Raw genomic sequence first — 72,089 nt, forward strand, 5'->3', positions numbered from 1 at the left:
CATCCTTAAGTGGTTTAAAGCTATTTATTAACTTATTTTTTTTAAATCGGAAGTGACTTTAAATGTCAAATATTATATTGAGGAGCTAGCATAGTGGGCCTCTGAGGGTCATGGCTATAGAGAGCTAGCATGCCACTCCTATAGCAACGGATTAATTGCGCTGAGCCCTGCTCTGCTCTGTCTTTTACAGGGCTTTGATGAGGATTAGGAGAGAACATCTTATAGTCTGACATAATGAGTCTGGAGAGAGCTATTGGGGTAACCTTGTTGAACTCAAAGATTAACCTGAGACAGCAGATGTTAAAATAGTAGTATTTCTTTCTTTCTCTATATATCAGGCCTTTTTTATCAATTCAGTAGGCTGAGATGTGGACGCTATGTGACTTACTGGAGAGTAACAATGTCACCTATTGAACCCTCTTTACCACGGGGTGGTGTTGTCTACTGACTCAGTATTCACATACACTATATATACAAAAGTATGTGGACAAATTAGTGGATTTGGATATTTCAGCCACACCCGTTGCTGACAGGTGTATAATATAGAACACACAGCCATGCAATCTCCATACACAAACATTGGCAGTAGAATGGCCTGACTGAAGAGCTCATTGACATCCAACGTGGCACCGTCACAGGATGCCACCTTTCCAACAAGTCAGTTTGCCAAATGTCTGCCCTGCTAGAGCTGCCCCGGTCAACTGTAAGTGCTGTTATTATGAAGTGGAAACGTCTAGGAGCAACAACATCTGAGCTGCTAAGTGGTAGGCCACACAAGCTCACAGAACGGGACCGCCGAGTGCTGAAGCATGTAGCGCGTAAAAAATGTCAGTCCTTGTTGCAACACTCACAATGCTAAGTGTCAGCTGGAGTGGTGTAAAGCATTGGACTTTGGAGCAGAGGAAATGCGTTTTCTGGAGTGAAGAATCAAGCTTCACCATCTGGCAGTCCGACGAACAAATCTGTGTTTTGCGGATTCCAGGAGAACGCTACCTGCCCCAATGCATAGTGCCAACTCTAAAGTTTAGTGGAGGAGGAATAATGGTCTGTGGCTGTTTTTCATGGTTCGGGCTAGGCCCCCTTAGTTCCAGTGAAGGAAAACCTTAACGATACAGCATACAATGACATTGTCATGACTGACCACGAGAATCCAAATAGGTCAGATCAGGTTTGCAATGACTAACTTCAATCAGACCCCCTTTCACCCGTAGAGGGGAGGATAGAACTAGTGGGGATTGACACTAACATCCTGTTGTAAATCAAGGGAGAAGTTCCAGGCCTGTACTCTCCAAATTCACCAAAGGAATGCGCTTTGTCTCAACAGACCTTTTCCCGTTGAAACTTTAACACGTTCCAAAGTGAATACTGGAACAATATTTCTAACGTAGAACGTGGGGAACGGTCCAAGGCGATCTATAGAACACTAATATACATTTGTTTGTTATTTTGTGATGTCATTAGAAATGTTATAAAGGAAATACACATATTACATAGCTGAATTTTCCATACCATGGGTTGTGCATGTAATATGAAAAATTATGAAAGTGTTTTGTTAAGAAAGGGATATGATTTGATAAATTATAAGAGACCATTGTTATCCATAACTTTGCACAGTGAGTAGTCACCACCCCAACGTGAGGTCAGAGAGTGTGTCAGCCCGCCAGAACCACCCCTTTCGCGCAAAATGATGGATTAAGAATTTAACACAGTGAACCAACGCGAGGTGGAGACGATAAACTCATCTGCCAGACAATCGCTGGTATGGCTGATTAGCTGTCCTAAGTAAAGTATCTTAGAAAGCAAATTTAAGTAGGACCATCCTGTTACTGTGCTCAAACCATCTTATTACGCTTCCATCAACACCCCATTTGCGAACCATCGATACGGCTGGCTAGCCGATCTTCAAAAAAGCATCTTCAAGAGCGAATGGAAGGAACAATCAACTCTGTAGTTCTATTCAGGATTACACGACAAGTTGCTCTCGTGGTGCCCAAGATCATAATGAGTTAATCATTACATGATTCATTTAATCGGGCAACAACGAAACATAGTTAGTTGATTAGATAAATAACAGTCTTCAGATGAATGTTAAGGTCAACTCACGACAACATTCTAGACAATTCTGTGCTTCCAACTTTGTGGCAAAAGTTTGGGGAAGGCCCTTCCCTGTTGCAGCATGACAGTGCCCCTATGCACAAAGCGAGGTCCATACAAAAATGGTTTATCGAGATCAGTGTGGAAGAACTTGACTGACCTGCACAGAGCCCTGACCTCAACCCCATCAAACACCTTTGGAATGAATTGGAATGCCGACTGCGAGCCAGACCTCACTAATGCATTTATGGCTGAATGGAAGCAAGTCCCCGCAGCAATGTTCCACCTTCTAGTGTAAAGCCTTCACAGAAGAGTGGAGGCTGTTATAGCAGCAAAGGGGGGGACCAACTCCATATTAATGCCCATGATTTTGGAATGAGATGTTCGACGAGCAGGTGTCCACATACTTTTGGCTATGTAATGTATCAACACACTCATAAACTCAACTTGACAACAGGGACTAATTGTCAAATCAGTAAATAATTAACAAATAATATTAATATTAATTGTGTCATTATTTTATTAAAGAGTGTGTGTAAATACAAAGGCAAACAATGAAATTCTATACATGTGCTTTGATGTTCTATACATGTGCTATGACCTATTCATGCAGTGAATCAAACGCTTAATTCACACTATCAATAAATATATAGGATGGAATTGCTTGCTGGTGGCCGAGTAGGCTAATGTTGAGAGAGGCGGAGATTAGGACTCGTGCAGGTAGGTGTGTGTATTGAGAGAGAGAGAGAGACTCGCGGGTGACTTGTTTGCTGAGGATAGTGGATTTCTCTATTCATCGTCGTTAGTTCGCTCTCCTCTCTGCCAGCTCTCGGAGGACGTCTGATGCGCTGACCAGCCCTGCTGTAGCCTATCACTCTCGGGGTTGTCTGGCGGTGGACACAAACTGGACTGGACAGCCGTGATTGGATGTTTAAAAAGGAGCTGGTACATTACCACACCTTTGTTGCGCGTTGAAGACACTATATGAACAGTGAAGGGACTTTCCGCGAACGAAGAGACTCCTGAATGGTTTTCAGTTGGGTTTTATTTTACGCGTATCGTTCTGTGAAGGTTACGGATCTTGCTCAAGAATAAGGGCGTTTTAGAAGATCAAGACAAGTGAATGATCACACGAATATATGTGCTACTGTAAACCAAGACATTGCCCTGAGTAGACCCTAACGTCATTCCATTGTGGCTTAACACAAATCAACTGCCTTGGATCTTACTTTTGCATAATATATTTTTCCCCCACGGATCTTTGGATTAGCAGAACTGTAGAATTAATATAATACAGGGAATACTCACCAAGAGGAAAGATGGGGAACAGTGTCTAGAACTGGTAAGTGAAGCGAGGTTACTATATGATAAGCAGAATAATCGATTTAAATTTCATTCACGCACACATGCGTATGTGTGTGTGTGTGCGCGTGAGAGTGTTTAAGAATGACTTTATCTGCATTAAAATATGCTTGTGGCATATGTCAATCTTTGTCTATCCAATCAACGACAGAGCATTAAAACGTCAACATGCTGTCAGGAAAAGATTGTGCATGACTGAAGCTTATATTCACTTGTCATTGTTGGCTGTAACTACACTCCCCTATAGCATACATATTATTTGTTCAATGAAGCTAAAACGTTTGATTTGGCTCTATGCTCCAGCATTTTGGATTTGAGATCAAATGATTTATACGAGGTGACGGTACAGAATGTCACCTTTTATTTGAGGGTATTTTCATAAATATGTTTTATCGCTTAGAAATGAAAGCACTATATGTATCTAGTCCCATTTTGGAGTCACTGGTAACTGTTTCTGAACACTCCGACATTAATGTGGATGCTACCATGATTATGGATAATCATGAATGAGAAGTGAATAATGATAAGTGATACGTTTTTAGAGGCATAAATAGCATAACATTTTATCTCAAATCCAAAATATTGGAGTATAGAGCCAAATTAAACGTTTTAGCTTCACCATCCAAATAAAATAAGTAGGAGAGTGTACATTCTCAATCTCTAATACAATTTAACTTTGTAGTATTATGCAAATTTGTTCAATTACACAGCTATTGTTGTGCAGAGTGTCCTGCAGAGTGCTGGTCAAAAGTTTACCTATATATAATAATTCCCGAGCAGCATCTCATTGGATCTACTACACTGGTCACGTTGCCTCTACTACCATGTTTGAATCAGAAACCCCCTGACTACCTCAACTCCAGGATGATATCATCCACAGAGGTGAGCGCAGACTAGAGTTGTTTAAATGAACCTCCTGGCTCCTTCTAGTCACTATGCAGTTAATACTTCAAAAATGTAAATTCTTAGGTACATGGTAAGGGTTTATGTTTGTCCTCTGTTGATGTGTGCCTTTCTTTGTTTGCTGAAATCCATACTTTTTTATAAAACATTAATCAAATACAACTATGAGTTTCCTTGCTGAGATTCAATTGGCACATTCCCACTGAGTTGCCATCTTAGAGCAACAGCAATAAGGAAACATGAGGAAAGAGTAAGAAATACACAGCTATCATAAATAATGTACATTCATTCCATTTAAACTACATGGCTTGTATGCTAAACTTACCTTTCTTATCTTGCCTCTGTGTAATCATTAACCGTGCGGGGATACATTGTAAACGCGACTACTTCCTCAAACAGGGTGTTGCTATTCTGCTCTTCACAGCACTAGTAGCATAGTAGGCTAAATGCTATTTAGCAGTTCCTGGACTTACACCATTACTTTGTTAGAATTATTTTCATACAGTGTAGCCTAGTGTACAGCTTATGGTTTTGAGGTCTGAGGATCATCATAGCCCCTGCGTAAATTTCCCACGTGTGTAGGATGATTTCGTAGAGAGCTTCTGAGGGACGTGTGTATCCCAGGTAGGCAAATGTATTCTCTATATTGTAATAGTCATAAATCAACAGTTATTGAATATTCAAACCATACAGAGGTACTAGAGCAGGAAACATGTTGGAGATGTGGCCCCAGTGGCATGTTACCTATCATTTTCATTTCATTGTGAATGCGAACAGTATCCCAACTTTTTACAGGTTCTCAGCCACCTCTCACTGAACACACTCTCTCTGTCACAATCTATAAATGATGGATTCCTTGATACAGGATGTATTTGAGTTTGTAGTGCATGGATGGGTCCCCTATGAGGTATTATGATTATACTAGGCTTAGAAAAAACTGTTAGGTGGGCAGAGACACTCAAGACCTTCTGGCTGACATCCACACCAAAGGCATTAGCCCACCTACAACTTTCCCACACCCTCATCTCCGGTCCCCTCCACCCCTCTTCTCCACCCTGCTCCTCCCAGGACCCCAGGGTCTGAGGGGGAGTGAGGGGGTTCAGGTTTCCCACCCTCCCCTACACACGCAGGCAGCATGGAGCTCCAGCCTGAGATCCTCCCCAGTAGACCTAATGCTACTGTAGCTGATCTTTTCACACAGAGATGCTCTAACCACCAGACCCCTGCATGTAGCCTTCTCTAACCACCAGAACCCTGCATGTAGCCTTCTATAACCACCAGAACCCTGCATGTAGCCTTCTCTAACCACCAGAACCCTGCATGTAGCCTTCTCTAACCACCAGAACCATGCATGTAGCCTTCTCTAACCACCAGAACCCTGCATGTAGCCTTCTCTAACCACCAGAACCCTGCATGTAGCCTTCTATAACCACCAGAACCCTGCATGTAGCCTTCTATAACCACCAGAACCCTGCATGTAGCCTTCTCTAACCACCAGAACCCTGCATGTAGCCTTCTCTAACCACCAGACCCCTGCATGTAGCCTTCTCTAACCACCAGAACCATGCATGTAGCCTTCTATAACCACCAGAACCCTGCATGTAGCCTTCTCTAACCACCGGAACCCTGCATGTAGCCTTCTCTAACCACCAGAACCCTGCATGTAGTCTTCTCTAACCACCAGAACCCTGCATGTAGCCTTCTATAACCACCAGAACCCTGCATGTAGTCTTCTCTAACCACCAGAACCCTGCATGTAGCCTTCTATAACCACCAGAACCCTGCATGTAGCCTTCTATAACCACCAGAACCCTGCATGTAGCCTTCTCTAACCACCAGAACCCTGCATGTAGCCTTCTCTAACCACCAGAACCCTGCATGTAGTCTTCTCTAACCACCAGAACCCTGCATGTAGCCTTCTATAACCACCAGAACCCTGCATGTAGTCTTCTCTAACCACCAGAACCCTGCATGTAGCCTTCTATAACCACCAGAACCCTGCATGTAGCCTTCTATAACCACCAGAACCCTGCATGTAGCCTTCTCTAACCACCAGAACCCTGCATGTAGCCTTCTCTAACCACCAGAACCCTGCATGTAGCCTTCTATAACCACCAGAACCCTGCATGTAGCCTTCTCTAACCACCAGAACCCTGCATGTAGCCTTCTATAACCACCAGAACCTTGCATGTAGCCTTCTATAACCACCAGAACCCTGCCCTGTAGCCTTCTATAACCACCAGAACCCTGCATGTAGCCTTCTATAACCACCAGAACCCTGCATGTAGCCTTCTCTAACCACCAGAACCCTGCATGTAGCCTTCTCTAACCACCAGAACCCTGCATGTAGCCTTCTCTAACCACCAGAACCCTGCATGTAGCCTTCTCTAACCATCAGAACCCTGCCCTGTAGCCTTCTATAACCACCAGAACCCTGCATGTAGCCTTCTCTAACCACCAGAACCCTGCCCTGTAGCCTTCTATAACCACCAGAACCCTGCATGTAGCCTTCTCTAACCATCAGAACCCTGCATGTAGCCTTCTATAACCACCAGAACCCTGCATGTAGCCTTCTCTAACCACCAGAACCCTGCATGTAGCCTTCTCTAACCACCAGAACCCTGCATGTAACCTTCTCTAACCACCAGAACCCTGCATGTAGCCTTCTCTAACCACCAGAACCCTGTATGTAGTCTTCTCTAACCACCAGAACCCTGCATGTAGCCTTCTATAACCACCAGAACCCTGCATGTAGCCTTCTCTAACCACCAGAACCCTGCATGTAGCCTTCTATAACCACCAGAACCCTGCATGTAGCCTTCTCTAACCACCAGAACCCTGCATGTAGCCTTCTCTAACCACCAGAACCCTGCATGTAGCCTTCTATAACCACCAGAACCCTGCATGTAGCCTTCTATAACCACCAGAACCCTGCATGTAGCCTTCTATAACCACCAGAACCCTGCATGTAGCCTTCTCTAACCACCAGAACCCTGCATGTAGCCTTCTCTAACCACCAGAACCCTGCATGTAGCCTTCTATAACCACCAGAACCCTGCATGTAGCCTTCTATAACCACCAGAACCCTGCATGTAGCCTTCTATAACCACCAGAACCCTGCATGTAGCCTTCTATAACCACCAGAACCATGCATGTAGCCTTCTCTAACCACCAGAACCCTGCATGTAGCCTTCTATAACCACCAGAACCCTGCATGTAGCCTTCTATAACCACCAGAACCCTGCATGTAGCCTTCTCTAACCACCAGAACCCTGCATGTAGCCTTCTATAACCACCAGAACCCTGCATGTAGCCTTCTATAACCACCAGAACCCTGCATGTAGCCTTCTCTAACCATCAGAACCCTGCATGTAGCCTTCTCTAACCACCAGAACCCTGCATGTAGCCTTCTCTAACCACCAGAACCCTGCATGTAGCCTTCTATAACCACCAGAACCCTGCATGTAGCCTTCTATAACCACCAGAACCCTGCATGTAGCCTTCTCTAACCACCAGAACCCTGCATGTAGCCTTCTATAACCACCAGAACCCTGCATGTAGCCTTCTCTAACCACCAGAACCCTGCATGTAGCCTTCTATAACCACCAGAACCCTGCATGTAGCCTTCTCTAACCACCAGAACCCTGCATGTAGCCTTCTATAACCACCAGAACCCTGCATGTAGCCTTCTCTAACCACCAGAACCCTGCATGTAGCCTTCTCTAACCACCAGAACCCTGCATATAGCCTTCTCTAACCACCAGAACCATGCATGCAGCCCTCGGCCTTTTCTGTTCTCTGTCACTCTTTCTATTTAACTGTCTCTCTCTCAATCTCTCCATCTCTCAGATGACACATTGGGAAAAGGGCAGAAACCCTTACCTCTGTGTCCTCTCTCACAATGGCTCACATTTATTGAAGTAAGTGCGTCATAGGGAAAGGTGAAAGTCATCTTCTGAGGCTCCTCTCCTCTACTGCCAAGAACTTGAGCTTCTTACTGTTAACACACATCCATTTACCAACACAATATCGCTACAATCGACTCTATGCACTCTCTGAAACTAAACTCAACAAAAAAAGAAACATCCCTTTTTCAGGACCCTGTCTTTCAAAGATAATTCGTAAAAATCCAAATAACTTCACAGATCTTCATTGTAAAGGGTTTAAACACGGTTTCCAATGCTTGTTCAATGAACCATAAACAATTAATGAACATCCCCTTGTGGAATGTCTTTAAGACACTAACAGATTATAGATGGTAGGCAATTAAGGTCACAGTTATGAAAACTTAGGACACTAAAGAGGCATTTCTACTGACTCTAAAAAACACAAAAAAGATGCCCAGGGTCCCTGCTCATCTACGTGAACGTGCCTTAGGCATGCTACAAGGATGCATGAGGACTGCAGATGTGGCCAGGGCAATAAATTGCAATGTCCGTGTGTGAGACTGTGAGATGCCTAAGACAGCGCTACAAAGAGACAAGACGGACAGCTGATTGTCCTCGCAGTGGCAGACCACGTGTAACAACACCTGCACAGGATTGGTACATCCGAAAATCACACCTGCCGGACAGGTACAGGATGGCAACAACAACTGCTCAAGTTACACCAGGAACGCACAATCCCTCAATCAGTGCTTAAACTGTCCGCAATAGGCTGAGAGAGGCTGGACTGAGGGCTTGTAGGCCTGTTGTAAGGCAGGTCTTCCCCAGACATCACTGGCAACAACGTTGCCTATGGGCACAAATCCACCGTCGCTGGACCAGACAGGACTGGTAAAAAGGGCTCTTCACTGATGAGTCGCGGTTTTGTCTCACCAAGGGTGATGGTCGGATTCGCGTTTATCGTCGAAGGAATGAGCATTACACTGAGGCACTGAGGCCTGTACTCTGGAGCGGGATTGATTTGCAGGTGGAGGGTCCGTCATGGTCTGGGGCGGTGTGTCACAGCATTATCGGACTGAGCTTGTTGTCATTGCAGGCAATCTCAAAGCTGTGCGTTACAGGGAAGACATCCTCCTCCCTCATGTGGTACCCTTCCTGCAGGCTCATCCTGACATGACCCTCCAGGATGACAATGCCACCAGCCATACTGCTCGTTCTGTGCATGATTTCCTGCAAGACAGGAATGTCAGTGTTCTGCCATGGCCAGCAAAGAGCCCGGATCTCAATCCCATTGATCACGTCTGGGACCTGTTGGATCGGATAGTGAGGGCTAGGACCATTCCCCCCAGACATGTCCGGGAACTTGCAGGTGCCTTGGTCGAAGAGTGGGGTAACATCTCACAGCAAGAACTGGCACATCTGGTGCAGTCCATGAGGAGTAGATGCACTGCAGTACTCAATGCAGCTGGTGGCCAGACCAGATACTCACTGTTACTTTGGATTTTGACCCCCCCTTTGTTCAGGGACACATTATTCCATTTCTGTTAGTCACATGTCTGTGGAACTTGTTCAGTTTATGTCTCAGTTGTTGAATCTTGTTATGTTCATACAAATATTTACACATGTTAAGTTTGCTGAAAATGATGATGCAGTTGACAGTGAAAGGACGTTAATTTTTTTGTTGAGTTTATGTAGTTTCACTTTAAAGTTGTAAAGTGAAACCTGGGCCCTTATCCACAAAGTGTCTCAGAGTAAGAGTGCTGTTCTAGGATCAGTTTTGCCTTTCAGATAATTATAAGATTATATGGACAGATTCTAGATCAGCAGTCCTACTCTGAGACGCTTTGTGGACACAGGCTCTGAGGGCTCAAGTTCCTGTTTGATAAGGGTTCCTGTGAGTCACCATGGCCAGGGTAGTCATTCAACCTCTCCCAGGTGGACTCCTGCACCCCATGTGCCCCAATCCTCCAATCCAGGCCCGGTCTAGAGAGAGAAACAGGTGTGCGCCTAACGAGGGCATAATTTACTTTGACGTAACGTGAAATGGAAAGGGGCTTGCCACAGCCCAGAATGTGAGGTCATGTTGGGTAGTGTGTACTCAGGGTCTGAGTGTGTCTGAGGGTCATGGTGGGTAGTGTGTACTCAGGGTCTGAGTGTGTCTGAGGGTCATGGTGGGTAGTGTATACTCAGGGTCTGAGTGTGTCTGAGGGTCATGGTGGGTAGTGTGTACTCAGGGTCTGAGTGTGTCTGAGGGTCATGGTGGGTAGTGTGTACTCAGGGTCTGAGTGTGTCTGAGGGTCATGGTGGGTAGTGTGTACTCAGGGTCTGAGTGTGTCTGAGGTCATGGTGGGTAGTGTGTACTCAGGGTCTGAGTGTGTCTAAAGGGTCATGGTGGGTAGTGTGTACTCAGGGTCTGAGTGTGTCTGAGGGTCATGGTGGGTAGTGTGTACTCAGGGTCTGAGTGTGTCTGAGGGTCATGGTGGGTAGTGTGTACTCAGGGTCTGAGTGTGTCTAAAGGGTCATGGTGGGTAGTGTGTACTCAGGGTCTGAGTGTGTCTGAGGTTCATGGTGGATAGTGTGTACTCAGGGTCTGAGTGTGTCTGAGGGTCATGGTGGGTAGTGTATATTCAGGGTCTGAGTGTGTCTGAGGGTCATGGTGGGTAGTGTGTACTCAGGGTCTGAGTGTGTCTGAGGGTCATGGTGGGTAGTGTGTACTCAGGGTCTGAGTGTGTCTGAGGGTCATGGTGGGTAGTGTGTACTCAGGGTCAGAGTGTGTCTGAGGGTCATGGTGGGTAGTGTGTACTCAGGGTCTGAGTGTGTCTGAGGGTCATGGTGGGTAGTGTGTACTCAGGGTCTGAGTGTGTCTGAGGGTCATGGTGGGTAGTGTGTACTCAGGGTCTGAGTGTGTCTGAGGGTCATGGTGGGTAGTGTATATTCAGGGTCTGAGTGTGTCTGAGGGTCATGGTGGGTAGTGTGTACTCAGGGTCTGAGTGTGTCTGAGGGTCATGGTGGGTAGTGTGTACTCAGGGTCTGAGTGTGTCTAAAGGGTCATGGTGGGTAGTGTGTACTCAGGGTCTGAGTGTGTCTGAGGGTCATGGTGGGTAGTGTGTACTCAGGGTCTGAGTGTGTCTAAAGGGTCATGGTGGGTAGTGTGTACTCAGGGTCTGAGTGTGTCTAAAGGGTCATGGTGGGTAGTGTGTACTCAGGGTCTGAGTGTGTCTGAGGGTCATGGTGGGTAGTGTGTCCTCGGGGTCTGAGTGTGTCTGAGGGTCATGGTGGGTAGTGTGTACTCAGGGTCTGAGTGTGTCTGAGGGTCATGGTGGGTAGTGTGTACTCAGGGTCTGAGTGTGTCTGAGGGTCATGGTGGGTAGTGTGTACTCAGGGTCTGAGTGTGTCTAAAGGGTCATGGTGGGTAGTGTGTACTCAGGGTCTGAGTGTGTCTGAGGGTCATGGTGGGTAGTGTATACTCAGAGTCTGAGTGTGTCTGAGGGTCATGGTGGGTAGTGTGTACTCAGGGTCTGAGTGTGTCTAAAGGGTCATGGTGGGTAGTGTGTACTCAGAGTCTGAGTGTGTCTAAAGGGTCATGGTGGGTAGTGTGTACTCAGGGTCTGAGTGTGTCTGAGGGTCATGGTGGGTAGTGTGTACTCAGGGTCTGAGTGTGTCTAAAGGGTCATGGTGGGTAGTGTGTACTCAGAGTCTGAGTGTGTCTAAAGGGTCATGGTGGGTAGTGTGTACTCACGGTCTGAGTGTGTCTGAGTGGTAAACACAGAGAGGGGCTGAGCTGTTAGTCTGTCTGGTGATTGTTGTTATAGGTAGTCCAAATACATGGCTTGGACAAATCCAAAAAAGACATCATATTCTACATTCCAAAGACAGACTCGTTATGCTTCAGTCACAATGTCTCTGTCTCTCATGTCACATCATGTCTCTGTCTCTCATGTCTCATCATGTCTCTGTATCTCATGTCTCATCATGTCTCTGTCTCTCATGTCTCATCATGTCTCTGTCTCATCATGTCTCATCATGTCTCATCATGTCTCTGTCTCTCATGTCTCATCATGTCTCTGTCTCTCATGTCTCATCATGTCTCTGTCTCATCATGTCTCATCATGTCTCTGTCTCTGATGTCACATTATGTCTCTGTCTCTCATGTCTCATCATGTCTCTGTCTCTCATGTCTCATCATGTCTCTGTCTCTCAATTCACATCATGTCTCTGTCTCTCATGTCTCATCATGTCTGTCTCTCATGTCTCATCATGTCTCTGTCTCTCATGTCTCATCATGTCTCATCATGTCTCTGTCTCTCATGTCTCATCATGTCTCTGTCTCTCATGTCTCATCATGTCTCTGTCTCTCATGTCACATAATGTCTCTGTCTCTCATGTCTCATCAGGTCTCTGTCTCTCATGTCTCATCATGTCTCTGTCTCTCATGTCTCATCAGGTCTCTGTTTCTCATGTCTCATCATGTCTCTGTCTCTCATTTCTCATTATATCTCTGTCTCTCATGTCTCTGTCTCTCATGTTTCATCATGTCACTGTCTCTCATGTCTCATTATGTCTCTGTCTCTCATGTCTCATCATGTCCCTGTCTCTCATGTCTCTGTCTCTCATGTCTCATCATGTCTCTGTCTCTCATGTCTCATCATGTCTCTATCTCTCATGTCACATCATGTCTCTGTCTCTCATGTCTCATCATGTCTCTGTCTCTCATGTCACATCATGTCTCTGTCTCTCATGTCTCCTCATGTCTCTGTCGCTCATGTCTCATCATGTTTCTGTCTCTCACGTCTCATCAGGTCTCTGTCTCTCATGTCACATCATGACCTCTCATGTCACATCATTTCTCTGTCTCTCATGTATCCGTCTCTCATGTCTCATCATGTCTCTGTCTCTCATGTCTCATCATGTCTCTGTCTCTCATGTCTCATCATGTCTCTGTCTATGATGTCTAATTATGTCTCTGTCTCTCATGTCACATCATGTCTCTGTCTCTCATGTCACATCATGTCTCTGTCTCTCATGTCTCATCATGTCTCTGTCTCTCATGTCACATCATGTCTCTGTCTCTCATGTCTCATCAGGTCTCTGTCTCTCATGTCTCATCATGTCTCTGTGTCTCATGTCTCATCAGGTCTCTGTTTCTCATGTCTCATCATGTCTCTGTCTCTCATTTCTCGTTATATCTCTGTCTCTCATGTCTCTGTCTCTCATGTTTCATCATGTCACTGTCTCTCATGTTTTATTATGTCTCTGTCTCTCATGTCTCATCGTGTCCCTGTCTCTCATGTCTCTGTCTCTCATGTCTCATCATGTCTCTGTCTCTCATGTCTCATCATGTCTCTATCTCTCATGTCACATCATGTCTCTGTCTCTCATGTCTCATCATGTCTCTGTCTCTCATGTCACATCATGTCTCTGTCTCTCATGTCTCCTCATGTCTCTGTCGCTCATGTCTCATCATGTTTCTGTGTCTCATGTCACATCATGTCTCTGTCTCTCATGCCTCATCATGTCTCTGTCTCTCATGTCACATCATGTCTCTGTCTCTCATGTCTCATCATGTCTCTGTCTCATCATGTCTCATCATGTCTCTGTCTCTCATGTCACATCATGTCTGTCTTTCATTTCTCATCATGTCTCTGTCTCTCATGTCTCATCATGTCTCTGTCTCTCATGTCTCATCATGTCTCTGTCTCTCATGTCACATCATGTCTCTGTCTCTCATGTCTCATCAGGTCTCTGTCCTCATGTCACATCATGACCTCTCATGTCACATCATGTCTCTGTCTCTCATGTATCCGTATCTCATGTCTCATTATGTCTCTGTCTCTCATGTCTCTGTCTCTCATGTCTCATTATGTCTCTGTCTCTCATGTCTCATCATGTCTCTGTCTCTCATGTCTCATCATGTCTCTGTCTCATCATGTCTCATCATGTCTCATCATGTCTCTGTCTCTCATGTCTCATCATGTCTCTGTCTCTCATGTCACATCATGTCTCTGTCTCTCATGTCTCATCAGGTCTCTGTCTCTCATGTCTCATCATGTTTCTATCTCTCATGTCACATCATGTCTCTGTCTTTCATGTCTCAGTCTCTCATGTCTAATCATGTCTCTGTTTCTCATGTCACATCATGTCTCTGATGTCACATTATGTCTCTGTCTCTGATGTCACATTATGTCTCTGTCTCTCATGTCACATCATGTCTCTGTCTCTCATGTCTCTCATGTCTCTGTCTCTCATGTCTCATCATGTCTCTGTCTCTCATGTCTCTCATGTCTCAGTCTCTCATGTCTAATCATGTCTCTGTTTCTCATGTCTCTGTCTCTCATGTCTCATCATGTCTCTGTCTCTCATGTCTCTGTCTCTCATGTCTCATTATGTCTCTCTCTCTCATGTCTCATTATGTCTCTGTCTCTCATGTCTCATCATGTCTCTGTCTCTCATGTCTCATCATGTCTCTGTCTCTCATGTCTCATCATGTCTCTGTCTCTCATGTCTCATCATGTTTCTATCTCTCATGTCATATTATGTATCTGTCTTTCATGTCTCAGTCTCTCATGTCTAATTATGTCTCCGTCTTTCATGTCACATTATGTCTCTGATGTCACATTATGTCTCTGTCTCTGATGTCACATTATGTCTCTGTCTCTCATGTCTCATCATGTCTCTGTCTCTCATGTTTAATCATGTCTCTGTCTCTCATGTCTCATCATGTCGCTGTCTCTCATGTCACATTATGTCTCTGTCTCTCATGTGTCCGTCTCTCATGTCTCATCATGTTTCTGTCTCTCGTGTCTAATCATGTCTCTGTTTCTCATGTCACATCATGTCTCCATCTTTCATGTCACATTATGTCTCTGATGTCACATTATGTCTCTGTCTCTGATGTCACATTATGTCTCTGTCTCTCATGTCAAATCATGTCTCTGTCTCTCATGTCTCTGCCTCTCATGTCTCATCATGTCTTTGTCTCTCATGTCACATCATGTCTCTGTCTCTCATGTCACATCATGTCTCTGTCTCTCATGTCTCATCATGTCTCTGTCTCTCATGTCTCATCATGTCACATCATGTCTCTGTCTCTCATGTCCTCTCATGTCACATCATGTCTCTGTCTCTCATGTCACATCATGACCTCTCATGTCACATCATGTCTCTGTCTCTCATGTATCCGTCTCTCATGTCTCATTATGTCTCTGTCTCTCATGTCTCATCATGTCTCTGTCTCTCATGTCTCGTCATGTCTCTATCTCTCATGTCTCTGTCTCTCATGTTTCATTATGTCTCTGTCTCTCATGTCTCATCATGTTTCTATCTCTCATGTCACATCATGTCTCTGTCTTTCATGTCTCAGTCTCTCATGTCTAATCATGTCTCTGTTTCTCATGTCACATCATGTCTCTGTCTCTCATGTCTCATCGTGTCTCTGTCTCATCATGTCTCATCATGTCTCATCATGTCTCTGTCTCTCATGTTTCATTATGTCTCTGTCTCTCATGTCTCATCATGTCTCTGTCTCTCATGTCTCATCATGTTTCTATCTCTCATGTCACATCATGTCTCTGTCTTTCATGTCTCAGTCTCTCATGTCTAATCATGTCTCTGTTTCTCATGTCACATCATGTCTCTGTCTCTCATGTCTCATCATGTCTCTGTCTCTCATGTCACATCATGTCTCTGTCTCTCATGTCTCATCATGTCTCTGTCTCTCATGTCTCATCATGTCTCTGTCTCTCATGTCTCATCATGTCTCTGTCGCTCATGTCTCATCATGTTTCTGTGTCTCATGTCACATCATGTCTCTGTCTCTCATGTCTCTGTCTCTCATGTTTCATCATGTCTCTGTCTCTCATGTCACATCATGTCTCTGTCTCTCATGTCTCATCAGGTCTCTGTCTCTCATGTCTCATCATGTTTCTATCTCTCATGTCACATCATGACCTCTCATGTCACATCATGTCTCTGTCTCTCATGTATCCGTCTCTCATGTCTCATTATGTCTCTGTCTCTCATGTCTCATCATGTCTCTGTCTCTCATGTCTCATCATGTCTCTGTCTCTCATGTCTCATCATGTCTCTGTCTCTCATGTCTCATCATGTTTCTATCTCTCATGTCACATCATGTCTCTGTCTTTCATGTCTCAGTCTCTCATGTCTAATTATGTCTCCGTCTTTCATGTCACATTATGTCTCTGATGTCACGTTATGTCTCTGTCTCTCATGTCTCATCATGTCTCTGTCTCTCATGTTTAATCATTTCTCTCATGTCTCATCATGTCGCTGTCTCTCATGTCACATTATGTCTCTGTCTCTCATGTATCCGTCTCTCATGTCTCATTATGTCTCTGTCTCTCATGTGTCCTATCATGTCTCTGTCTCTCATGTCTCATCATGTCTCTATCTCTCATGTCACATCATGTCTCTGTCTCTCATGTCTCATCATGTCTCTGTCTCATCATGTCTCATCATGTCTATGTCTCTCATGTCTCATCATGTCTCTGTCTCTCATGTCACATCATGTCTCTGTCTCTCATGTCTCATCATGTCTCTGTCTCTCATGTCTCATCATGTCTCTGTCTCTCATGTCTCATCATGTCTCTGTCTCTCATGTCACATCATGTCTCTGTCTCTCATGTCTCATCAGGTCTCTGTCTCTCATGTCACATCATGACCTCTCGTGTCACATCATGTCTCTGTCTCTCATGTATCCGTCTCTCATGTCTCATTATGTCTCTGTCTCTCATGTCTCATCATGTCTCTATCTCTCATGTCTCATCATGTCTCTGTCTCTCATGTCTCATCATGTCTCTGTCTCTCATGTCTCATCATGTTTCTATCTCTCATGTCACATCATGTCTCTGTCTTTCATGTCTCAGTCTCTCATGTCTAATTATGTCTCCGTCTTTCATATCACATTATGTCTCTGATGTCACGTTATGTCTCTGTCTCTCATGTCTCATCATGTCTCTGTCTCTCATGTTTAATCATTTCTCTCATGTCTCATCATGTCGCTGTCTCTCATGTCACATTATGTCTCTGTCTCTCATGTATCCGTCTCTCATGTCTCATTATGTCTCTGTCTCTCATGTGTCTCATCATGTCTCTGTCTCTCATGTCTCATCATGTCTCTATCTCTCATGTCACATCATGTCTCTGTCTCTCATGTCTCATCATGTCTCTGTCTCATCATGTCTCATCATGTCTCATCATGTCTATGTCTCTCATGTCTCATCATGTCTCTGTCTCTCATGTCACATCATGTCTCTGTCTCTCATGTCTCATCATGTCTCTGTCTCTCATGTCTCATCATGTCTCTGTCTCTCATGTCTCATCATGTCTCTGTCTCTCATGTCACATCATGTCTATGTCTCTCATGTCTCATCATGTTTCTATCTCTCATGTCACATCATGTCTCTGTCTTTCATGTCTCAGTCTCTCATGTCTAATTATGTCTCCGTCTTTCATGTCACATTATGTCTCTGATGTCACGTTATGTCTCTGTCTCTCATGTCTCATCATGTCTCTGTCTCTCATGTTTAATCATTTCTCTCATGTCTCATCATGTCGCTGTCTCTCATGTCACATTATGTCTCTGTCTCTCATGTATCCGTCTCTCATGTCTCATTATGTCTCTGTCTCTCGTGTCTAATCATGTCTCTGTTTCTCATGTCACATCATGTCTCCGTCTTTCATGTCACATTATGTCTCCGATGTCACATTATGTCTCTGTCTCTGATGTCACATTATGTCTCTGTCTCTCATGTCACATCATGTCTCTGTCTCTCATGTCACATCATGTCTCTGTCTCTCATGTCTCATCATGTCTCTGTCTCTCATGTCTCATCATGTCTCTGTCTCTCATGTCTCATCATGTCTCTGTCTCTGATGTCACATTATGTCTCTGTCTCTCATGTCACATCATGTCTCTGTCTCTCATGTCACATAATGTCTCTGTCTCTCATGTCTCATCATGTCTCTGCCTCTCATGTCTCATCATGTCTCTGTCTCTCATGTCTCATCATGTCTCTGTCTCTCGTGTCACATCATGTCTCTGTCTCTCATGTCTCATCAGGTCTCTGTCTCTCATGTCTCATCAGGTCTCTGTTTCTCATGTCTCATCATGTCTCTGTCTCTCATTTCTCATTATATCTCTGTCTCTCATGTCTCTGTCTCTCATGTTTCATCATGTCACTATCTCTCATGTCTCATTATGTCTCTGTCTCTCATGTCTCTGTCTCTCATGTCTCATCATGTCTCTGTCTCTCATGTCTCATCATGTCTCTATCTCTCATGTCACATCATGTCTCTGTCTCTCATGTCTCATCATGTCTCTGTCTCTCATTTCACATAATGTCTCTGTCTCTCATGTCTCCTCATGTCTCTGTCGCTCATGTCTCATCATGTTTCTGTGTCTCATGTCACATCATGTCTCTGTCTCTCATGTCTCTGTCTCTCATGTTTCATCATGTCTCTGTCTCTCATGTGTCTCTCTCTCATGTCACATCATGTCTCTGTCTCTCATGTCCCATCATGTCTCTGTCTCTCATGCCTCATCATGTCTCTGTCTCTCATGTCACATCATGTCTCTGTCTCTCATGTCTCATCATGTCTCTGTCTCATCATGTCTCTGTCTCTCATGTCTCATCATGTCTCTGTCTCTCATTTCACATCATGTCTCTGTCTCTCATGTCTCTCTCTCATGTCACATCATGTCTCTGTCTCTCATGTCTCATCATGTCTCTGTCTCTCATGCCTCATCATGTCTCTGTCTCTCATGTCACATCATGTCTCTGTCTCTCATGTCTCATCATGTCTCTGTCTCTCATGTCTCATCATGTCTCTGTCTCTCATGTCACATCATGTCTCTGTCTCTCATGTCTCATCAGGTCTCTGTCTCTCATGTCACATCATGACCTCTCATGTCACATCATGTCTCTGTCTCTCATGTATCCATCTCTCATGTCTCATTATGTCTCTGTCTCTCATGTCTCATCATGTGTCTGTCTCTCATGTCTCATCATGTCTCTGTCTCTCATGTTTAATCATGTCTCTGTCTCTCATGTCTCATCATGTCGCTGTCTCTCATGTCACATTATGTCTCTGTCTCTCATGTATCCGTCTCTCATGTCTCATTATGTCTCTGTCTCTCGTGTCTAATCATGTCTCTGTTTCTCATCTCACATCATGTCTCCGTCTTTCATGTCACATTATGTCTCTGATGTCACATTATGTCTCTGTCTCTCATGTCACATTATGTCTCTGTCTCTCATGTCACATCATGTCTCTGTCTCTCATGTCTCTGTCTCTCATGTCTCATCATGTCTTTGTCTCTCATGTCACATCATGTCTCTGTCTCTCATGTCACATCATGTCTCTGTCTCTCATGTCTCATCATATCTCTGTCTCTCATGTCTCATCATGTCTCTGTCTCTCATGTCTCATCATGTCACATCATGTCTCTGTCTCTCATGTCCTCTCATGTCACATTATGTCTCTGTCTCTCATGTCTCATCATGTCTCTTTCTCTCATGTCACATCATTTCTCTGTCTCTCATGTCACATTATGTCTCTGTCTCTCATGTCACATCATGTCTCTGTCTCTCATGTCTCATCATGTCTCTGTATCTCATGTCACATCATGTCTCTGTCTCTCATGTCACATCATGTCTCTGTCTCTCATGTCTCATCATGTCTCTGTATCTCATTTCACATCATGTCTCTGTCTCTCATGTCTCTGTCTCTCATGTCTCATCATGTCTTTGTCTCTCATGTCACATCATGTCTCTGTCTCTCATGTCACATCATGTCTCTGTCTCTCATGTCTCATCATGTCTCTGTCTCTCATGTCTCATCATGTCTCTGTCTCTCATGTCTCATCATGTCACATCATGTCTCTGTCTCTCATGTCCTCTCATGTCACATTATGTCTCTGTCTCTCATGTCTCATCATGTCTCTTTCTCTCATGTCACATCATGTCTCTGTCTCTCATGTCACATTATGTCTCTGTCTCTCATGTCACATCATGTCTCTGTCTCTCATGTCACATCATGTCCTCTCATGTTACATCATGTCTCTGTCTCTCATGTCACATCATGTCTCTGTCTCTCATGTCTCATCATGTCTCTGTCTCTCATGTCTCATCATGTCTCTGTCTCTCATGTCTCATCATGTCACATCATGTCTCTGTCTCTCATGTCCTCTCATGTCACATTATGTCTCTGTCTCTCATGTCTCATCATGTCTCTTTCTCTCATGTCACATCATGTCTCTGTCTCTCATGTCACATTATGTCTCTGTCTCTCATGTCACATCATGTCTCTGTCTCTCATGTCACATTATGTCTCTGTCTCTCATGTCTCATCATGTCTCTGTATCTCATGTCACATCATGTCTCTGTCGGGTAATACGGGATACAGTTACATTAAATCACAATCTTGACAGACATTATGAAATTAGTAATGCAGCGGTATTAGATTTGCATCGGTTGCCAATTACTTGTAGTTGATTGCGTTATCCGGCAATTATTTTTGCATGGTTGTGCAAAATCAATGTAAAGAACATTTGACAATCCTTTTTGATTCGCACCAAAAGATCTCATGGTAACTAGAAAGTTATTTATTCTATCCAGGCTCTGATGCTCTACCAACTGAGCAACAGAGCCCTACTGAACATAAATAGAAATACAACATGTAACAATTTCAACAATTTTATTGAGTTACAGTTCATAGAAGGAAATCAGTCAATTGAAATAAATAAATTTGGCCCTAATCTATGGGTTTCACATGACTGGGCAGGGGTGCAGCCATGAGTGGGCCTGGGCAGAGGCCCACCCACTTGGGAGCCAGGCCCACCTACTGGGGAGCGTAGCCCATCCAATCAGAATCAGTTTATCCACAAACAAGGGCTTTATTACAGACAGAAATACTCCTTAGAACCCTTCCTGCCAAATTCTTTAACGACGTTGTAGGCGGCGTATGGTAGAGAAATTAACATAAAATTATCTGGCAACAGCTTTGTTGGACATTCCTGCAGTCAGCATGCCAATTGGACACTTCTTCAAAACTTGTGACATCTGTGGCATTGCGTTGTGTGACAAAACTGCAAGTTTTAGAGTGACCTTATATGATCCTCAACACAAGGTGCACCTATGTATTGATCATGCCGTTTCATCAGTTTCTTGATATGCCACACCTGTTAGGAGGATGGATTATCTTGGCAAAGGAGAAATGCTCAATGACAGTGATGTGGGCCCGGCTGGTGCCTCTAACACACACACTCCCAGGTAGTGTATTTTGGAAGAATATTCCCAAAGAGGTTTACGCTGGGGATTGATGAAGCTGATCCAGGATGGTGGTGGCTGTTCAACAGAGGGATTTAGGGAAAGTGTTCATGTTATGCTCAGCCTCTCTCTCTCTCACTGATATGCCTTACCACAGAAAGAAGGCGGGTGGCGTATGGGTGGAAAAATGGAATACTGCAATGGTAACTTGATAGTTTGTGTGTGTGTGTGTGTGTGTGTGTGTGTGTGTGTGTGTGTGTGTGTGTGTGTGTGTGTAACACAATACACTCATTTGTCTGCAGCTGAATCCCCCACAGCACAAACAAAGGAAGGCGGTTTATGGTTTGTTAGAAAGCGCGCTGAGACATAAGCTTGGAATTTTTCGCTCTCTATGTTGGCGTTAACTCCACTCAACTTGGCAGAAGAGTGGCCTGGCCTTACTCATTCTCCTCAGGCATAGTGCTGGACGCCAATAGACTTTTGGGGTCCTGTTGTGACTGTGGAGAATGGTGAGCCAAAATGGCTCCCATGCCAGCAGTCCCCAATGGGAGGACAGGCTGCTGAAGGGCCATCTGTACAGGCATCCTGACATGGAGGGTTGAGAAGTAGGGCAGGGAAAGGAATGGATGGACTAGTGGAGGGGAAAGATGCGGTATAGTGGAGAGAGAGAAAAACATAATGGTTTATTATTGTGATGATCAATAACTACTGTGCTCAGATGACATCCTATTTAAAAAACACATCTGGGCTCAAATTGAGATAAAGCCCACAGAATCACTTCAAAGCAAACAACTTTCAAAGAACATCCCTGATATAGGCCAATAGTGCAACAACGCTCCGAAGCACTCTCACTACGCCCCAAAACAGTGTCAGCACTACAAGTATGCCAATGTTTTTTTAGAGCAGTTCCTAAAAATGGAAAAGGCGCTAAAATAATGAACTCGCTAATAGAGTTAACAAGCAGAGCTGAAATTAGATGACAAGTGTTATAGAGAGTTAGGGGGAGGGGGAGAGTAGAGAGTCAGGGGGAGGGGGAGAGGAGAGGAGAGAAGAGAGAGTCAGGGGGAGGGGGAGAGTAGAGAGTCAGGGGGAAGAGGAGAGGAGAGAAGAGAGAGTCAGGGGGAGGGGGAGAGTAGAGAGTCAGGGGGAGGGGGAGAGGAGAGGAGAGAAGAGAGAGTCAGGGGGAGGGGGAGAGTAGAGAGTTAGGGGGAGGGGGAGAGGAGAGAAGAGAGAGTCAGGGGGAGGGGGAGAGGAGAGGAGAGAAGAGAGAGTCAGGGGGAGGGGGAGAGTAGAGAGTCAGGGGGAGGGGGAGAGGAGAGGAGAGAAGAGAGAGTCAGGGGGAGGGGGAGAGGAGAGGAGAGAAGAGAGAGTCAGGGGGAAGGGGAGAGGAGAGAAGAGAGAGTCAGGGGGAGGGGGAGAGTAGAGCGTCAGGGGGAGGGGGAGAGGAGAGGAGAGAAGAGAGAGTCAGGGGGAGGGGGAGAGTAGAGCGTCAGGGGGAGGGGGAGAGGAGAGGAGAGGAGAGAGAGTCAGGGGGAGGGGAGAGGAGAGAAGAGAGAGTTAGGGGGAGGGGGAGAGGAGAGGAGAGAAGAGAGAGTCAGGGGGAGGGGGAGAGTAGAGCGTCAGGGGGAGGGGGAGAGGAGAGGAGAGGAGAGAGAGTCAGGGGGAGGGGAGAGTAGAGCGTCAGGGGGAGGGGGAGGGGGAGAGTAGAGCGTCAGGGGGAGGGGGAGAGGAGAGGAGAGAAGAGAGAGTCAGGGGGAGGGGGAGAGTAGAGCGTCAGGGGGAGGGGGAGAGGAGAGGAGAGGAGAGAGAGTCAGGGGGAGGGGAGAGTAGAGCGTCAGGGGGAGGGGGAGAGGAGAGGAGAGAGGAGAGGAGAGAAGAGAGAGTCAGGGGGAGCGGGAGAGTAGAGCGTCAGGGGGAGGGGGAGAGTAGAGCGTCGGGGAGAGGAGAGGAGAGAAGAGAGAGTCAGGGGGAGGGGGAGAGTAGAGAGTCGGGGGGAGGGGAAGAGGAGAGAGTCGGGGGGTGGGGGAGAGGAGAGAGTCAGGGGGAGGGGGAGAGTAGAGAGTCGGGGGGAGGGGAAGAGGAGAGAGTCGGGGGGAGGGGGAGAGTAGAGAGTCGGGGGGAGGGGGAGAGGAGAGAGTCGGGGGGGGGGGGAGAGGAGAGAGTCGGGGAGAGGAGAGGAGAGAAGAGAGAGTCAGGGGGAGGGGGAGAGTAGAGAGTCGGGGGGAGGGGGAGAGGAGAGAGTCGGGGGGAGGGGGAGAGGAGAGAGTCGGGGGGTGGGGGAGAGGAGAGAGTCAGGTGGCCTCAGGCTTCCTGCCCTGGGGTGGAATGTCTCCTACTCACTGGTTCTCACCCATTCTCATTCTTCTTCTCACCCCTAATCATCCCTTCTTACCTCTTCCTCACCCCACCTGTTCACCCACCAAAGGGAGGGTAAGGGTAACATTTGACATCTCCTTGTCCGGGGGGATCAATCCTGAATGACCTTTGAACCAGCAAATGACAACAAGAAAACAAAGAGTGCTGCCATACCCATAGAGGATGTTTCATGTCACCATTGGCATCTGAGAGGTGACTGAAAGGTTTTTGTAATATCTTCCTCATTCATGACCCACTTGAATATAAGGATCTTGTCGATCCAATTGGCTGTCAGTTATAAAATGTTCTACTATATAGATGTCCAGAGGGAGCTGATACACTTTATATACAACAGTATGTAGACACCCCTTCAAAGTAGTGCATTCGGCTATTTCAGCCACACGTGTTGCTGACCGGTGTATAAAATTGAGCACACAGCCATGCGATCTCCATAGACAAAGATTGGCAGTAGGATGGCCTGACTGAAGAGCTCAGTGACTTTCAACGTGGCACCGTCTTAGGATGTCACCTTTCCAACAAGTCAGCAAATCTCTGCCCTGCAAGAGCTGCCCCGTTCAACTGTAAGTTATTGCTGTCATTGTGAAGTGGAAACATCTAGGAGCAACAACGGCTCAGCTGTGAAGTGGTAGTCCACACAAGCTCAGAGAACAGGATTGCCGAGTGCTGAAGCGCGTGGCGCATAACAATTGTCTGTCCTCGGTTGCAACACTCACTACCAAGTTCCAACTGCCTCTGGAAGCAACGTCAGCACAATAGCTGTTCGTCGGGAGCTTCATGAAATGGGTTTCCATGGCCAAGAAGCCGCACATATGCCTAAGATCACCATGATCTGCCAAGCATCGGCCGGAGTGGTGTAAAGCTCACCGCCATTGGACTCTGGAGCAGAGGAAAGGCATTCTCTGGAGTGATGAATCACGCTTCACCATCTGGCAGTCCGACGGACGAATCTGGGTTTGGCGATGCCAGGAGAACGCTACCTACCCTAATGCATAGTGCCAACTGTAAAGTTTGGTGGAGGAGGAATAATGGTCTGGGGCTGTTTTTCATGGTTCGGGCTAGGCCACTTAGTTCCAGTGAAGGGAAATCTTAAAAATACAGTATACAATGACATTCTATGCTTCCAACTTTGTGGCAACAGTTTGGGGAAGGCCCTTTCCTGTTTCAGCATGACAATGCCCCCGTGCACAAAGCCAGGTTCATACAGAAATGGTTTGTCGAGGTCGGTGTGGAAGAACTTGACTGGCCTGGACAGCCTGCCTTGACCTCAACCCCATCTAACACCTGGGATAAATTGGAACACCGACTGTGAGCCAGGCCTAATTGCCCAACATCAGTGCACCACCTTACTAATGCTCTTGTGGCTGAATGGAAGCAAGTCCCTGCAGCAATGTTCCAACATCTAGTGGAAAGCCTTCCCAGAAGAGTGGAGGCTGTTATTATTTTTTTTATATGTAACCTTTATTTAACTAGGCAAGTCAGTTAAGAACAAATTCTTATTTTACAATGACGGCCTACCCCAGCCAAACCTGGACGATGCTGGGCCAATTGTGTGCCGTGCAATGTGATGTGATGCAGCGGTGACACCTCTAACACTGAGCTGCAGTGTCTTAGACCACTGCACCACTCGGGAGCCCCTTATTAGAGCAGCAAAGCGGAGACCAACTCCATAGTAATGCCCATGATTTTGGAATGAGACGTCCGACGAGCAGGTATCAACATACTTTTCGTCATGTACTGTATGACAGACTAAATAATAAATCCTCTGTCTCCTCCCTGCTAGATACTGTCTCTCAGACATAGCAGCTAGGATCTCTGCCTGCTGCTGTACAGAGACACAGCTGGTCTTGTCCTCGCTTCACTCTGACTTTGGGAGTGATAAATTGACATGAATCACTGTAAAACAGCCCGGGTGTCTATACTGCCTCAGCCTCTCTAGGCTTTTATACAGCTTCCAAGGTCTCTGAATAAGACACTAAAACAGCCTGGGCCAAGCTGAATAAAAAAGTTGGAAGAGGGGCTCTCAACCTTGGATTGACCCTGGTGTAAACAAAGCCCTGAGTGTACTCAGGAAGCAATGGATCTTACCCCCTGACCTCTAACCATTGACCTGTGTGTCTGAGAGTGCAGACTGAGATTTAATGCCTGACTGAATCAGCTGGCCTATTGTGAATCTGTCCTCAATGGCCCTACTCATTAACCCTTTAACCCCAACAGGCCCCTTAATCCTATATGTCTAAGAATCCAGACAGAGATTTGCTACCTCACTGATTCAGCCAGCCGCTCCCACTCCTCTCTCCACTACACTACCGTCTGATTTTAGAGTTCCCCAACTCCCCTGACCTCTAACCTCTGTGTCTGAGAGAGCAGGCTGGTAGCTGTTTCTCTCCTCTCTCTCCTTCCTCTCCTTTCTGCCTCACTGACAGACAAGTGTGTGAATCATTCAGGTTGGGGAACAGGTTTCACAGAGAGAGAGGGAGAGAGAGAGGGGGGAGAGCGAGAGAGGGGGAGAGAGACATAGAGAGAGAGGGGTAGAGAGAGCGAAAGGGGGGTTAGAGAGGGGGGTAGAGAGAGAGATAGCGAGTGGGGTTAGAGAGAAAGAGGGGGGGTAGAGGGAGAGAGTGGGGTTAGAGAGAAAGAGGGGGGTTGAGAGAAAGGGGGGAGTAGAGAGAGAAGGGGGAGAGAGAGGGGGGTAGAGCGAGAGGGAGAGAGGGGGTAGAGAGAGAGAGAGAGAGAGATGAGATGAGAGAGAGATGTGGAGAGAGAGAGAGAGGGGGGGGTAGAGAGAGAGGGAGAGAGGGGGTAGAGAGAGATGAGGTGAGAGAGAGGTGGAGAGAGAGAGAGAGAGAGAGAGAGAGAGAGAGAGTACAACATAAAACACCAAATAATGCATGCAGAGCAGAATTAGGCCGATACACACTAATTATCAAATTCCAGAAAAGAGCAGATAAATTCTACAACCACCTAAATGGAAGCGATTCCCAAACCTTACATAACAAAACCATTCATCTGCAGAGAGATGAACCTGGAGAAGACCTAAGCAAGCTGGTCATGCGGCTCTGTTCACAAACAGACCCCACAGAGCACTAGGACAGCAACACAATTAGACCCAACCAAATCATGAGAAAACAAAAAGATAATTACTTGTCACATTGGAAAGAATTAACCAAAAAACTGAGCAAACTGAAATGCTGGCCCTAAACAGAGAGTACACAGTGGCAGAATACCTGACCACTGTGACTGAGCCAAAGATAAGGAAAGTTTTGACTATGTACAGACTCAGACCTGTCTCTCAAGAGAAGACAGGCTATGTGCACACTGCCCACAAAATTATGTGAAACTGAGCTGCACTTTCTAACCTCCTGCCAAATGTATGACCATATTAGAGACACATATTTCCCTCAGATTACACAGACACACAAAGAATTCAAAAACAAACCCAATTTTGCTAAACTCCCATATCTATTGTGTGAAATACGACAGTGTACAATCACAGCAGCAAGATTTGTGACCTGTTGACACAAGAAAAGGGCAACCAGTGAAGAACAAACACCATTGTAAATACAACCTATATTTATGTTGATTTATTTTCCCTTTTGTAGAGAGGAGAGTGTCTCTGTATGAGAGCGACAATGGAAGAAAGAAAGAAAGAAAGAAAGAAAGAAAGAAAGAAAGAAAGAAAAAGGGAACAGGTGAAAAAAGAGAAAGATATGGAGGGAGGAGTCTGACAGCCTTAGCACCTCAGTCAAGCGAATGCCTTTCTTTCAAGGGCGGTGTGTGTGTGCTCACGGGCGGTATGTGTGTGTGCGTGTGTGTGTGGGTAAATCTCTGCAGACAGTGGCACCCTGTGTTAATCCTGACAGAACAAAGCAAGCGGCTCCCCATGACGGTGAGGATAGCAGCTCCACTGGAACAAAAGGTTGTCTGTCGGTGGTGTATATCTACTCCACTGCACAATGACACTTACATCTGTCTAGATTCTAGACACACACACGCTTCTGCTGCTGCTGTTGGTCTCGGCCAGGTAGTATGATAAACACCTGCTGTGTTTTAGTTGATGTGATGTTCCAGGCCCTATGGGAATGTGACGGAAGAAAATCTTAATCCTTAATAGTCTATTAGCTATGTTGTCTAACATTAGCTAATAGCTAATAACAATGTAGGCTGTGTATAGCGGTTTGCGGTTATGATATGAAGGTTTGGCTTGGAAAGTTTTTTTTCGCCTGGTCACATACAGCTGATGTGTTGTGCACTGAAGTCCACAAGCGAATGTAAAAGGTGAGTGGAGGAGAGCACGTAGATGCAAGAAGGAATTATACAACAATCACAGGTATCATGCAGTATGTGGCTGCTATGAAAGTGAACTGTGTTCGCATGTGATCAGGGGTGTATTCATTCTGCCGAGTCTGTTGAAAAACGCTTCTTAATCAGATGCAAACGTAATGAAACGAGGATAAACATAGCTGATTACACCCTAGATCAGCTTGATGCAGGCAAGATTGTGCAAGGCGGTTTTGAATGTCGCACTAACTGTCACCTTGATTACACATTTTTCTCTCGACCTGCGCACCTACATTGTAAACTTTCATTCATAGGCTAGGTTGTAGCAACCTCATGATGGGTTTAGGTAAAATGTGAGTATCATGTAGTAGCCTAAACATTGAACTGGGTGAATGGAATAGGAATGACAGTCATCCAATATGCTGTAATAGAAATAAGGCCATGCTCATAAAGAAAATAGTCATACTCCCTCATCCTAAACGTCACAAACCGCCACTGGTCCGAACGGTTTGGCGTACTAACTAGTATGATCCCACTATGAAAAGGGGAGACTCTCAACGAACACAATCATGTTCTCCGTTTGCAATGCCCCCCCCCAACTGTCACAAGACTTGTCTGAAGGTAATCGCAGTACCGATTAAAATGAATGGACGAATGGAATAGCCTTCCCTTGGAGAACAAGCAAATAAAGAGTAAAAGGTTTTCTTTTGGACAAGGCTGTCTAAGTAAGGGAAACCACTCCACTGACCCTTGTGCCCCTACTGCTGGTCAGGTGGATTGATTTGAAGGATCGGCATGATGTGTAATTAAACGATTGATTTTTAAGGTTAGGGAGAAGTGCAGTGAATAGTGACACTTTTTAGGATGTCAATATAAATGAATGTATTTATAGTTGTTTGTAATTTTGTCTTGTCTTTTAATCGTTATGTGTTATTGTTTTTACCACCGAGGACCACTTTGGAAATAAGCATTTTAATTAATACTTTCAGGTGATATGCTCTGGGTCCACATTGTACATTTTGTTGTATATGTCTGTTGCCCAAAATAAATTCAATTCAATTCAATGGAGGTAATTTTGTGCCAAAAAAGGAGTTAAATATGTATAAAAAAAACTAAAATGTTTCCTGAGCTTTCTTATATCTCCTAGACATAGGGCAGACACTTCAAAACCTTCTTCTGCATGATAGATTTTTTTACAGTCTGTTTTTCCATTTAGGAATGTGTTATTCAATGCATTTGTGTGGGCTATAGTAATATTGCCCAAATTCAATATTTTATCAAATAAATACAAAAGTGTTATATCTACAGGTATAGCCGTGGGAAGTAGGCGAGCTGAAAAATCATAATATATATTTTTGAATGTTTTATTTTTTATATTTTATGACAAAAGTAGTGCACTGGGCCTTTAATAGTGCTGTATTAGCAGACCGATATAAATACATAAATACTGAACCCCCTTTGACTTTTAGAGGTTGTAACGGTTGTCCTCCTCCTCTTCGTCCGAAGAGGAGGAGTATGGATTGGACCAAAGCGCAGCGTGGAATGTGGACATAATGAAGTGTATTAAAGTAAAGACAAAAACACTTAAACAAACCACAAAATAACAAACGACGTAGACTGACCTGAACAAGAACTTACATAAACACGAAGAACGCATGAAACAGGAACAGACTACCTAAAACGAACGAACAACCCGAAACAGTCCCGTGTGGTATACACAGACACAAACACGGAAGACAACCACCCACAAACAAACAGTGTGAACAACCTACCTTAATATGGTTCTCAATCAGAGGAAACGTAAAACACATGTCCCTGATTGAGAACCATATTAGGCTAAATGACAATGAACCTAAACATAGAAACACATAACATAGAATGCCCACCCCAACTCACGCCCTGACCAACTAAACACATACAAAAACAAGAGAAAACAGGTCAGGAACGTGACAGAGGTGTTAAAAGCAGGTTGGTTCTACAGTAGGTTATGGGTGTGTCTGCAGGGGGATCTCACCTATTTTTCTGGAAATCGTGCAAAAAGCATTGCAGCATAATTCATAATTATTTTTGCGCAGCTAAATGTGTCTGATAGTGTAGATGTGAGTCAGCACTACTGTAAAACACATTGGACAGGATGTGTGTATTATTGTTTCCTATACTGCTAGACCATGATGCATCACCTGGCGATGTCGTCATGTCATGAATAAATGATGGGGCTGGTTTGTGTGTTTGTGCGTGTGTGTGTGTGTGTGTGTGTGTGTGCATGCGTGTGCCTGCGTCCGTGTGTAACAGAGGCACCAACTGAGCACCGGCACACTCATGTTCATCCGCTCATCTGTCTCTGGGCTAATACAGGGGATTAGTTTATACAAACAGTGGTGACACATGGTTGAACTCACAGATGTCCTGCCACACCCATCATGGCCACAGAGCTGTACAGGCCTAACTACACAGTCAGCCAGTCAGCAAGTCAATCAACCAGTTAGTTATCCAGTCAGCCAGGCAGTCAGCCAGTCATCCACTCAGCCAGTCATCCAGCCAGCCAGTCAGTCAGCCAGTCAGCAAGCCAGACAGACAGTTAGCCAGTCATAGTCATCCAGCCAGCCAGTCAGTCAGCCAGTCAGCAAGCCAGACAGACAGTTAGCCAGTCATAGTCATTCAGCCAGTCAGTCATCCAAGTGGTCAGCCAGGCAGTCAGCTAGTCAGCCAGTCAGCCAGCCAGCCAGTCAGTCAGCCAGTCATCCAGCCAGTCAGCTAGTCAGCCAGTCAGCCAGACAGTCAGACAGTCAGCCAGTCACTCAGCTAGACAGTCAGCCCTGCCTTACATAGGAAATGCTTACTGTGGGGATCCCACAAGGACAGCATATAGCTGGCAGTGCCAGGGTAATTTACACCACAGCAGTGGTACTGCAAGGACACTGTAGGGATCCAACCTTACTGTAGGGATCCCACAAGGACAGCATATAGCTGGCAGTGCCAGGGTAATTTACACCACAGCAGTGGTACTGCAAGGACACTGTAGGGATCCAACCTTACTGTAGGGATCCCACAAGGACAGCATATAGCTGGCAGTGCCAGGGTAATCTACACCACAGCAGTGGTACTGCAAGGACACTGTAGGGATCCAACCTTACTGTAGGGATCCCACAAGGACAGCATATAGCTGGCAGTGCCAGGGTAATCTACACCACAGCAGTGGTACTGCAAGGACACTGGGCTTTCCCCAGCATAATCACATCTAGACAATTATATATGTAAAATACTGAGGAAAAGTGAGATATTGATTGATTGATTTTATTGGACAATTTAAAAACACAGTACAACCACAATGCAGATAATGGCTTCTAATTGGGTCAGAATATATCTCAGACCTCACAATCCATTGTTTTAATTCACTTTGCTAAGTCCTGTTGCTTTTTCATGTCATTTATCACCAAACAGTCAAAAAGGTCAGAGACTAAAGCGGTGACGGTGTGTGTGCCAGCCTGCCTGTGTGGGTGTGCACGTGTGTGTGTGTATGTGTGTGTGTGTGTGTGTGTGTGTGTGTGTGTGTGTGTGTGTGTGTGTGTGTGTGTGTGTGTGTGTGTGTGTGTGTGTGTGTGTGTGTGTGTGTGTGTGTGTGTGTGTGTGTGTGTGTGTGTGTGCCTATACATGTACATGCTGTGAAATAGATGCAGCCTGTCAGAGGAGGAGAGTTACGTCAGAAGACTAGAATGTTGTCAGGTTCCAGACAGGTGGACTGTGACAGCTTAATGAAAGGAGCAGGGTGTTGACTGCTGGCCTAAATACCTCCTTTCTCCCCTCAATGGAGGCTGTTATTTATGTCACTGTGTCACAGTCTGAACACACTGAACTGCTGATTACCATGACCTCTGCCTTTCAACCAAAGACAAAGACAAGGAAATGTCAGCTGCTTTAAAGAACCTTTTATCAGAGATGATGCAGGCAGAGTAGAGTGACAGCCACCCTCTCCCGCTTCCCCTTCCCGAAACACTGTGTGTGTGTGTGTGTGTGTGTGTGTGTGTGTGTGTGTGTGTGTGTGTGTGTGTGTGTGTGTGTGTGTGTGTGTGTGTGTGTGTGTGTGTGTGTGTGTGTGTGTGTGTGTGTGTGTGTGTGTGTGTGTGTGTGTGTGCGTGCGTGCGTGCGTATGCGTGCGTGTTTGTGTGTGTGTGTGTGTGTGTGTGTGTGTGTTTCCCCTCTTGTATTGCATCGTCCTTGGAGACGGCCTGCTGGGGGTTGGGGGGATATTCCATTTCCCCCAACAACGGAGGCTTTGGCTGGCAGGTTGTAAAGTCACTGGGATGGAATGAGTGTGTAGTGGAGACTGAACTAGAGATAATGCTCTGAGAGGGTAAACAGCTAGCCTGCTGAATGTATCTCTCTGTCTGTCATCCCAGCCAGGAGAGGAATGCCCCAGACTGTGTTCCCAGCAGCAGGCACCATGTTCACCCCCAGTGGCTTCAGCCCCCACCTGGCCTCCACCTGCTCTGAGGCTGACCCTGAGGAGGAGGAAGGCCCCCAGGAGGCCAGAGGACCTGGGGCTTGCGTGGCCGACGGACCCCCCATTACCTCCGCCTCTCTGGACACTCTCATCCAGCACCTGGTGCCCACCGCAGACTACTACCCAGAGGTAAACACCACCCTGGTTGTAGTGGCCCCAGCTTCAGAAGTAGAAATAGTAGTAGGAATAAATGTTAATGAAAATGGAAATACTGGATGTGTTTAACCCATTGTTTCCCTCCACAGAAAGCCTATGTGTTTAACCCATTGTTTCCCTCCACAGAAAGCCTATGTGTTTAACCCATTGTTTCCCTCCACAGAAAGCCTATGTGTTTAACCCATTGTTTCCCTCCACAGAAAGCCTATGTGTTTAACCCATTGTTTCCCTCCACAGAAAGCCTATGTGTTTAACCCAATGTGTCCCTCCACAGAAAGCCTATGTGTTTAACCCATTGTGTCCCTCCACAGAAAGCCTATGTGTTTAACCCATTGTGTCCCTCCACAGAAAGCCTATGTGTTTAACCCATTGTGTACCTCCACAGAAAGCCTATGTGTTTAACCCATTGTGTCCCTCCACAGAAAGCCTATGTGTTTAACCCATTGTTTCCCTCCACAGAAAGCCTATGTGTTTAACCCATTGTTTCCCTCCACAGAAAGCCTATGTGTTTAACCCATTGTTTCCCTCCACAGAAAGCCTATGTGTTTAACCCATTGTGTCCCTCCACAGAAAGCCTATGTGTTTAACCCATTGTTTCCCTCCACAGAAAGCCTATGTGTTTAACCCATTGTGTCCCTCCACAGAAAGCCTATGTGTTTACGTTCCTGCTGAGTGCTCGTCTGTTCATCTCTCCCCCTGAGCTGCTGGCCAGACTCTGTGACACCTGCATCAAACAACAGCAGTTGGACCAGAGTCCACTGGACACGGTCAGCACTGCTTACACACACACACACACACACACACACACACACACACACACACACACACACACACACACACACACACACACACACACACACACACACACACACACACACACACACACACACACACACACACACACACAAACCCAAACTTTCCATCCCAGTGACTCTGACTGTGTCTCCTCACAGGCTAAAGTGAGGAAGTTTGGTCCCAAGATCCTGCAGCTGCTGACTGAGTGGACAGAGACATTCCCCACAGACTTCAGAGAGGAGAAGATGGTGGGCCTTTTCAAAGATATCATCCACAGGATAGCACCCTGTGATGAGGTGAGAGAGAGGGAGGGAGGGAGGGAGGAAGTATGAGAGGCTACCCTCCATACTCTCAGAAAGGAGACTCAGTCGGGTGAAGGGGTGTGGCACTCTGAATGTACAAAACAGTGCAATGTTATGCATTCCTGTTCTACTGCATTACAGGAGAGAGTGGGATAGGGAGAGAGAAAAGAGTAGAGAAAGAATGAGAGAGAGAGAGAGAGGGAGAAAGAGGAAGGAGAGAGAGAGTGAGAGAGGAAAGAGAGAGCGAGCGAGAGGATGGAGAGAGAAGAGAGAGAGAGAGAGAGAGAGAGAGAGAGAGAGAGAGAGAGAGAGAGAGAGAGAGAGAGAGAGAGAGAGAGAGAGAGAGAGAGAGAGAGATGGGTCCCAACTCCTGCAACTCTGTCGCACGCTGGGTCTGTACATAGTCAATGGTAGGCTTCGAGGGGACTCCTATGGTAGGTACACCTACAGCTCATCCCTTGTCAGTAGTACTGTAGATTACTTTATCACTTACCTCAACCCAAAGTCTCTCAGAGCGTTCACAGTCAGCCCACTGACACCCCTATAAGAAAATAAACAACAATGACAATTGGTTTGATGAAGAATGCAAAAACCTAAGAAATGAAATGATTAACCAATCCAACCAGAAAGAGACAGACCCAGAGAACCTGGATCTACGCCTTCACTATGACGAATCACTAACACTATACACTAAAAATACTTGAATCAGTTATAGAACCCATTGTGAGGTCTGGGGTCTACTCACCAACCCAAAATTCACAAAATGGAACAAACACCAAATTGAGACTCTGCATGCAGAGTTCTGCAAAAATATCCTCTGTGTACAACGTAAAACACCAAATAATGCATGCAGAGCAGAATTAGGCCGATACCCGCTAATTAACCAAATCCAGAATAGAGCCGTTAAATTCTACAACTACCTAAAAGGAAGTGATTCCCAAACAAGCCATGAACAAGCCATCACCTACAGAGAGATGAACCTGGAGAAGAGTCCCCTAAGAAAGCTGGTCCTGGGGCTCTGTTCACAAACAGGCCCAACAGAGCCCCACGACAGTAACACAATTAGACCCAACCAAATCAAGAGAAAACATAAAGATAATTACTTGACAGAATTAACAAAAAAAAATTGCAAACTAGAACGCTATTTGGCTCTAAACAGAGAGTACGCAGTCATAGAATACCTGACCCAAAATTAAGGAAATCTTTGACTATGTACAGACTCAGTGAACATAGTCTTGCTATTGAGAAAGGTCGCCGTAGGCAGACCTGGCTCTCAAGAGAAGACAAGCTATGTGCACACTGCCCACAAAATTATCAAAATCCAGAAAAGAGCCGTTAAATTCTACAACCACCTAAAAGAAAGTGATTCTTCACTTGCTTTGGGAATGTTAACAATTGTTTCCCATTCCAATAAAGCCCTTAAAGTGAAATTGAGAGAGAGAGAGAGAGAGAGAGAGAGAGAGGGGGGGGGAGAGAAAGACAGAGAGAGAGGGGGAGAGAGAGAGACAGACAGAGAGAGGAGAGACAGACAGACAGAGAGAGAGAAAGAGAGAGAGGGGGAGGGGAGAGAGAGGAGGAGAGAAGGGGGGAGTGACAGAGAGAGAGGGGGGGAGAGAGAGAGAGACAGACAGAGAGCGAGTGCACATCGTTACAACACAGTATATAGACATATGACATTTGAAATGTCTTTATTATTTTGGAACTTCTGTGAGTGTAATGTTTACTGTGAATTATCTACTTCACTTCACTTGCAATGTTAACATATGTTTCCCATGCCAATAAAGCCCTGAAATTGAATTGGAGAGAGAGAGAGAGAGAGAGAGAGAGAGAGAGAGAGAGAGAGAGAGAGAGAGAGAGAGAGAGAGAGAGAGAGAGAGAGAGAGAGAGAGAGAATAGAAAAAGCGATGAGGGGAGGGGTTCTTGCATTGGCTCTGCAGCCTCAAGGAAAGAGAGAGAAAGAAATGGATGATGATGAAGGATGAGGGTGGCATGGGGATGGAAGATGGAGAGCAGGGAGGAGAGGAAGAGCAGGGAGGGGAAGTGGAGTAGGATGAAAGGGGGTGAATGCGAAGAAGGAAGAAGAGGAATGGAGAGAGAGCAAGAGGAGGGTAATGGTGATGAATTTGCAGCTATTTGTGGTTGCAGAGCAGGGCCCAGGCAGTGTTCTGGCTTCAGGTCATTTACGCTATGGGTGATTTACTGAGACTCGACCTGCCGGCCCCAACCACCAGCCTTACAGCCACACAGCTCAGCGGGGGAGACACACACACACACACACTGGGGGGAACACAACACACACTCACACACACAGATGAAAAGGGACACATGCTCGCACGGGCACGATGTTGTGAAAGAGGGATGTAAACTGTGAAGGAGAGGGATGTAGTCTGGAGAGATGATGAGGGTGATGATTATGATGTTGATTGTGATGATTTGGGGGTGATGATTGTGATGGTGATGATAATGATGATTGTGATGATTGTGATGATGATGATGATGATGATGATGTTGATGATGATGATGATGATGATGATGATGATGATGATTTTTTATTTATTTAATTTCAGCTTTATTTAACCAGGTAGGCCAGTTGAGAACAAGTTCTCATTTACAACTGCGACCTGGCCAAGATAAAGCAAAGCAGTGTGACAAAAACAACAACACAGAGTTACACATAAACAAACGTACAGTCAATAACACAATAGAAAAGAAAAATAGAAAAATCTATGTACAGTGTGTGCAAATGTAGAAGAGTAGGGAGGTAGGCAATAACTATGCACTAGAGGCGAAAATAAATACAATTTGGCATTAATACTGGAGTGATAGATGTGCAGATGATGATGTGCAAGTAGAGATACTGGGGTGCAAAAGAGCAAGAGGGTAAGTAATAATATGGGGATGAGGTAGTCGGGTGTGCTGTTTACAGATTAACTGTGTACAGGTGCAGTGATCAGTAAGCTGCTCTGACAGCTGATGCTTAAAGTTAGTGAGGGAGATATAGACTCCAGCTTCAGAGATTTTTGCAATTTGTTCGAGTCATTGGCAGCAGAGGACTAGAAGGAAAGGCGGCCAAAGGAAGTGTTGGCTTTGTGGCTGGCCAGTGAAATATACCTGCTGGAGCACGAGCTACGGGTGGGTGTTGCTATGGTGACCAATGAGCTGAGATAAGGAGGGGCTTTACCTAGCAAAGACTTATAGATGACCTGGAGCCAGTGGGTTTGGTGACGGATATGTAGTGAGGGCCAGCCAACGAGAGCATACAGGTCGCAGTGGTGGGTAGTATATGGGGCTTTGGTGACAAAACGGATGACACTGTGATAGACTACATCCAGTTTGCTGAATTGAGTGTTGGGGGCTATTTTGTAAATTACATCGCCGAAGTCAAGGATCGGTAAGATAGTCAGTTTTACGAGGGTATGATTGGCAGCATGAGTGAAGGATGCTTTGTTGGGAAATTGGAAGCCGATTCTAGATTTCATTTTGGATTGGAGATGCTTAATATGAGTCTGGAAGGAGAGTTTACAGGTTAACCAGACCCCTAGGTATTTGTAGTTGTCTACATATTCTAAGTCAGAACCGTCCAGAGTAGTGATGCTAGTCGGGCGGGACGGTGCGGGCAGCAATCGGTTGAAGAGCATGCACTTAGTTTAACTAGCATTTAAAAGCAGTTGGAGGCCACGGAAGGAGTGTTGTATGGCGTTGAAGCTTGTTTGGAGGTTTGTTAGCACAGTGTCCAAAGAAGGGCCAGATGTATACAGAATGGTGTCGTCTGCATAGAGGTGGATCAGAGAATCACCAGCAGCAAGAGCGACATCATTGATATATACAGAGAAAAGAGTCGGCCCGAGAATTGAACCCTGTGGCACCCCCATAGAGACTGCCAGAGGTCCGGACAACAGGCCCTCCGATTTGACACACTGAACTCTATCTGAGAAGTAGTTGGTGAACCAGGCGAGGCAGTCATTTCAGAAGCCAAGGCTATTGAGTCTGCCGATAAGAATGTGGTGATTGACAGAGTCGAAAGCCTTGGCCAGGTCGATGAAGACTGCTGCACAGCACTGTCTTTTATCGATGGAGTTTATGATATCGTTTAGGACCTTGAGCGTGGCTGAGGTGCACCCATGACCAGCTCGGAAACCACATTGCATAGTGGAGAAGGTACGGTTGGATTCAAAATGGTCGGTGATCTGTTTATTAACGTGGCTTTCAGACATTTTAGAAAGGCAGGGCAGGATGGCTATAGGTCTATAACAGTTTGGGTCTAGAGTGTTTCCCCCTTTGAAGAGGGGGATGACCGCGGCAACTTTCCAATCTTTAGGGATCTCAGACGATGCGGAAGAGAAGTTGAATAGGCTAGTAATAGGGGTTGCAACAATTTCTGCGGATAATTTTAGAGAGGGTCCAGATTGTCGAGCCCGGCTGATTTGTAGGGATCCAGATTTTGCAGTTCTTTCAGAACATCAGCTTTCTGGATTTGGGTGAAGGAGAAGCAGGGGGGGTTTGGGCAAGTTGCCGTGGAAAAATGCTTACTGAAATGATCGTAGATTTATCGGTGGTGACAGTGTTTCTGTTTCTATCCTCAGTGCAGTGGGCAGCTGGGAGGAGGTGCTCAAATTCTCCATGGACTTTACAGTGTCCCAAAACGTTTTGGAATTAGTGCTACAGGAAGCAAATTTCTGTTTGAACTGACTAACTGACTGAGTATATAGGGTTCCTGACTTACCTGAAAAGTTGCATATCGATGCTAATGCAGAACGCAACAGGATGTGTTTGTGCTGGTCAAGGGCAGTCAAGTCTGGGGTGAACCAAGGGCTATATCTGTTCTTAGTTCTACATTTTTTGAATGGGGCATGCTTATATAAGATGGAGAGGATAGTGCTTTTGAAGAGCAACCAGGCATCCTCTACTGACGGGATGAGGTCAACATCCTTCCAGGATACACGTGCCAGGTCGATTAGAAAGGCCTACTCGCTGAAGTGTTTTAGGGACCGTTTGACAGTGGTCGTTATGATGATTGTGATGGTGATGCTGATGATGATGAGGAGGGTGAGAATGATGATGATGGTGTTGATCATGATTATTATTAGTTGTCTAATCATTCAAAAGTCTATATGTCCTTTCCAGGCATATTGGAAGACACTGAACCAGGTTTTGCAGACGCTGAACCAGAAGCTGGCAGCCATCGCCCAGGGAGAGGAGAGCATTGTCAAAGTGAATGCCTCCTCAGTCTCCTCAATCTCAGACAAGCTGGTGGGCTTCAAGACCAAGCCTCCACCTATTCAGAAGGATATACTGTCTATCTGCAACGACCCATACACACTGGCACAGCAACTCACCCATGTGGAACTGGTAAGAAGAGTGGGAGGAAGGATGTGAGGAAGGAATTAAAGGAGAGAGAGGAGAGATGAAAGAGGATGAGATAAGGGTGTGATCGAAGGGAGAGATGATGAGAAGAGGAGAGAGGGGGAAGAGGAAGACAAACAGGCAAAGACAGAGAAAGACGATGAGAGATAAATGACAGTAAGAGAGAGGGGAAGCAGAGGGAAGAAAGGAATAGACACAGAAATGAAGTGGAGATTAAGCTAGATGTAGAATCAAGACAGAGAGAGAGAGAGAGAGAGAGAGAGAGAGAGAGAGAGAGAGAGAGAGAGAGAGAGAGAGAGACAGAGAGAGAGAGAGAGACAGAGACAGAGAGAGACAGAGACAGAGAGAGACAGAGACAGAGAGAGACAGAGAGAGACAGAGAGAGAGAGAGAGAGAGAGAGAGAGAGAGAGAGAGAGAGACAGAGAGAGAGAGAGAGAGACAGAGAGAGAGAGAGACAGAGAGAGACAGAGAGAGTCAGAGAGAGACAGAGAGAGACAGAGAGAGAGAGAGAGAGAGAGAGAGAGAGAGAGAGAGAGAGAGAGAGAGATGGAGCACCTAAATCTTCCAAACAACCCAGGGGATATTTAGTTCTAACATTTGCTTGATTACCAGCTGTATTAGCCTTGCATGGTCCTAGGTTAACTCTAGCCTACAGCTAAGTAACAGGCTTTGAATGGTCCTATGTTAGCTCTAGCCTACAGCTGAGTAATAGACTTTAAATGGTCCTCTGTTAGCTCTTGCCTACAGCTGAGTAACAGACTTTGAATGGTCCTCTGTTAGCTCTAGCCTACAGCTAATTAACAGGCTTTGAACGGTCCTCTGTTAGCTCTAGCCTGCAGCTGAGTAACAGGCTTTGAATGGTCCTATGTTAGCTCTAGCCTGCAGCTGAGTAACAGGCTTTGAACGGTCCTCTGTTAGCTCTAGCCTACAGCTGAGTAACAGGCTTTGAACGGTCCTCTGTTAGCTCTAGCCTGCAGCTGAGTAACAGGCTTTGAACGGTCCTCTGTTAGCTCTAGCCTGCAACTGAGTAACAGACTTTGAAAGGTGCTCTACAGACAGAAACAGACAGGGCTGAGTAACAAAGGAGCTCCTACTCTCACTGATGGTAGTGCTGTGTGTGTGTGTGTGTGTGTGTGTGTGTGTGTGTGTGTGTGTGTGTGTGTGTGTGTGTGTGTGTGTGTGTGTGTGTGTGTGTGTGTGTGTGTGTGTGTGTGTGTAAGGGCCATCCTCCGTAGGCCTGAGTAAGCGTGTATTCTGGTCTGAAAAGCGCGACATCATCTCAGTCAGTGGTTTGCCTGGTGCCTTTAAGGGAATACATCCACAGTTGATATATGTGACCTGACAGCTTCACACACACACACACACACACACACACACACACACACACACACACACACACACACACACACACACACACACACACACACATACACACACACACACACACACAGCTTACTGTGGGCTCCCGCTAAATGTTGGGACAGATTTGTGAAACACAGACACCACTCATCACTTGGCTGCATTCCTTTCAGAGTTTGGGTCAACCTGTGGGTGAAGATGTACTGTAGCTGTGGGTGATTGTCTTTGTTGATATGACAACGGTGACATAGTGTGTGTGTTTTCTTATGTTTATGTATTTTTGATTTGCTTTGCTTAGCCTGTGCATACCAGGGGTCAGCTGTTGCTTCAATGGAATGTGAGATTTCTCAATGATTCATGACTTCCTGTATTGCTTGGCTTCTATTACGGAGATGAATCTAGTTAATATGCACGACCATGTCGCTCTACTCTGCTCTCTCTGTTTCAGGAACATCTCAGTTATATCGGTCCTGAGGAGTTTGTCCAAGCCTTTGTTCAGAAAGACCCACTAGATAGCACTCAGGTATAGTATAATATACTGCATATCAAAACTTGTTCAGTGGGAATAACATTATAGTACACCGTTTTGTAAAACATGTGTTTACTTTTTGAAAAGAGCGAGTAAGAGTGTGAGAAAGAGAGAGAGAGAGAGAGAGAGAGAGAGAGAGGGGGGGGGGGGGAGAGACAGAGAGATACAAAGAGGAGACAGAGAGAATGACAGAGAGACCAGACAGAGAAAGAGAGAGAGAGAGGCCCTCTCTGGTCCTGATTTGCAGTATTCTGTGTTTGTGTCCCAGCAGCCGTGTTTCAGTGAGCAGAAGAAGAAGACCACTAACCTGGAGGCTTACGTCAGGTGGTTCAACAGGCTGTGCTACCTGGTAGCTACTGAGATCTGTATGGTAAATGATTTCACGTTATTCTCTTCGTTCTGGTCCCGTATTGCTCATTTGGTAGAGCATGGTGTTTGTGATGTAAGCACTGTGGGTTTGATTCCCGTGGCCACCCATATGTAAGCATGTATGCAAGCATGACTGTAAGTCCCTTTGGATAAAAACGTCTGCTAAATGGCATGTATTATGATATATTATATTATGCCAGTCTTCCCTCACTGAGGTTGATGATTCATTTATGGTTCTTTAGTGTTACCTGCTGGCCATGTAACATTACTACACTCCTATACCCATTGTGAGGCATTGATACTTTCTTCCCAGACCAGGGCCTTTATCCACAAAGCGTCTCAGAGTAGGAGTGATGATCTAGGATCAGATCCCAACCTCTCCATATAATCCTATTCATTATGATCTAAAAGGCAAAACTGATCCTAGATACGGGCCCTGGGACAAATACTGTATTATTTTGCATGTCATTTACATCCATTATATCCTACTAGCATCCTGTGTCTATCTCCTCTCAGCCTGCTAAGAAGAAACAGAGAGCCCAGGTGATTGAGTTCTTCATCGACGTGGCCAGAGAGTGCTTCAACATTGGCAATTTCAACTCCCTCATGGCCATCATCTGTGAGTACATCATACATGACCCAAATACTGATATTTGGCAAAATACCGATATTTGACTTGTGTCTGCTCCTCTAGCTGGTATGAATATGAGTCCTGTGTCTCGGTTGAAGAAGACGTGGGGTAAAGCCAAGACTGCCAAGTTCTTCATCCTGGAGGTAAGACTAGCCAACCAGCACAGCCTTAGATACCTTGTTAGAATTTGTATTATTTCATTGTTGTTATTATTATTAAACAGTAGTTGTTAAAGTTCATTGTTCATTGGTTTGGGATGAATTGTTATACTCATCCCAAACCATCTCAAGGTGTGTTTTGGGTCACTGTCCTGTTGAAAAACAAATTTTAGTCCCACTAAGTGCAAACCAGATGGGATGGCATATCGCTGCAGAATACTGTGGTAGCCATGCTGGTTAAGTATGCCTTGAATTCTAAATACCAGCAAAGTAACCCCACACCATCATACCTCCTCATCCATACTTCACGGTGGGAACCACACATGCAGAGATCATCCGTTCACCTACTCTGCATCTCACAAAGACACAGCGGTTGGAACCAAAAATCTAAAATTTGGACTCCACAGGTCTAAGGTCCGTTGCTCATGTTTCTTGGCCCAAGCAAGTCTCATTTTATTATTGGTGTCCTTTAGTAGTGGTTTCTTTGCAGCAATTCGACCATGAATGCCTGATTCACGCAGTCTCCTCTGAACAGTTGATGTTGAGATGTGTCTGTTACTTGAACTTTGTGAAGCATTTATTTGGGCTGCAACTTCTGAGGTGCAGATAACTCTAATGAACGTACCCTCTGCAGCAGAGGTAACTCTGGGTCTTCCATTCCTGTGGCGGTCCTCATGAGAGCCCCTGTATATAGCCTCATTATTGTTATTTTATTGTCTTTTTTTACTTTAATTTATTTTGTAAATATTTTCTTTACTCTACTTTCTTAAAACTTCTTATGGCTGGGTGGCAGTATTGAGTAGCTTGGATGAAAAGGTGCCCAGAGTAAACTGCCTGCTACTCAGGCTCAGAGGCTAAGATATGCATATTATTATATATTTGGATAGAAAACACTCTGAAGTTTCTAAAACTGTTTGAATGATGTCTGTGAGTATAACAGAACTCATATGGCAGGCAAAAACCTGATAAAAAATCCAACCAGGAAGTGGGAAATCTGAGGTTTGTAGGTTTGCCTATCCAATATACAGTGGGATATTGGTCATTTTGCACTTCCTAAGGCTTCCACTAGATGCCAACAGTCTTTAAAACCTTGTTTGATGCTTCTACTGTGAAGAATGAGGGAAGGAGAGCTCTTTGAATCAGGTGTCTGGCACGAGCTGAACATGCGCGGTCACATGAGAGTGACCTGCTTTCCATCGCATTTCTGAAGACAAAGGAATTCTCCAGTTGAAACATTATTGAAGATTTATTTTTAAAACATCCTAAAGATTAATTCTGTACATCGTTTGACATGTTTCTACGAACTGTAATGAAATTGTTTGACTTTTCGTCTGACCTGTGCGTCATGAATGTCAATTACTGGACTGAACGCGCGAACAAAATGAAGGTATTTGGACATAATTGATTGACTATATCGAACAAAACAAACATTTATTGTCGAACTGGGATTCCTGGGAGTGCATTCTGATGAAGATCATCAAAGGTAAGTGAATATTTATAATGCTATTTCTGACTTCTGTTGACTCCAAAAAATGGCAGATATCTTTATGGCTTATTTGGGCTCTGAGCGCTGTACTCAGATTATAGCATGGTGTGCTTTTTCCGTAAAGTTTTTTTAAAATCTGACACAGCGGTTGCGTTAAGGAGAAGTTTATCTAAAGTTCCATGTTTAATACTTGTATCTTTTATCAATGTTTATTATGAGTATTTCTGTAAATTGATGTGGATCTCTGCAAAATCACCGGATGTTTTGGAGGCAAAACATTACTGAACATAATGCGCCAATGTAAACTGAGACTTTTGGATATAAATATGAACTTTATCGAAGAAAACATACATGTATTGTGTAACATGAAGTCCTATGAGTGTCATCTGATGAAGATCATCAGAGGTTAGTGATTAATTTTATCTCTATTTCTGATTTTTGTGACTCCTCTCTTTGGCTGTAATAATGGCTGTGTTTTCTGTGAATAGGTGCTGACCTAACATAATGATATGTTGTGCTTTCGCCGAAAAGCCTATTTCAAATCGGACACTGGTGGGATTAACAAGAAGTGTATCTTTAAAATGGTGTAAAATACTTGTATGTCTGAGGAATTTTAATCATGAGATTTCTGTTGTTTTGAATTTGGCGCCCAGCACTTTCACTGGCTGTTGTCATATCGATCCCCTTAACGGGATCTCAGCCGTAAGAAGTTTTAAGGGCTTGTAAGCATTTCATGGTAAGGTCTACTACACCTGTTGTATTCGGCGCATGTGACAAATACATTTTTATTTCAATTGACTAATATACTATTTTATTTTACCATACAGCATCAGATGGACCCTACTGGAAACTTCTACAACTACAGAACAGCACTTAGGGGAGCCGTCCACAGGTCCCAGACTGCTAATAGCATCAGGGAGAAGGTACAGGCCATCATTCACTTTGTAACTATCCTTACCTGACCCCTACTCGTGCACTGAAACCAAGGACACACATCATTAACTCTGTCTCTCTCTTTTCCTTAGATTGTGATTCCCTTCTTCAGCCTACTGATCAAAGACATCTACTTCCTGAATGAGGGATGTGCCAACCGCCTGCCCAATGGCCATGTGCATTTTGCGGTAAGGCTGAAAAGTTCATACTGACACATACAAATGTGGATTGTACTCTCTCAATTCAATTCAAATGGCTTTATTGGCATGGTAAATGTCTTTACATTGCCAAATCAATCTCTTGCTCTCTCTCTCTCTCTCTCTCTCTTACTCTCTCTCTGCTTTTTGATTTTGTTTTCAGAAATTTGTGGAATTGGCTCGCCAGGTGGGAGAGTTTATGACGTGGAAACAGATAGAGTGTCCGTTTGAGACAGACAGGAGCATCCTCCACTACCTCCACACTGCTCCCATCTTCAGTGAGGACGGTAAGACACGGTCTCACCTAACATGAGTCTTGAAGTAAAAACATTTAATCACACATTACAGTTAAACATTATAGTCACATATCATATTTCTTTCTTTCATCCCTAGGCCTCTACCTGGCATCCTATGAGAGTGAGAGCCCAGAGAACCAGGTGGAGAAGGACAGATGGAAAGCACTCAGGTATGACAGATATCAGTGATGTAACATAATGAGTCAGTGATGTAACCTAATGAGTCAGTGATGTAATCTAATGAGTCAGTGATGTAATCTAATGAGTCAGTAGCCTAATGAGTCGGTGATGTAGCCTAATGAGTCGGTGATGTAGCCCAATGAGTCTGTGATGTAACCTAATGAGTCAGTGATGTAACCTAATGAGTTAGTGATGTAACCTAATGAGTCAGTGATGTAACCTAATGAGTCAGTGATGTAACCTAATGAGTCAGTGATGTAACCTAATGAGTCAGTGATGTAACCTAATGAGTCAGTGATGTAGCCCAATGAGTGACATAGTCTTAGCTTGTTAAAACCACCTGTATTTTCCCTCTTATCTTTCTCCAGGTCTAATATTCTGGTGAAGACAAAAGAGCTAAAAGAGCACCATGGCAGCTAACCCTCAGGCCAGCCCAGCGTGGGAGGGAGTGTACTCATTGCACTAAAACAAACTGTGAAGGAGCCTAGCTGGTACCGAGGTGTTTTTCTACACATGAAGAATAGAAGTGATGAAACAATAATGATGAACAGGATTCATCAACATCATGACCAGTAAAAACACATGGAAGAACAAAGGTCAACAAGCAGTGAAAAGTGAAGCTACTGTATGGACACTGGGGGAGTATAATGTCATTACCTTTGGTTTGACTTTTGTACATGGGGTACATAAGGGATAGAACAATCCCGCAAACTTGGTGTTTATTTACTCTTTATCATCTTTCTTTTTCTCCCTCTCTCTTTCTTTGTCTCTCCCTCTTCCTTTCTTTCTTTCTCATCTTTCTTTCTCTTCCCCTCTCTCATCTTTCTTTCTCTCCAAAGCCTTGTGTAAGTTTTCTATTGTACTGTTAGAATCCTGTAAAAGTAAGAGTAACTATGATGTGAAGGGCGCTGGCTTGCCCACTTAGCTGCCGGACTGTGTTTGGTCCTCTACTACTGAAGACTACTACTAAAGACTACAACTGAAGACTACTACTAAAGACTACTACTAAAGACTACTACTAAAGACTACTACTAAAGACTACTACTAAAGACTACTACTAAAGACTACTACTAAAGACTACTACTAAAGACTACTACTAAAGACTACTACTAAAGACTACTACTAAAGACTACTACTAAAGACTACTACTAAAGACTACTTCTAAAGACAACTTCTAAAGACTACTATCGATGACTTCTACTAAAGACTACTTCTAAAGACTAGTATTGATGACTTTTACTAAAGACTAGTATTGATGACTTTTACTAAAGACTAGTATTGATGACTTTTACCAAAGACTAGTATTGATGACTTCTACTAAAGACTACTTCTAAAGACTAGTATTGATGACTTTTACTAAAGACTACTTCTAAAGACTACTATTGATGACTTCTACTAAAGACTACTTCTAAAGACTAGTATTGATGACTTCTACTAAAGACTACTTCTAAAGACTAGTATTGATGACTTCTACTAAAGACTAGTATTGATGACTTCTACTAAAGACTAGTGTTGATGACTTTTACTAAAGACTACTTCTAAAGACTAGTATTGATGACTTTTACTAAAGACTACTTCTAAAGACTAGTATTGATGACTTCTACTAAAGACTAGTATTGATGACTTCTACTAAAGACTACTTCTAAAGACTAGTATTGATGACTTTTACTAAAGACTACTTCTAAAGACTAGTATTGATGACTTCTACTAAAGACTAGTATTGATGACTTCTACTAAAGACTACTTCTAAAGGCTAGTATTGATGACTTTTACTAAAGACTAGTATTGATGACTTTTACTAAAGACTAGTATTGATGACTTTTACCAAAGACTAGTATTGATGACTTCTTCTAAAGACTAGTATTGATGACTTTTACTAAAGACTACTTCTAAAGACTAGTATTGATGACTTCTACTAAAGACTACTTCTAAAGACTAGTATTGATGACTTCTACTAAAGACTACTTCTAAAGACTAGTATTGATGACTTCTACTAAAGACTAGTATTGATGACTTCTACTAAAGACTACTTCTAAAGACTAGTATTGATGACTTTTACTAAAGACTAGTATTGATGACTTTTACTAAAGACTAGTATTGATGACTTTTACCAAAGACTAGTATTGATGACTTCTACTAAAGACTACTTCTAAAGACTAGTATTGATGACTTTTACTAAAGACTACTTCTAAAGACTAGTATTGATGACTTCTACTAAAGACTAGTATTGATGACTTCTACTAAAGACTAGTATTGATGACTTCTACTAAAGACTAGTATTGATGACTTTTACTAAAGACTACTTCTAAAGACTAGTATTAAAGACTTCTACTAAAGACTAGTATTGATGACTTTTACTAAAGACTACTTTTAAAGACTACTATTGATAACTTTCACTAAAGACTAGTATTGATGACTTCTACTAAAGACTACTATTGATGACTTTCACTAAAGACTAGTATTGATGACTTCTACTAAAGACTAGTATTGATGACTTCTACTAAAGACTAGTATTGATGACTTTTACTAAAGACTACTTCTAAAGACTAGTATTGATGACCTACTAAAGACTACTTCTAAAGACTACTATTGATGACTTCTACTAAAGACTACTATTGATGACTTCTACTAAAGACTACTTCTAAAGACTACTATTGATGACGACAACTACTAATGACTACTACTGACTACTACTGAGTACCAGGAACCACTGGAGAGACATCCTGCATTATATCATTCCACATACATAAATACATGGACTGTGTAGTGTGTGTGTGTGTGTGTGTGTGTGTGTGTGTGTGTGTGTGTGTGTGTGTGTGTGTGTGTGTGTGTGTGTGTACGTGCGTGCGTGCGTGCGTGTGTGTGAGCGTTTGCGTGTGTGCATGGTCTCAGTTGAGGGGCTTATTTGTATTAAAATGTAAATCTCTCATCCTCAGTGGAGAGACTGTTGTTGAAACCATGAAACCAGGGTATTTTCATCTCCATGTCTGAATCTAGTCTACCTGTACATTGTAGGTGTGGAGGGCTGGAGATATCAGCGGTGTCTACTCCTATGCGAAAATGGATTGTGCCATGAAAACGACAGCAAAACAATCAATCATGGCAAGAGCCAGGCCTGTGTATAGATTGTGTATAAAGGACTACTTTTCCCATGTACCCCCTGACATCTTTCTGCTCTCCAGGAAGAAGTCTCTCTCTGACTGATGTTCAGTTGTCTGATATTTATGGTTTTGTTATGCTTTTATTTTATTCCTCTATTGAAAATGAAGTCTTCTAAATGTCATGCAAAAGACAGTGTTTTAAATGGGCATTATATGTAGGGTTCCACCACTGAAATACTGGAGGTGTTTTAGGCCATTGGAATATGAGCTAAATGAACAAATGGATACTTTCCCCAATAACATCTGCCATTGTCTTTCTACTGTTGGAGAGGGAACGTTGTGCCAGTTTGTCACTACTAGTTGTTACGATTATCCAGGTTCTTTTAACTTGAAACTTGCTGTTGTTTATGACTTTGTTGTCCTGTGGGATAGTCACATGTTGTGATCCCTTGGGGGTGATCATAAAGGCGGAATATGGTGGGGGAGGGATGTGTGTTATTCCATGTTTTTAAGAGACAGTTTGATTCAATTTTATATGATTGATGTTCAAGTGATGCACTCGTAGCCCTGTCCTTCTTCTAACAACAGGCTGGTTTTCTCTCTTTCTCTCGCTCTCTCTCTCTCTCTCTCTCTCTCTCTTCTCTGTAACACAGAGAAGACAGGTACATTCCCCTAAACACTTTCCCTGCCCAGTTACCTACACCCATGCCATGCCACACTGTCTTGTAGGATCAGGAGGCATCCAAGGTAACAGTTTTCAGTGCAGTGTTTTCAGTGAAGAGTGTTTGCGTGTGTGACACCCTGAAGCAGGCAGATCATTGATACTTTTTTGTTTACTGGCCAGTTTACAGGATTCTGGCCCGATCGATAGCAAATTGAAAAGAGGCCGACTTAAATAAATGGCTTTTAATAAAATGCATCCTTGCACGGTGTGCTGATTTCATAGTAGCAGGCCCATAGGTCCGTAGCCTGCATTGTAGTCTCATGAAAAACTTTTTATGCACCCAGATCTAGGGGAGGCATGTTCAGATGGGAAACATTTTAGCCCATGGAGTGGAAATAGTGTTAATGTCTTCATACCTCCTATGTGCAGAATAAGGAAGTTGACAATACCAACTAGAGGCAACGAGGTTATTAAGAACCCAGTCAAAAGTAAATATGTTCTACTCAGGGGGAAGTGGTAAAGGTCTTGGGTTCATTTTGTTTCCATGTGTGAAAAATAAATGTATATTATCATCTTTTGGCTAAATGACAAACAACATAACATCTAGTAGTTTTACTTTTATTTCACATTTCACATTTATTTAACCAGGTAGGCCAGTTGAGAACAAGTTCTCATTTACAACTGCGACCTGGCCAAGATAAAGCAAAGCAGTGCAACACAAACAACAACACAGAGTTACACATGGAATAAACAAGCGTACAGTCAATAACACAATAGAAAAAAAAGAAAGTCTATGTACAGTGTGTGCAAATGGTGTGAGGAGGTAGGCAATAAATAGGCCATAGTAATGAAGTAATTACAATTTAGCAAATTAACACTGGAGTGAGAGATGTGCAGATGATGATGTGCAAGTAGTGATACTGGTGTGCAAAAGAGCAGAAAAGTAAATAAAAACAATATGGGGATGAGGTAGGTAGATTGGGTGGGCTATTTACAGATGGACTATGTACAGCTGCAGCGATCGGTTAGCTGCTCAGATAGCTGATGTTAAAGTTAGAGAGGGAAATGTAAGTCTCCAGCTTCAGCAATTTTTGCAATTCGTTCCAGTCACTGGCAGCAGAGAACTGGAAGGAAAGGCGGCCAAAGCAGGTGTTGGCTTTAGTGATGGCCAGTGAGCTATACCTGCTGGAGCACGTGCTACGGGTGGGTGTTGTTATCGTGACCAGTGAGCTGAGATAAGGTGGAGCTTTACCTAGCATAAACTTATAGATGACCTGGAGTCAGTGGGTCTGGCGACGAATATGAAGCGAGGGCCAGCCAACTAGAACATACAGGTCGCAGTGGTGGGTGGTATAAGGTGCTTTGGTAACAAAACAGATGGCACTGTGATAGCAAACTGGATGCAGTCTGAGTAGAGTATTGGAAGCTATAAGGATCGGGATCGGTAGGATAGTCAGTTTTACTAGGGTAGGTTTGGCGGCGTGAGTGAAGGTGGCTTTGTTGCGAAATAGAAAGCCGATTCTAGATTTGATTTTGGATTGGAGATGTTTGATATGAGTCTGGAAGGAGAGTTTACAGTCTAGCCAGACACCTAGGTATTTGTAGTTGTTCACATATTCTAGGTCAGAACCGTCCAGAGTAGTGATGCTAGTCGGGCGGGCGGGTGCGGGCAGCGAACGATTGAAAAGCATGCATTTGGTTATACTAGCGTTTAAGAGCAGTTGGAGGCCACGGAAGAAGTGTTGTTTGGCATTGAAGCTCATTTGGAGGTTAGTTAACACAGTGTCCAAAGAAGGGCCAGATTTATACAGAATGGTGTCGTCTGCGTAGAGGTGGATCAGGGAATCACCCGCAGCAAGAGCGAGATCGTTGATATATACAGAGAAAAGAGTCGGCACGAATGCTTATCTATGCTCTTCTCTCATCCTCTCCATCATTGGTAGTTTGCACTGTTGCTATGGAGTGGAAGTAGTTTTCAGCTCTTCACACCTCCTATTTGCAGAATAAGGACGTTGACCATACCAAGAGACAATAAGTGTGAATACAGTCTAACAGTGCAGCCAATAGCCACAGGACACTGAGGACAGCCACAGATACACTATATATACAAAAGTATGTGGACACGCCTTCAAATTAGTGGTTTTGGCTACTTCAGCTACACTCGTTGCTGACAGGTGTATAAAATCGAGCACACAGCTTTGCAATCTCCATAGAAAAACACTGGTAGTAGGATGGCCTTACTGAAGAGCTCAGTGACTTTCAATGTGGCAACATCATAGGATGCCACCTTTCCAACATGTCAGTTCGTCAAATTTCTGCCCTGCTAGATCTGCCCCAGTCAATTGTAAGTGCTGTTATTGTGAAGTGGAAATGTCTAGGAGCAACACCGACTCTGCCGCTAAGTGGTAGGCCACACAAGCTCACAGAACGGGACTGCCGAGTTCTGAAGCATGTAGCACGTAACAATCATCTGTCCTCGGTTGCAACACTCACTACCGAGTTCCAAACTGCCCCTGGAAGCAACGTCAGTACAATAACTGTTCGTCAGGAGCTTCATGAAATGGGTTTCTATAGCTAAGCAGCCGCACACAAGCCTAAGATCACCATGTGCAATGCCAAGCGTCGGCTGTAGTCCAGCGAGGTCCATACAGAAATGGTTTGATCGAGATCAATGTGGAAGAACTTGACTGGCCTGCACAGAGCCCTGACCCCAACCCTATCAAACACCTTTGGGATGATTAGGAAAACCGACTGTTAGCCAGACCAAATTGTATCTAGGCACTGGTTCTCTAGAGCACACAAAGAATTACACATACCTCGGCCTAAACATCAACACCACAGATAACTTCCACAAGGCTGTGAACGATCTAAGAGACAAGGCCACAAGGGGTTGCCATCAAAAGGAACATAAAACTCATCCCAATTAGGATCTGGCAAAAAATACCCTCTATGGCTGTGAGGTCTGGGGTCCACTCACCAACCAAGAGTTCACAAAATGGGACAAACACCTAAATGAGACTCTGCGTTCAGAATTCTGCAAAAATATACTTAGTGTACAATGCAAGACCCAAAACAATGCATGCAGAGCAAAATTAGGACTAAACCCACTAGTTATCAAAATCCAGAAAATAGTTATTAAATTCTACAACCACCTAAAAGAAAGTAATGCCACACATTCCACCACAAAGCCCTCACCTACAGAGAGATGAACCTAGAGAAGACTCCCCTCAGCCAGCTGGTTCTGGGGCTCTGTTCACAAACACAAAAAATACTACACAGAGTCTCAGGACAGAAACACATTTAGACCCAACCAAATTATGAGAAAGCAAAAGAATAACTAATTGACACACTGGAAAGAATCAACCAAAACCAGAGCAAATTGGAAAGCTACCTGGCCCTAAACAGAGAGCACACAGTGGCAGAATACCTGACCATTGTGACTGACCCTAAATTAAGGAAATCTTTTACTATGTACAGACTCAGTGAGCATAGCCTTGCTATTGAGAAAGGCCGCCATAGGCAGACCTGGCTCTCAAGAGAAGACAGGCTATGTGCACACTGCCCACAAAATGAAGTGGAAACTGAGCTGCACTTTCTAACCTCCTGCCAAATGTATGACCATATTAGAGACACATATTTCCCTCACATTACACAGATACACAAAGAATTCGAAAAACAAATCAAATTTTAATAAACTCCTATTGGGTAAATACCACAGTGTGCAATCACAGCAGCAAGATTTGTGACCTGTTGCCACATGAAAAGGGCAACCAGTGAAGAACAAACACCATTGTAAATACTATGCCACTCGGGAGGCCCCAGTATATGTCTCCTTATGGTAATACTGCACTTCTCCTGACATACATCTTGTTCTTGTCCTCTCAAGGGATGCCATTTAACCGGCTGTCACAATCTCCGTATAATCCCCACCCAAACCCCTCAGGATTCAGTGCTCAACAATGCATCCCACTTGTAAAGCAGCTGCTTCGTCTTGATGTTCTTCTTTCCTCCCTTCACTCCTTGAAGGAGAGCTCTCCTCGTCCCAAAATAGCCCAGAATGCACCGCGCAGCCCATTGACGACACATGTGCAACGTACACAATGACGTTAACGCGATTTCAATGGAGTTTCCCCATCTCCGCAAAAGTGTCTCTGGGAATAATAAGAACTTCCACAGTAGGTGGCGGTAATGCACCATAATGTTGGATGCCAACCACCGTTAACCCCCACCGAAGAAGAAGAACATAAGAACAAATATGTTTTAATGTTCCCTGTCCTCTCCTTCAAAAATAGACAATTCAAGAATTTAAACCTGTTGTATTGATAAAAAACAATAACGGTGCTTCTTTAATTGCTATGAACTTTATAATTGGCTTACTTCTTTTTTTACTACGCCGTGCATCTGTTGCAGATTGAGGGGGTGAATTTTTGCAATTTATTCTGGTTGGTACTGCCTCTGAGGACAGTGTCATCCGTGAACCCTGTTGAAAGAGACATTTTTACCAGAAAAGTATTATATGACTTAAATGTATTTTTATTAACAAAGAAAGTAGCTGTACCTTAATCATAATAAAACACTCTTCAAAGTGCTCCTCGCGTACAGCATTACCCCCTTTCTTCAGGTCCTCGAAGGACTTCTGCAATGTCCCTACGCCTGATGCTTCTCAGCCATATCTTCCTCCATAGTAGTTGCAGAAGTGTGTAAGGTTTAATCTCACATTTGATTTAATTAAAAACAAAAAATATAAGTACACAGGCTTTGTTTTCCATTTTATGGAAATAATACTGACTCTCGTCACTCTCGAGACCTACAAGAGCAGCTTCTACCCTTTTCAGCTGCAGAAGAGACCTCAGCAGTTTCTAGGAATCTACAACACCAGTTGTTTTTTAACCTCTTTCTCTGGGACTCCCAGCCATTGTGTATGTATAGGGCAGTGTTTAGTTTAAAGTGTATGGTTGTGTCCTCAAACCTTGTTCTCTTATACCTCTACTCCCGAGTGGTGCAGCGGTCTAAGGCACTGCATCTCAGTGCTTGAGGCGTCACTACAGACACCCTGGTTAAATTCCAGGCTGTATCACAACCGGCTGTGATTGGAAGTCCAATTGGGTGGCGCACAATTGGCCCAGCATCATCCGGGTTTGGCTGGTGTAGGCCGTCATTGTAAATAAGAATTTGTTCTTAACTGGCTTGCCTAATTAAATAAAGGTTCAATTTAAATATGTATATATAATAAATTACACACTACACTGAAGTTTTAAATAGTCCTTTAGATGCTTGTGAGTCTGAGGACACCTCCTGTCACCTGAACCTCCTGCAGACCACCATAACTACATTTGGCATCATCTGCTGGAGTTGGGTCTATGCTCATTAACTCCTGTTCTCTTTCTCACCTCTACTCTACTTTCTGCTGGAGTTGGGTCTATGCTCATTAACTCCTGTTCTCTTTCTCACCTCTACTCTACTTTCTACTGGAGTTGGGTCTATGCTCATTAACTCCTGTTCTCTTTCTCACCTCTACTCTACTTTCTGCTGGAGTTGGGTCTATGCTCATTAACTCCTGTTCTCTTTCTCACCTCTACTCTACTTTCTGCTGGAGTTGGGTCTATGCTCATTAACTCCTGTTCTCTTTCTCACCTCTACTCTACTTTCTGCTGGAGTTGGGTCTATGCTCATTAACTCCTGTTCTCTTTCTCACCTCTACTCTACTTTCTGCTGGATGTTTGTCAATGCTTAAGGTCTCCTGTTTTATAGTTAATTTAGTAGTGTAGTGGTAGTATATTGTAGTTTGTAGACAATAGTTTATGGTTATGTCCTTTATCCATGTTATTCACCCTGATTGTTTTTAATAGTACTATACAGTTCATTTAAACAACAGCCATGTCGTTTTTCTCTCTGTATGTGTAAGAGGATTGTGATGTAAACTCTAGAAGTCAGCAGAAAGGCAGAATTTCTTGCTACTCCTGTGACCAGTACCCAAAATGAGGACCTTACTGATCGTGTCCTGCTATAGTTAGTAGTGTATACCTGTAGTCCATCCCTGTAGTCTGCAGACTTCTGGGGTCTACGTCACACTCCTTCTCTTCAATCAAAATGGACTCATTCCTCCATAACAACAATTGCCTGATTATCAACACCCCCAATATGAAGAACATATTATAGAATAACGACCCACACTTTATCCTGTCCTATGACACAGAACAAAGACCCACACTTTATCCTGTCCTATGAAACAGAACAAATACCCACACTTTATCCTGTCCTATGAAACATAATAAAGACCCACACTTTATCCTGTCCTATGAAACAGAACAAAGACCCACACTTTATCCTGTCCTATGAAACATAATAAAGACCCACACTTTATCCTGTCCTATGAAACATAATAAAGACCCACACTTTATCCTGTCCTATGAAACATTAGAACAAAGACCCACACTTTATCCTGTCCTATGAAACATAATAAAGACCCACACTTTATCCTGTCCTATGAAACATAATAAAGACCCACACTTTATCCTGTCCTATGAAACATTAGAACAAAGACCCACACTTTATCCTGTCCTATGAAACATAATAAAGACCCACACTTTATCCTGTCCTATGAAACATAATAAAGACCCACACTTTATCCTGTCCTATGAAACATAATAAAGACCCACACTTTATCCTGTCCTATGAAACATTAGAACAAAGACCCACACTTTATCCTGTCCTATGACACAGAACAAAGACCCACACTTTATCCTGTCCTATGAAACAGAACAAAGACCCACACTTTATCCTGTCCTATGAAACAGAACAAATACCCACACTTTATCCTGTCCTATGAAACATAATAAAGACCCACACTTTATCCTGTCCTATGAAACATAATAAAGACCCACACTTTATCCTGTCCTATGAAACATAATAAAGACCCACACTTTATCCTGTCCTATGAAACAGAACAAAGACCCACACTTTATCCTGTCCTATGAAACAGAACAAAGACCCACACTTTATCCTGTCCTATGAAACATAATAAAGACCCACACTTTATCCTGTCCTATGAAACATAATAAAGACCCACACTTTATCCTGTCCTATGAAACATTAGAACAAAGACCCACACTTTATCCTGTCCTATGAAACATAATAAAGACCCACACTTTATCCTGTCCTATGAAACATAATAAAGACCCACACTTTATCCTGTCCTATGAAACATAATAAAGACCCACACTTTATCCTGTCCTATGAAACATTAGAACAAAGACCCACACTTTATCCTGTCCTATGAAACATAATAAAGACCCACACTTTATCCTGTCCTATGAAACATAATAAAGACCCACACTTTATCCTGTCCTATGAAACATAATAAAGACCCACACTTTATCCTGTCCTATGAAACATAATAAAGACCCACACTTTATCCTGTCCTATGACACAGAATAAAGACCCACACTTTATCCTGTCCTATGACACAGAATAAAGACCCACACTTTATCCTGTCCTATGAAACATAATAAAGACCCACACTTTATCCTGTCCTATGAAACATAATAAAGACCCACACTTTATCCTGTCCTATGAAACATAATAAAGACCCACACTTTATCCTGTCCTATGAAACATAATAAAGACCCACACTTTATCCTGTCCTATGAAACATAATAAAGACCCACACTTTATCCTGTCCTATGAAACATAATAAAGACCCACACTTTATCCTGTCCTATGACACAGAATAAAGACCCACACTTTATCCTGTCCTATGAAACATAATAAAGACCCACACTTTATCCTGTCCTATGAAACATAATAAAGACCCACACTTTATCCTGTCCTATGAAACATAATAAAGACCCACACTTTATCCTGTCCTATGAAACATAATAAAGACCCACACTTTATCCTGTCCTATGAAACATAATAAAGACCCACACTTTATCCTGTCCTATGAAACATAATAAAGACCCACACTTTATCCTGTCCTATGACACAGAACAAATACCCACACTTTATCTTTTTGGACCATTTTCCTATTGAGGGGTTGGATGCACAATGTGTTCTTCCAGGTTGTGATCAAATGCTCTACTTTCATGGGTTCGATATGTTCTATATTTTTCCCCATGTTAACAGGCATTTAATAAAAGTACAACCTTTTGAATTTTGTCTATTTTCTGAAGATGCAAATAATTATAGTAGACTATATTTTATGGTATTCTAACCTAATCTGATCATAGGGCAATAGAACATAAGTAGTTGCCTATACAATGTTTTACAGACATCTACCATCATTTAAGGAGGTACTTAATGGTGTTCTACAGCTCGATAAATTACTTTGCAATGACTCAGTGTGACAAATGATGGCTTCTATTGATTGTACAGCATACCCTGGGATAGCCTCATATGTAATATAGCTGGACACATTGGTAAACAAACGTTAGCTAGCCATGCTGCCTCAAGCTAGCTATGTTAAACCCAGCTATAGTTTTGTTTCACTATTGGTAGCTAGTTGGTTTAATCTATCAGTGATCATTTCTTTGGTGATTGATTCGATGGGTAGTCATGGATACAGCACACTACTCATTACACAGCCAACGACGTGTGCCTCACCATGCAATAATTACTCCAAATGCATCTTCTCATTATTTATTACATACCTTGGAAACTGGATAATTTTTTCCCCCTCCCTTGCTCTGCACGGTATTGCTGCACATAGTTTCATATTTGTATCTCCGTAATAATTGTAATAGTTATCAGTATATTTGACAACTAACACATGAGATTCCAGCTCAACAATTTAATAATCAAGCTGGAAATGATCTTTGCATAATGATTCGTTTTTTATACTGCTTTTCTCCCACTGCCGACCACTGGGCTTCCTCTTACTAATTTATTTGGTAGCGCTAGGAAACGCCAACCGGATGCTTCACATTTATACATCCTGTGAAATATCTGTCTCATTGTTCTATCTATGACAAGAACTTCGAGCAGCAGCAGAGTTCGCCATTTTGGGAGGCAGCTTTGTTCGTAAACAAAGTATAGATAAAACATCGTTTTTTTTGTTTTGTTTAGTTAGTTTTTTTTTAAACCTATTAGTTGTTTGGGGTACATCAGTCGATAGATAAAGTGAGGACAGATGATTTGATGTGTAATACTACAATGTAAACATATAATCTGTTCAACATTATCTTGCTAGCCTTCACGTTTCGTCGACGAACCAGGAAGCTAACGTTAGTAAGCTGGCTAGCCAATGTACAGATAGCTAGTTATTACTTAATGAAAATTGTTGGTATTGACGCTAACATTTATCAGATGCATGTTGCTGACGTTATCTGAAGAAGTTAGTCAAGCAGCTAGATAGGTTTCACTTGGATTGTTTTTAATTTAGCTAGCAAGTTAACGTTAGGTGAAGTAACGTAGCTAGCATGTTAGAACAAATACACCAGTCGGTGTCTGTAGAGGATAAATTGACCATGATTAACTAGCTAGCGAATGCTAGAAAAGATTGTACGCTATTTACTGGTGTATGGTTGAATTTACTTCATGACATCTAGAAGATTAACTAGCTATCTATATGTAGATTTTAATATTTTTTTACAGTTTGTTGGCACTGCAGCTAGCCATGTGACGTTAGCTCGTTTTAGCTATTAATGTGAACATTCATCACTTGTGTGGCAGATGCGACAGGCAAAGCGAATTCGTTCCCCTGGCGTTTGGCTCAGTGAATTCAGCTGGGTGGAGAGCCGAAAGCGCCAGAAGCGAGATGATTCGAATAGCAGTGTAAGGGAGAATAAATCTCGAAGACGTCAACAACCCCTCAAAACACATGAAGGGTAAATATGACCCAATTTCCCCCCCAACAGAACTGTTAGAGGCCCCACCCATCCACAAGCAACCCCAGTGGTCATGTCTGTCTCTTCAGTTAGGTTGGTAGGATCCAGCAGCTATACACATGCCAAATGTTTTCAAAGCAATATATTCATGTGGTGAGGACAAGCCATCATCTTATAAATAACGAGTGAAATCCAAGCTCACAGCATACTTTAGGCCAAAGTTTATTTCAGGAGAATCTGCCTTTTTCCCTGCCCTTGACAGACGTGGTCACAATTCATTTTCGAAGTTTGAACTATTTATTATTGGAAGTCACTGTCATTTGACAATTTATCACTGTACATTTTATTGCTGGAAGGTAAAATCGTGTCCGGTTTCTGTGTCTGTCTCTGATTGAGCTTGTGCTTTGTGAGAGATGGAGGTTTATGGTGGAAGTTTCCAGGGCAGAACGGGTAGGGAAGCTCTAATAATAAGTCCCCCGGCAACGCAAACCTTTTCCTGGAAGAGACCTGACACCACCAGGGTGCCATCATGGCTCTCTCTGACTCTGTGGGGCTCTGGAGGTCCAGAGACTCAGATCACATTCCTCTGCTGAAAGGGCTTCAAGGATTCCTCACTGAGCCAGAACAACTGTCGTAGCGGACACCTGTGCTTTCGATTTGTGTGTGGGTGTGAGAGAGGTAGAAGGGGATTCTGCTGGATTGGGGGGGGGGGGGGGGGGGGTTGTGCTTGAGCACACATACATTCAAGCTGGCTGCTCATATTTATATGATAGATTCATGTGAAAGGTTGCTACATGATATGTTCTAACAGCTCTTGAGACATATTGCCTGTCCGGTTTGTTGCGTCAGTTTACCCCCAAAACTAGGAATCTACACTATGCTCCACTATGTTAGGCTTTCATGATGTTGCACTCTGTAGTTGTAAATAAGCTTGTTACTAATTAAAAATGTTATATATTAAGACCCTTGGGATTGGGTGTCGGGGAAGACGTAGGTCCCGGCCATTAGAACCAAGCAGTGGGTAAGTAGGCAGGAGAAGGAGTCAGTCACTTAGCTGTCTTGTTGTTCCTCCCTTTCAGGCACTACCTGGAGACCCACAGCCTGAACCAGCAGAGGATAGAGTCTAAGGACAGGAGGGCCAGAGAAGCCAGCCTGGAGATGGGCTACGACGAGGACAACAGGGCCGCTGCCACCAGGGACAGAGATCGCGAGAGGGAGAAGGACAAGGAGTGGCACCACTACAGCAAGTCATCCGGGCGGAGTGGCAAGAGTGGCCGTAGTAGCCGCCGAGGGCGGAGACGCAGCCCTTCTCATCAACGCTCCTCTTACTCGGTATGCGAACATCTTACACCCTCTCCTTTCCAACCAACTCCCTATATGGTTATTAGTGGTGTTAGCTTTTCTTTGTCTATCTTTCTCAATATGTACCACAGTGAAAAACAGATGGGTTAGAATTATGGATCCAATGTTAGTACCAAAATTCACTGAATACCATCTAGGCATAACTGTAGCAGACTAAGCGCAAACACCTTTACAAGGCTTCAATACGAAGAGTCAAGGGAAACTTTATATGTATCATTAACAGTCAGAAGATAACCAAAACTGTAAAGACACAAAAATGCATATTAGCCTATTTTACTAGACTGATGGTTGATAATGTTTTGTTCCGCTTACTTTGAGAAAGTCTCTCACATGAACCTTGTTGTTGCCATGTTTCTCTTCTGTAACACCCACTATGTGGTGACGCCCCCTATGCCTTTCTCTGGTGGGGCTGAATTTGAATGTGCTGCTCCCGCTGTGGTCCGCTGGCGCTGCCTGGTTCGCTACCCACCCACTCTGAATGGGCCGATCCATCCGAAATCTCTCCCCCACGTCCGATCCCCCCCTCTGCCCGCTGAATGAATGAATGGCACGTCCCGTTGTGGTGGCCTGGCCTGTGGATGGTGTTCTCTCTGGGTCGGTGATGGTGGTTGATGGTTGATGATGGTGGTGATGGGACAACAGAGGAGCCATCATCGCAGGAGCAGGAAAAGATCCCGGAGTGTTGAGGATGATGACGAGGGTCACCTGATCTATCACAGGGGAGACATGCTAAGAGCCAGATGTATAGAATATATCCCTTTTCTCTCTCTGTCAACTAGCTATCTGTTATGTTGTTGCTTTTTCATATGGTGTACTGTTGCAAAATACTATTCTATTGTAGACACTTGTATTTGAGCGGGTAGGGTTTATCATTGTATTGTTAAATGTGGATTCGTTATTACACATCGCTACATAACATCATTATTAGTGTGATGTGTGTACTGTGTATTATGTTTTGTTGGCTTGGAGCCCTGTCCTGTTCTAGTTACAGACAGTATAATGCTAAATCCATATCAAACAAAGCAGCTAGGCAGACATTTTGTGGCAGATCAGGTGTGATGGTAGTGGATGCCAGTCATCACTCCTCTGGTTCTAACTAATGCTCTTTATTCCCTGTAGATGAGATTGTGTCAACTCTAGGAGAAGGAGCCTTTGGGAAAGTTGTGGAATGCATCGATCACTCTAAGTAAGTCTCTCACTGAAAACGTCTGGATGTCACGGTGACAATGCTACCCCTCTCCCCTTTCAATTCAATTTAACGGCTTTATTGGCATGGGGAAACATATGTTACATTGCCAAAGCACGTGAAATAGATAAACAAAAGTAAAGTGAACAATAAAAAAATATAACAGTAAACATTACACGAACAAAAGTTCCAAAGTAATATACATTTCAAATGTCATATTGTGCCAAATGTCAAATAGTTAAACTACAAAAGGGAAAATAAATTAACATAAATATGGGTTGTATTTACAATGGTATTTGTTCTTCACTGGTTGCCCTTTTCTTGTGGCAACAGGTCACAAATCTTGCTGCTGTCATTGCACAAAGGGCTATTTCACCCAATAGATATGGGAGTTTATCAAAATGGGTTGTTTTTGAATTCTTTGTGGATCTGTGTAATCTGAGGGAAATGTGTGTCTCTAGTTTGGTCATACATTTGGCAGGAGGTTAGAAAGAGCAGATACGTTTCCATCTCATTTTGTGGGCAGTGAGCACATAGCCTGTCTTCTCTTGAGTCAGGTCGGCCTACGGTGGCCTTTCTCAATAGCAAGGCCATGCTCACTGAGTCTGTACATAGTCAAGGCTTGCCTTAAGTTTGGGTCAGTCACAGTGGTCAGGTGTTCTGCCACTGTGTACTCTGTTTAGGGCCAAATAGCATTCTAGTTTGCTATGTTTTTTTGTTAATGCTTTCCAATGCGTCAAATCTTTTTGTTTTCTCCTGATTTGGTTGGGTCTAATTGTGTTGCTGTCCTGGGGCTCTGTTCACAAACAGACCCCACAGAGCCCCAGGACAGCAACACAATTAGACCCAACCAAGTCATGAGAGGACCAGCTTGCTTAGGGGACTCTTCTCCAGGTTCATCTTTCTGTAGATGACAGCTTTGTTTTGAAATGCTTGGGAATCGCTTCCTTTTAGGTGGTTGTAGAGTTGAACGTCTCTTTTCTGGATTTGGATAATTAACGGCTATCGGCGTAATTCTGCTCTGCATCCATTATTTGGTGTTTTACATTGTATGCTGGGGATATTTTTGCTGAATTCTGTTTCAATTTGGTGTTTATCCCATTTTGTGAATTTCTTGGTTGGTGAGTGGACCCCAGACCTCACAACCATAAAGGGCAATGGGTTCTATGACTGATTCAAGTATTTTTAGCCAGATCCTAATTGGTATGTCGATTTTTATGCTCCTTTTGATGGCATAGAAGGCTCTTCTTGCCTTGTCTCTCAGATCGTTCACAGCTTTGTGGAAGTTACCTGTGGCGCTGATGTTTAGGCCAAGGTATGTATAGGTTATTGTGTGCTCTAGGGCAATGGTTGAATTTGTATTTGTGGTCCTGGCAACTGGAATTTGTTTTGGAACACCATTATTTTTGTCTTACAGAGATTTCCTGTCAGGGCTCAGGTCTGACAGAATCTGCAGAAGATCTAGGTGCTGCTGTAGGCCCTCCTTGGTTTTGGACAGAAGCACCAGATCATCAGCAAACATTTGACTTCAGATTCTAGTAGGGTGAGACCGGATGCTGCAGACTGTTCTAGAGCCCTCGCCAATTCGTTGATAGATACAGTACCAGTCAAAAGTTTGGACATCTCATTGAAGGGTTTTTATTTTATTTTTACTATTTTCTACATTATAGAATATTAGTGAAGACATCAAAACTGAAATAACACACATGCAATCATGTAGTAACCAAAAAAGTGTTAAGCAAATCAAAATAGATTTTAGATTCTTCAAAGTAGCAACCCTTTTGCCTTGATGACAGCTTTGCACACTCTTGACATTCTCTTAACCAGCTTCACCTGGAATGCTTTTCCAACAGTCTTGAAGGAGTTCCCATATATGCTGAGCACTTGTTGGCTGCTTTTCCTTCACTCTGCGGTCCAACTCATTCCAAGCCATCTCAATTGGGTTGAGGTCGGATGATTGTGGAGGCCAGGTCATCTGATGGAGCACTACATCACTCGCCTTCATGGTCAAATAGCTCTTACACAGCCTAAAGGTGTGTTGGGTCATTGTCCTGTTGAAAAACAAATGATATTCCCACTAAGCATAAACCAGATGGGATGGCATATCGCTGCAGAACGCTGTGGTAGCCATGCTGATTAAGTGTGCGTTAATTTCTAAATAAGTCACCAGCAAAGCACCATCACACCTCCTCCTCCATGCTTCACAGTGGGAACCACACTTGCCGAGATCATCCATTCACCTACACTGCGTCTCACAAAGACACGGCGGTTGGAACCAAAAATCTCAAATTTGGACTCATCAGACCAAAAGACCAATGGAAATCTGTCCAATATCCATTGCTCGTGTTTCTTGGCCCAAGCAAGTCTCTTCTTATTATTGGTGTCCTTTAGTAGTGGTTTCTTTGCAGCAATTCGACCATGAAGGCCTGATTCACCCAGTCTCCTCTGAACAGTTGATGTTGAGATGTATCTGTTACTTGAACTCTGTGAAGCATTTATTTGGGCTGCAACTTCTGAGGCTGGTAACTCTAATGAACTTATCCTCTGCAGCAGAGGTAACTCTGGGTCTTCCTTTCCTGTGGCGGTCCTCATGAGAGCCAGTTTCATCATAGCACTTGATGGTTTTTGCAACTGCACTTGAAGAAATTTTCTAAGTTCTTGACATTTTCCGTATTGACTGACCTTCATGTCTTAAAGTAATGATGGACTGTCGTTTCGCTCTGCTTATTTGAGCTGTTCTTGCCATAATATGGACTTGGTCTTTTACCAAATAGGGCTATCTATTGTATACCCACAGAGTGCTCTCAAACTGAATCTCTGTTTCTCTCTATCGTTCTAATCTGAAAGCCTCAATCTCACTCACAGTTGGATATGTGTGTCTCGTCTGTGATTCCAGAATTGGTTCTCGCGTGGCACTGAAGATCATTAAAAACATTGACCGGTACCGCGAGGCAGCCATGGCTGAGGTGGAGGTGCTGGAGCAGATGAACTCTCTGGACTGTGACCGGAGATAGTAAGTCACGACGTGTTATTAGAACAAGCCCCATACATAAGCAGAAATCATGTAGACTTTCCATTACGACGATGATGTGCAGTCTCACATGCAGTAGTTGGTTATCTGCCAGGCGTACACTTCAATTATGGAATATAACTTAAATATCCCACTTTAATGATCAGTGTGTCATCAATGTGAAACACCATTGATTGTCTTGCCTAGCTACCTAATCCACTAACTGATTGGCTCTGAATAAGATTCTGCTAATTACTGAAATGTAAATCCCTCCTCTCTCCCCTCTCTCTCTTTCTGTCTCTTGCCTCACTCCCCTCCCTCCACCTCTCCTCCGCCGTCTCAGTGGATGTGTGAGGATGCTGGACTGGTTCGACCACCACGGTCACGTGTGTATATCGTTTGAGCTGCTGGGGCTCAGTACCTATGACTACCTGAAGGAGAACAACTTCCAGCCATTCCCGGTAGAACACATCAGGATCATGGCCTACCAGATCATCCGAGCCGTACGATGTGAGTAGTTACCATAGAATGACACTTTAGAACATACTGGAATAGTCTTTTAATTGGATCTCTGTGGTAGTAAGCACCACCCACACTGGATAAGAGCAATGCTGCATGTCTCAACTTAAATGTTATTGTGTGTTTCCCAAATGGAACCCTATTCTCAATATAGTGCACTACTAAGTATTTAATTTGGGGGGGGGGTACGTCACCGTTTGAGAGGCAAACACTGTAAATGAAAAGCTGTTGGGTTATAGTGGTGACTTCAGAGTGTATTCCATTGTACAAATGGTGTAATAGAACGAAGGGTTGTCTACTCTCCTGCCTGTGTTGACTGTGTTCTCCATGGTTGCTGTTTGTTTCAGTCCTGCATAAGAACAAGCTGACACACACTGACCTGAAGCCCGAGAACATTCTGTTTGTGGACTCAGAGTACGACATCGCGTACAACGCCAAAATGGTACGAGTCTGTTACCCGCCCACTCTCCCACATTGATCTGTGCTGACAAAACACCGTGAATGAACTGTGAAGTTCACTGATTTGGTTGTCAGCCCTATTTGAATTTGTGTACTGTCTGACTCAATTTGTCATTTGTCATGACTCATATCTGCCCTACAGAAGCGCGACGAGAGGACGTTGAAGAACCCGGACGTGAAGGTGGTTGATTTTGGCAACGCCACATATGAACACAACCACCACACCTCCGTAGTGTCCACACGCCACTACCGCGCTCCAGAGGTCATTCTGGGTAAGACGCATACTTCCTCAATGCTAAGTCATGATGTTGCTGATGTTATGTGATAATGCTGCTTATCGTTGTTGTCTGATGAAAACTTTATCTTCAAAACAAACTTTTCAGGAAATTAAAAAATGACTATTTTCCCGTTAACAAACATACAATTATAAAACTTCAGAAGCTATTTGTAATACATCTTCTTTATCTTAGAGTCCTGAAATTTGTAAAGTACATGAAGGGGAGTTACTGATTTCATTAAATGTAGAAAACTGAAAATGAGGAATAACAGACTTCCGGGGTTTGCATCAGACAGCGACGTTACGCAGGCCTAGACTGCATCCAGGTGGCATAGGGGACCATTTGGGCTGCATCCCTGTTTCTCTGTTGCTGATGTCACGCTGCTCTCTCTGTGTAGATCTGTGGAGTCTGGGTTGTAATGATCTGTGGAGTCTGGGTTGTAATGCTTCTCTCTGTGTAGATCTGTGGAGTCCGGGTTGTAATGATTCTCTCTGTGTAGATCTGTGGAGTCTGGGTTGTAATGATCTGTGGAGTCCGGGTTGTAATGATTCTCTCTGTGGAGTCTGGGTTGTAATGCTTCTCTCTGTGTAGATCTGTGGAGTCTGGGTTGTAATGCTTCTCTCTGTGTAGATCTGTGGAGTCTGGGTTGTAATGCTTCTCTCTGTGTAGATCTGTGGAGTCTGGGTTGTAATGCTTCTCTCTGTGTAGATCTGTGGAGTCTGGGTTGTAATGCTTCTCTCTGTGTAGATCTGTGGAGTTTGGGTTGTAATGCTTCTCTCTGTGTAGATCTGGGGAGTCTGGTTTGTAATGCTTCTCTCTGTGTAGATCTGTGGAGTCTGGGTTGTAATGCTTCTCTCTGTGTAGATCTGTGGAGTCTGGGTTGTAATGCTTCTCTCTGTGTAGATCTGTGGAGTCTGGGTTGTAATGCTTCTCTCTGTGTAGATCTGTGGAGTCTGGGTTGTAATGCTTCTCTCTGTGTAGATCTGTGGAGTCTGGGTTGTAATGCTTATCTCTCTGTGTAGATCTGTGGAGTCTGGGTTGTAATGCTTCTCTCTGTGTAGTTCTGTGGAGTCTGGGTTGTAATGCTTATCTCTCTGTGTAGATCTGTGGAGTCTGGGTTGTAATGCTACTCTCTGTGTAGATCTGGGGAGTCTGGGTTGTAATGCTTATCTCTCTGTGTAGATCTGGGGAGTCTGGGTTGTAATGCTTATCTCTCTGTGTAGATCTGGGGAGTCTGGGTTGTAATGCTTCTCTCTCTGTGTAGATCTGTGGAGTCTAGGTTGTAATGCTTCTCTCTGTGTAGTTCTGTGGAGTCTGGGTTGTAATGCTTATCTCTCTGTGTAGATCTGTGGAGTCTGGGTTGTAATGCTTATCTCTCTGTGTAGATCTGGGGAGTCTGGGTTGTAATGCTTATCTCTCTGTGTAGATCTGGGGAGTCTGGGTTGTAATGCTTATCTCTCTGTGTAGATCTGGGGAGTCTGGGTTGTAATGCTTCTCTCTCTGTGTAGATCTGTGGAGTCTAGGTTGTAATGCTTCTCTCTGTGTAGATCTGTGGAGTCTGGGTTGTAATGCTTCTCTCTGTGTAGATCTGTGGAGTCTGGGTTGTAATGCTTATCTCTCTGTGTAGATCTGGGGAGTCTGGGTTGTAATGCTTATCTCTCTGTGTAGATCTGGGGAGTCTGGGTTGTAATGATCTGTGGAGTCTGGGTTGTAATGCTTCTCTCTGTGTAGATCTGGGGAGTCTGGGTTGTAATGCTTCTCTCTGTGTAGATCTGGGGAGTCTGGGTTGTAATGCTTATCTCTCTGTGTAGATCTGTGGAGTCTGGGTTGTAATGCTTCTCTCTGTGTAGATCTGTGGAGTCTGGGTTGTAATGCTTCTCTCTGTGTAGATCTGGGGAGTCTGGGTTGTAATGCTTCTCTCTGTGTAGATCTGTGGAGTCTGGGTTGTAATGCTTCTCTCTGTGTAGATCTGGGGAGTCTGGTTTGTAATGCTTCTCTCTGTGTAGATCTGGGGAGTCTGGATTGTAATGCTTCTCTCTGTGTAGATCTGGGGAGTCTGGTTTGTAATGCTTCTCTCTGTGTAGATCTGGGGAGTCTGGATTGTAATGATCTGTGGAGTCTGGGTTGTAATGCTTCTCTCTCTGTGTAGATCTGGGCTGGGACCATGCCTGTGACGTGTGGAGTCTGGGCTGTATCCTCATAGAGTACTACCTGGGATCAACTCTCTTTCAGGTGGGGGACTGTCGGCTATCCACAATATCATCATACTAATAATGCCTTCTGAATCATGCATTCATCTCAAGCTGTTCATGCTTCTTTCTGTGCGTAGGTAGATCACAGGGGGTTTCTGCATTGAAAAGTTTGGCCGGGCCTTCTAAGTGTTGTCAAGGGTCCATACAGTAAAAAAAATATATAAATAATAATCATTTGTATGGAAAGACATTTTCAGTGTAAACTTTAAACGACTAAAACCAGATATAATGTATGTAGAAAAGATTATGGACCTGTATATTTTTTAAATAAGATCATATTTGAGAACTATTAATCACTTAAATAAAAGCTAGACAGTCAGGGAGAATCTAAATTTTAAAAATGATCCCTACAGGCTCTTTTTGTCATGGCATGGGGCCCGCATTGATTTTGTTATATGGTTTAAGTCACTTTTAAGAACATGGCATAAGCCATGGCAAAATGTGTAGATTTACTGGAAATTAGCTTTAAAACCGCAAACGTTCTCTCAGCACCGTGGCAAATGTGTGGAATTGCAGGAAATTAGTTTTAGAACAGCAACATTTTGTTATTGTGGCCAAGAGAGCTTTCAAATTTGCAACCACACCCTCCACCTAAGCCCTATTTTGATCCAGAAAAAAACTCTGGCTCAGTGTGTCCTGGGTGTAACGTTAGACTCATCTCTGTGGCTCTTGTGTTCTTTCCTCCAGACACACGACAGTAAAGAACACCTGGCTATGATGGAGAGGGTCCTGGGCCCCATACCGGTACATCTCCTGCAGAAAACCAAGAAGCGGCGGTATGTCCATCGGTACCAGCTGGACTGGGATGCACTCAGCTCCTCTGGGAGATACGTGAGGAAACACTGCAAACCACTCAAGGTAAGGAGGGCCTCCAGCAATATGGCCAACCTATTCTGTATCCTCAGTTAATTTAATGGAACTGACCCTATAGATACTAGTGATATAAAGACGTCTGAATCACAGTGTTGTTGTGGTCATTGATATCAATAAATGTGACCATCTCCTCCCCTCCACCTCTTCCATCCCCTCGCTGTCCCCTCAGCAATACATGATGGTCCAGAGCTTGGACCACGACCAGCTGTTTGACTTGATCCAGAAGATGCTGGAGTACGACCCAGCTAAACGCCTGTCCCTGGACCAGGCTCTCAGACACCCTTTCTTCACCTGCCTACGCAAGGCCACCAGGAAATGACCTTTATTCCCAGCGTGGTTCCCAACCTGACCCTGCCTGTCATCGTGACAATCATCACAACCATCGCCATGACAACTATGATGATTGACGGTCGCCATGGCTCTACATTGACTCTCCGGGAGAGATTATTTACCTCTGGCTGTATCAGTCCGCCCACGTGGCTTTATAGTCCATTGCTGTCATGCTAGTTAGTGTTAATGTATTGCGAGTTGTATCATTGTAGTAGCAACCTGGTTCACTGATGAAGCTGGTGTGTTATTCTATGGGCTGTCAGACTTAATCAGTAAACTCCAGTTAATGTTGTTTTTTTAATTGCGATTTATGGCATTGTCTAAATGCTTTCCAAATACTGAAAACATCCCAAATACTTTACCTATTCAGCTAAAAACTGCTAACCGTTAGGCAAAATCAAGATGTCAATATTCTTGTAATGTTTTTGTATAAAAAATCTTACATTTTAGCTTAATTTGAGCAAATTCAGAATTTGCGATTCATCGTGATTAATCAAAGCAAATCTTGTAATTCACTCGATTACATTTTTGATTTGTCTGACAGCCCTATGAGGTTTTTTCCCCAAGTCCCTGTTTTCAGTATGACTGGATTTGTAACTTTTGGAATATCGCTGTATGTGTGCATTTGTTAATAAAAACATCTGGAGTATGAACGTATATGTAAAAATAAAGTACCCTGTGCACAGTAGTGCGTGTAGTTCACAACCCCTTTTTCACATCTGATTACATGACCCTCATTTTTTTTAACACCTCGAATCAATAAACCCCTGCAACCTCACCAAGAAACTCAGGACCCCTAGGTCGGGGACCACTGGTCTAGATCCAGGAGCTGGTTTTGGCAGGTACAACTAGTGTTAAATGTGTTTAAAAACCACACAAGAAATATAACATCCCAGAAATGTTGCATATGCACATAAAGCTTATTGCTCTCGTTTTGTTTACATCCCTGTTAGTGAGCATTTCTCCTTTGCCAAGATAATCCATCCCCACCTAATAAATATGACATCAAGAAGCTGATTAAACAGCATGATTATTACACAGGTGCACCTGCTGCTGGGGTCAAAAGACCACTCTAAAATGTGCAGTTATGTCACACAACACAATGCCACAGATGTCTCAAGTTTTGGGGGTGATTGCAGTTGGCATGTAGACTGCAGGAATGTCCACCAGAGCTGTTGCCATAAAATTTTATGTACATTTTTTCTAATAAGCCCCCTCCAATGTCGTTTTAAAGAATTTGGCGGTACATCCAACCGGCCTCACAACCGCAGACCACATTTAACCGGGCCAGGACCTCCACATCCGCTTCTTCACCTGTGGGATCGTCTGAGACCAGCCACTGGGACAGCTGATGAAACTGGGTTTGCATAACCGAACAATTATTGCACAAACTCAGAAACCGTCTCAGGGAAGCTCATCTGCTTGCTCGCAGTCCTCACCAGGGTCTTGACCTGACTGCAGTTCGGCGTTGTAAGTGACTTCAGTGGGCAAATGCTCACCTTCAATGGCCCTGGAGCAGAAAAGTGTGGTTTCAACTGTACCGGGCAGATGGCGGACAGCGTGTGGGCGAGCAGTTTGTTGATGTCAACGTTGTAAACAGTGCCCCATGGTGATGGTGGGGTTATGGTATGGGCAGGAATAAGCAACAGATAACAAACACAATTTCATTTTATCAATGGCAATTTGAATGCACAGAGATACCGTGACGAGATCCTGAGGCCCATTGTCGTGCCGTTCACCCGCCGCCATCACCTCATGTTTCAGCATGATAATGCACGGCCCCATGTCGCAAGGATCTGTGCACAATTCCTGGTAGATGAAAATGGCCTGCGTCCTCACCAAACATGTCACTCATTGTACTTGTTTGGGATGCTCTGGATCGACGTGCACGACACCATGTTCCAGTTCCTGCCAATATCTGTCAACTTCGTACAGCCATTGAAGAGGAGTGGGACAACACTCCACAGGGCGTAAACAAAAGCCTGATCCACTCTATGTGAAGGAGATGTGTCACGATGCACGAGGGAAATGGTGGTCACACCAGATACTGACTGGTTTTCTGATCCACGGCCTTGCCTTTTTTTTAAGGTACTGTATCTGTGACCAACAGATGCGTATCTGTATTCCAGTCGTGAAATCCATAGATCAGGGCCTAATGAATGCATGTAAATTGATTGATTTCCTTATATGAACTGTAACTCAGTAAAATCTTTGAAATGGTTGTATGTTGTGTTTTTATGTTTGTTCAGTGTATAGCAGTGGAGGCTGCTGAGGGAAGAACGACTCATAATAATGGCCAGAGCAGCACAAATGGATTGGCATCAAAAACATGGAAACCATGTGTTTAATGGATTTGATACCATTCCACTGATTCTGTTCCAGTCATTGCCACGAGCCCGTTCTCCCCAATTAAGGTGTCACCAACCTCCAGTGGTGTATACAGTGCCAAGAAAAATTATATGAACCCTTTGGAATCACCTGGATTTCTGCATAAATTAGTCATACAATTTGATCTGATCCTCATCTTAGTCACAACAATAGACAAACACAGTGTGCTTAAACTAATAACACACTAATTATTGTATTTTTCTTGTCTATATTGAATACATCATTTAAACATTCACAGTATAAGTTGGAAAAAGTATGTGAACCCCTAGGCTAATGACTTTTCCAAAAGCTAATTGGAGTCAGGAGTCAGCTAACCTGGAGTCCAATCACGGAGACGAGATTGGAGATGTTGGTTAGAGCTGCCCTGCCCTATAAAAAACACACACATTTTGAGTTTGCTATT

At 43.9% G+C, this 72,089-nt stretch overlaps 2 protein-coding genes across 9 annotated transcripts; both read left to right on the forward strand.

Moving 5' to 3' along the window:
- Positions 1–2,823: 2,823 nt before the first annotated feature.
- LOC129827823 (ras-GEF domain-containing family member 1C-like) lies at positions 2,824–49,458 on the forward strand. 4 transcript variants are annotated; one of them, XM_055889027.1, is made up of 14 exons: positions 2,824–3,436; positions 32,581–32,813; positions 33,485–33,607; positions 33,794–33,931; positions 39,062–39,286; positions 41,110–41,184; positions 41,459–41,560; positions 42,076–42,178; positions 42,254–42,333; positions 44,662–44,757; positions 44,860–44,955; positions 45,128–45,251; positions 45,358–45,430; positions 45,809–49,458. In XM_055889027.1, the coding sequence occupies exons 2-14, from the start codon at positions 32,592–32,594 to the stop codon at positions 45,858–45,860; spliced, it is 1,509 nt and encodes a 502-aa protein (XP_055745002.1). In that variant the 5' UTR covers positions 2,824–3,436; positions 32,581–32,591; the 3' UTR covers positions 45,861–49,458. The 4 variants fall into 4 exon arrangements, with proteins under 4 accessions (XP_055745002.1, XP_055745005.1, XP_055745004.1 ...); XM_055889030.1 differs by having other exon boundaries at positions 2,825–3,436; positions 41,462–41,560; XM_055889029.1 differs by lacking the exon at positions 2,824–3,436 and adding an exon at positions 4,424–4,983.
- Positions 49,459–58,153: 8,695 nt separating this feature from the next.
- Positions 58,154–69,986, forward strand: clk4a (CDC-like kinase 4a). Of its 5 annotated transcripts, none has more exons than XM_055889034.1 (12): positions 58,154–58,430; positions 58,875–59,029; positions 60,109–60,361; positions 61,034–61,133; positions 61,511–61,577; positions 64,474–64,590; positions 64,931–65,097; positions 65,454–65,548; positions 65,708–65,837; positions 67,993–68,075; positions 68,783–68,953; positions 69,138–69,986. In XM_055889034.1, exons 2-12 carry the CDS (start codon positions 58,875–58,877, stop codon positions 69,285–69,287), a joined length of 1,488 nt encoding a protein of 495 aa, XP_055745009.1. In that variant the 5' UTR covers positions 58,154–58,430; the 3' UTR covers positions 69,288–69,986. The 5 variants fall into 5 exon arrangements, with proteins under 5 accessions (XP_055745009.1, XP_055745007.1, XP_055745010.1 ...); XM_055889032.1 differs by having other exon boundaries at positions 58,154–58,426; XM_055889035.1 differs by having other exon boundaries at positions 58,154–58,357.
- The last annotated feature ends 2,103 nt before the right edge of the window (positions 69,987–72,089 follow it).

This window comes from Salvelinus fontinalis, chromosome 29, assembly GCF_029448725.1.
Source record: "Salvelinus fontinalis isolate EN_2023a chromosome 29, ASM2944872v1, whole genome shotgun sequence".
In the NCBI taxonomy this organism is placed as follows: Eukaryota; Metazoa; Chordata; class Actinopteri; order Salmoniformes; family Salmonidae; genus Salvelinus; species Salvelinus fontinalis.

Bases quoted from the DNA above. Each gene is read 5' to 3' on its own strand.
- LOC129827823 (XM_055889027.1), top strand. From the start codon at position 32,592: ATGCCCCAGACTGTGTTCCCAGCAGCAGGCACCATGTTCACCCCCAGT. The intron at 41,185-41,458 runs GTATAGTATAAT...TTTGTGTCCCAG, and splicing joins ACCCACTAGATAGCACTCAG to CAGCCGTGTTTCAGTGAGCA. The intron at 45,252-45,357 runs GTAAGACACGGT...TTTCATCCCTAG, and splicing joins TCCCATCTTCAGTGAGGACG to GCCTCTACCTGGCATCCTAT.
- clk4a (XM_055889034.1), top strand. From the start codon at position 58,875: ATGCGACAGGCAAAGCGAATTCGTTCCCCTGGCGTTTGGCTCAGTGAA. The intron at 61,578-64,473 runs GTAAGTCTCTCA...CTGTGATTCCAG, and splicing joins GAATGCATCGATCACTCTAA to AATTGGTTCTCGCGTGGCAC. The intron at 65,098-65,453 runs GTGAGTAGTTAC...TGTTTGTTTCAG, and splicing joins GATCATCCGAGCCGTACGAT to TCCTGCATAAGAACAAGCTG.